General features: G+C 54.0%; 1 protein-coding gene across 1 annotated transcript; it reads right to left on the reverse strand.

The window, feature by feature from the left end:
* Positions 1-4,427: 4,427 nt before the first annotated feature.
* WSCD2 (WSC domain containing 2) lies at positions 4,428-42,990 on the reverse strand. The gene is made up of 9 exons (XM_009909622.2): positions 42,633-42,990; positions 25,718-26,632; positions 20,572-20,686; positions 17,594-17,778; positions 16,898-17,019; positions 14,189-14,363; positions 12,208-12,372; positions 9,327-9,527; positions 4,428-4,790 (listed from the first exon to the last, which is right to left on the reverse strand). Exons 2-9 carry the CDS (start codon positions 26,091-26,093, stop codon positions 4,438-4,440), a joined length of 1,692 nt encoding a protein of 563 aa, XP_009907924.2. The 5' UTR covers positions 26,094-26,632; positions 42,633-42,990; the 3' UTR covers positions 4,428-4,437.
* Positions 42,991-70,147: the final 27,157 nt, after the last annotated feature.

Raw genomic sequence — 70,147 nt, forward strand, 5'->3', positions numbered from 1 at the left:
CTGCTGCTCAGATTGATGACTTGCATCTTCTTGAGAAGGTGCTGCTGAGGTGGGCTCTCCTGTGAAGTGCAGCGTGGGCTTGGGGTGGGAGTTAAGTTGGGAGGAAGGGGAGAACCTTCCCTCTGACCTGCTCTGAGTCCTCAGCATCGTTTGCATGGCTGGAGCCCAGAACTCACTGGATTCATCCCTAAGGGGTGTTCCCTGCTGTGGCTGGGGAGGGGATTCCTGGCCTGAATTCCCTACAGCATCATCTTCTTCAGCATTGTATCATCTCCTTCAGTATCATCTCCTCCAGCAGCATCATCTTTGGAATCATCTTCTGCAGTATCATCTTCTTTAGCATACTCTCCTCCAGTATTGCATCATCTTCTTGGAATCATGTTCTTTAGTATCATCTCCTCTAGTATCATTTCACCTCCTCCAGTCTCATCTCATCTCCTCCAGTATCATCTTCTTTGGAATCATCATCTTCAGTATCATCTTCTTTAGCATTATCTCCAGTATTGTATCATCTCCTTCAGTATCATCTCCTCCAGCAGCATCATCTTTGGAATCATCTTCTGCAGTATCATCTTCTTTAGCATACTCTCCTCCAGTATTGCATCATCTTCTTGGAATCATGTTCTTTAGTATCATCTCCTCTAGTATCATTTCACCTCCTCCAGTCTCATCTCATCTCCTCCAGTATCATCTTCTTTGGAATCATCATCTTCAGTATCATCTTCTTTAGCATTATCTCCAGTATTGTATCATCTCCTTCAGTATCATCTCCTCCAGCATCATCATCTTTGGAATCATCTTCTTCAGTATCATCTTTAGCATCATCTCCTCCAGTAGCATCTCATCTCCTTCAGTCTCATCTCCTCTGGCATCATCTTCTTTGGCATCTTCTCCTCCAGGATCATCTCCATCACGATCTTCTGTGGTGTCATCCTCTTCAGCACCACCTCCTCCCAGCATTGACTCTTCTATTGTATCTTCTCCATCCCATGGACCAATTGCTCTGCTGAGCACAAACCCCACACAGAACTGGGGGAAACCCAGGGAGTTTGGGCGCAGACAGGGTTGCTATGGCAACAACTGAGTAACCCATCCAGCCTGGAAGGGAGGATGCTGCAGCCTCCACCAGCACAGAACCTGGGAGGCAGGAAACCACTCCCAGGGATGAGATAAAGATCACCCTCTCCCCTGGCCTCCCTTCCCCCAGGAGCCACCAGCCCCACACTGCTCCTGCCTTAGAGATGTTTGGGGCTTCATGAGGCAGTTTTCATGGAGATGCTGGGGAGAGGGTTGGTTGGCTTCTTTCTCCTGGGGTCATATCAATGTAGTATTGTTTGTCAGTCCCATGAGGTAAAAACCAAACCCAAATAATAACCACCCCCTCAGGCTTTAATAACTAAATAGCCCCTAAAGCTGTGTGCAGGACACTCTGAGGGGGAGGCACTGACATCCAACTGCTCCATTTCATTCCAAATGAAACCCTAAAGTGATTGCAGTGACATAAAAGCATTAAGCTCCTGTGATTCTTAAACCCATAGAGGGCAAAACAAAGCGAGAGAGAAGCTGACCTGGACAAGCTGAAGAGGTAGAGAACCTCATGAATTTTTACAAGGCCAAGTGCAAGGTCCTGCATCTGGCCTTCCAGTATCTGAAGGGGGCTACAAGAAGGCTGGGGAGGGACTTCTTAGGATCTCAGGGAGTGATAGGACTAGGGGGGATGGAATGAAGCTGGAGGTGGGGAGATTCAGGCTGGAGGTGAGGAGGAAGTTCTTCCCCATGAGAGTGGTGAAGCCCTGGAATGGGTTGTCCAGGGAGGGGGTTGGGGCGCCGTCCCTGGAGGTGTTTAAGGCCAGGCTGGATGAGGCTCTGGCCAGCCTGATCTAGTGTGGGGTGTCCCTGCCTATGGCAGGGGGGTTGGACCTAGCTGATCCTTGTGGTCCCTTCCAACCCTGACTGATACTATGATTCTATGATCAGGACAACCCCAGGTGTTGACCCAGGCTGAGGATGAAGGGCTGGAGAGCTGGGCATGAACCAGCCCTGTGTGGTCCCAGCCCAGAGCCAGCCATGCCCTGGGATGATCCCCAGCAGTGTGGGTAGCAGGGGGAGGAGACCTGAGAAAGTTTGAGTTGTTCAGCCTGGAGAAGAGAAGGCTCCAGGGACACATTCTGGTGGCCTTTCCAAGCGTAAAGGGGCCAGTCAGAAAGCTGGGGGCAGGCTTTTGGGCATGGTCTGTTGTGACAGGGCAAGGGGGGGTGGTTTGGAACTGAGAGGGGGAGATGGAGACTGGAGAGAAGGAAGAACAGTTTGATACTGAGTGTGGTAAGAGCCTGGTCCAGCTTGCCCAGAGAGGTGTGAGGTGCCCCATCTGTGGAACCATTGCAGGTCAGGTTGGTTTGGGCTCTGAACAACCTGCTCCAGGTGCAGATGCCCCTGCTGACTGCAGGGGAGTTGGATTGGATGAGCTTTAGAGGCCCCTTGCCACCCAAACCAGTCTGACTCTTTGGTTCCAGGGAGGAGTAATGTTGATGTGACTCTAACAACGGGGGGAGAGGAGCCACCCACCCGCTCCCACCTCTTGGAGGACATCCAGCCCATGGTGTGGGAATGGGTGAGGGGTGCTTGGAACAGCCCCACAAAGACACAGGAAGGCAGAATAGCAACAAAAACTCTCCTTTAATAGCTGGATTGACCTGAGGATTTGTTCTGACCGAGGTAGGCAGCCCCAGGGCCACCACAAGCAAAGGAGCACGGGGGCAGCTCAGCTCCCGCGGCCGGGACAGGGCTCAGCCGTGCCCTTGGAAAGCCTCCAGCCATTTCTCCAGGGAAGAGTTAAAAAGAGGGACAGCAGCTTCCCTAGGAACACATTCACCCCCCTCTGTGCAAAGAAATGGGGACCAAGAGCCTCCTTCCCCCAGCCCTGGCCTGGCTGCCGGCCTCCATCCGCACGCAGGTTAGAAAAATAGATTGTATGAAAACTCTCCTTTTGAGGGGTTTTTCCCTTGGTTTTTTAAACTTCCTCCCCCCTCTGGAATTTTCTTCTCTCTCCTTGACTCCAGATCGAGGGGTGTCTCTAGCTTTCAACCGTGTGGTTCTACCAAGATCAAGAGTTAAAAGCCAGCCGCTGGACATCTAAACCCTAGAAAAAGGCTGCGGACGATATATGGCTTCTGCACCTACATCCGAAGGGGGCTGGCAGGGTGCGGGGAGGGGAGGGAGCTCGGGGTTTTTTGGCAAAGGCAGGGCAGGGATGGGCCTGGAGGGTGACACAGGGCAGGGGACGCGGCAGGGGACCACATGCAGCTCTGCACAAAGCCGGCCTGGTGGAGGACATCTCCCCGAGGCGCACGGAGAACCTTTGGTTTCGCTTTGCTCAGCGGCAGGCAGGGGGTGCGGGCAGGGGGAGGGTCCCGTGGTGGGGACGTGGGCAGGATTCAGCTGAAGGACACCAGAAAGCTCAGCCCCACCCTTTGCCCAGGGGGTTGATGTAGCTGAGCTGCAGCATATGCCACCCCCCCAAACTGCTCCTAGGGGCGGGGGGGGCTCTTTTGGCTCATCAGCTTTTGACACGAGCTTGTGCGTCCCATAAGCTCTTCAGTCCAGGCTCAACATCCTCCAGTGGAGCATCACCCACGTGCAGGGGGGTGGCTCCCACCCACAGCCCCCATGAGTGGGGGTCATGGAACCCCCCCCCCCCCAGGGCACCGGGGCTGGAGCAGCAAACATTGCCCAGTGCTGTGACTGGGGACATCAGCTTCACCCTAGGGACCCTCCTGTCCCTAAGCTTAGGGAAGGTGCCCACGAAGTGCCTGGGGGCACACAGCCCCCTCCTTTGGAGGCATTGCTCTCCCCAGTGCAGCCTTCCCCCTTTCCATAACCTCCAGCTGGGATACATGGAACCATCCCCCACACAGTGCCAACGGCCCCCAGCCTCTCCTCCCTTGGGAAGGTTGGTGGGCTCCATCCAAGGATGGGCTGGCCAAAGAGTGAAGGGATTTGGGGATACCCACCCCAGGTAGCTCAGCTGCCATGGCACCAGGGCATGGTGCCAGGTGGGTGCCTCAAGCACGGCATGAGCACCACAGCATCCCCACCAACCAGCCTTGAGGGACACAACTAACCCATTGCATTGCCGAGGAGGGCTACAGGAGAGGGATGGAGCAGCAACCCCCTGGGGGGAAGGCACCCACAGCCCCTCAGTGGCACCACCATGCCCGGGTCAGCGTTGGCATCGGCCAAGCAAGCTCAGCAATGGCTGGGACCATTCGTTGGTCATGCAGGGAGTTGATCAACAGCTAATAGCAGCAGATGGAGAAGTAAAAGAAGAACCACCCACTGGGTGGAAGAAGGCAGAGGCTGGCCGGACCAAGCCCTTCTTCACCAGGCAGGGTCGAGTCCCCACGCCCCACCCCTCCCCTCCCCCCCCGCCTCTCACCATCATCTCGGGTAATAATCATCTGGCACCCCCGAGAGGTTGCGGAGCTTCAGCGCCGTGTCCACGGTTCTGATGTAGCCGCTGATCATCTTCCTCATCTCGGGGGTGTAAGGGTCGTACTCCAGCTTCCTCAGCCCCGACCGCTTGAAGTTGCCGTCCTTCTGCCCCTCCACGCACAGCAGCCTGTCCTGGCAGGCAGCGATGCCCAGCAGCCCCACCATGCGCTGCAGCTGGACAAAGAGGTCCCTCTTCAGGTCCTCGAAGTGAACCACCAGCACCTTCTTGCCGTAGCGCAGCCAGTCCAAGGTGTGAGTCGCCCACCAGGGCGCGTAGTTGGCCACGAACTCCGGCCACTCTGCAACCACAGAAAGCCAGGGCGGGCGTGGGGGTGGGCAGGGACCCCTGGGGATCCCCTGGTCTGACTAGGTGGAGGAGAGGATCATAGAATTGTTAGGGTCGGAAGGGACCTCAAGCATCAGCCAGTTCCAACCCCCCTGCCATGGCAGGGCCACCTCACACTAGATCAGGCTGGCCACAGCCTCATCCAGCCTGGGCTTAAACACCTGCAGGGACGGTGCCCCAACCACCTCCCTGGGCAACCTGTGCCATCTCTCACCGCCCTCATGGGGAAGAACTTCCTCCTAACATCCAATCTGAATCTACCCACTTCTAGTTTTGTTTCATCCCCCCCAGTCCTATCACTCCCTGAACACCCTCCAAAGTCTTGTAGCCCCCTTCAGATACTGGAAGCCCACAACTAGGTCTCCTCAGAGCCTTCTCTTCTCCAGACTGAACAGCCCCAACTGCCTCAGTCTGTCCTCACAGGAGAGCAGCTCCAGCCCTCTGCTCATCCTCATGGCCCTTCTCTGGACACCTTCCAGCACCTCCAGATCCTTCCTGTAACAGAGGCTCCAGACTGGATGCAGTGCTCCGGGTGGAATCTCAACAGAGCAGAGCAGAGGGGGAGAATCACCTTCCTCCACCTGCTGGCTGTACTTCTCTTGATGCAGCCCAGGATGTGATTAGCTTTCTGGGCTGCAAGTGGATGTGGTTAGCAGGTGTCCCCCCTCCCACCCCATGTCCTCCATCTCCCTCTTAATCCCCCCCTCCACCTCCCGTTGAAGGCTTTCAATTATCCCTCTTGCCAATTGATCCTCCCCTTAAAAGTCCTCTGATCAAAGGGATCATCACAGAATCTCCTGGTTGGAAAATCATGGAGTCCAACCATACCCTAACAGCTCCCTGTACATAGCTGTCAGACCATGTCCCTGAGCTCCTTATCTAAATGTCTTTAAAACACCTCAGAGATGCTGACTCCACCACTGCCCTGGCTACCCTGTGTCAGTGTCTGGTGACCTTTGGAGTCAAGAAATTGTTCCTCATGTCCAACCCAAACCTCTCCTGGTGCAACTTGAAGCCATTTCCTCTCCTCCTGTCAACTGTTCATTGGGAGAAGAGGCCAGCCCCAACCTGGCTCCAACCTCCTTTCAGGGAGTTGTAGAGAGCCAGAAGGTCTTCCCTCAACCTCCTCTTCCCCAGGCTGAACAGCCCCAGGTCCCTCAGCTGCTCCTCCCCAGACCCTTCCCCAGCTTGGCTGTCCTTCTCTGGACCTGCTGTCTCATGAAACATCAGTAAGAAGCCTCAACTCCCCCAAGGGTGCTGGGTACATCTATCTCCTGGTGCATAGGAGCTCTGGGTACCTGCTCCTCCCTCTTACCCTCCCCCCAGGCACCACTTCCTGATTAACAGCTGGGTTGTGGTTAATTCCCTGCAGAACCATTAAACCCAGGCTGTTTCATTATGCAGCTGCAGGACAATTCACCTTCTGTAATCACATCACATAAACCTTTGCTTTGGAACCACTCCAGGGAGAGCATAAAATTAATGTCGTGGAACCAAATGGGGGGTTCATGGTGCCCATGGCCTCTCTGGGCTCAGTGGAGGGGGAGGAGAAGAAAAATCATCCCCACCCCAGCACCAGCAGCTGTAGACTGGGGAGAGGGGATGGATTTTGATCCAAAATTGCCCCAGAATTGGATCCTGGAAGAAGGAAATGGTTTGGAAGAGGTAGGATGCAGGGAGTTGGGAAGGCTGAGGAGGTTCTTGGGAGAGGGAAGTGGTTTGGAGAGGGGGGCTGCAGGGAGGAGGGAGGGCTGGGGAGGTTTCTAGGGGAACAGAATGGTTTGGAGAGGTGGGATGTAGGGAGTAGGGAAGGCTGGGGAGGTTTCTAGGGGAACAGAATGGTTTGGAGAGGTGGGATGTAGGGAGTAGGGAAGGCTGGGGAGGTTCCTAGAAGGAAATTGTTTGGAGCCATGGTCTGCAGGAAGCAGGGAGGGCTGAGGAGGATCCTGGGAGAAAGAAATGGTTTGGAGACATGGGCTGCAGTGAGCAGGGAAGGCTGGGGTTGGGGACCCCCATCCCCCACCTCAATTACTCACCTTTAGTCAGTTCTTTTTTGTCCTCTGGATGATTATCTAATGGAGTGTTAATTGCTAACCTGGCACCAATCAACCCTCCCCACTGAGCAGCTGCTTCCCATGCTGGTGGGAGGAAGGGTGGGTGATGGTCCTCACAAGGACCCCATGGCTTCAAGGTTGGGGTCCTCCAAGGGATGAGCCCCACCATGGGATCAGTGGAATGATGATCCCCAGCCCCTCCCTGGTGCCAAACCACAGCTCTCACCAACCCTCCCAGCCTGCTCAAGCCCTGGAGCGATGGAAAATCTCCATCTTTCCAGGTAAGCTGTTCTAATGGTTAATTAACCTGACAATTAACTCCTCAGCTAATTACACCCTACATCCTCTGGAAAGAACTGGGTGATGTATTTGGGGGTGTGTCCAAATCAGATCCTCCTGGGGTGGAGGGAAGAATCTCCTTCCCCCAGCCTTCCCTTTGCCTCGGGGTTATGAGGTGTGGGATGGACAAGGAGGGGGTTTTGGACCGGGGAAAGCTGGGTGGGGGAGGGGGCTCCAGCAAAGACTCCATCCTCCATTGCCCCTCCTGCCTCTAGCGGCAGTTGTGCCTTTGGGGGCAGCAGACAGAGGTAAAGTCTAGCACCTGGCTTGTGCCCCAGCACGGTGGGCACAGCACCAGCCCCTGGAAGCCCCCAGGCCTCTCAGCAGCGCTGCTGGCAGGAGTGGTGGCAGCCACCATCCCCTCCCCGTGGCCGCGGCGGTGGCAGGGTGGCACTTCTGTGTGCCCAGCTGCTCTGAGCCACCCCCATCCCCAGGCTCAGGCAGAGGGTGGAGGCTCGTTAATTAGAGCAATTTACAAATTGCTGTTGTGGAACTGACTTCATTGGAAAGAGTTAAAATATTTAGCTTGATTGAACATCTGCTACCCTTCACTCAGAGTTTATTTAAGGCCAGCTTTCGCTGCTGTGTGCCTGGGTTGCTTTATCACCATGTGCCTGTGGCGCTGGGGACAACCCAGCCCTGCCCTCCCCGCTGCCCTGCCCTGTTAAAACCAGTGGGGAGGGATGTCCCACTGCTGCCACAGAATGGTTTGGGTTGGAAAAGACCTCTAAGATCATCCAGTCCAACCATGAACCCAGCACTGCCAGGTCACCACTACACTATGGCCCTCAGCACTGCATCTCCATGGTTTGCACCCCCTCCAGGGATGGGGATTCCACCACTGCCCTGGGTAGCCTGGGACAGGTCTTGACAACCCTCAAGGGGAAGAAATTGTTCCTCATGTCCAACCTAAACCTCCCCTGGGCAACCTGAGGCTGTTTCCTCTTGTCCTATCCCTCATTCCTTGGGAGAAGGGACTGACACCCACCTGGCTCCACCCTCCTTTCAGGGAGTTGTAGAGAGCCAGAAGGTCTTCCCTCAGCCTCCTTTTCTCCAGGCTGAACAACCCCAGTTGCCTCAGCCACTCCTCACCAGACCTGTTCTCCAGACTCTTCACCAGCACAAAGCCCTTCTTGGACCTGCTTTAGCAGTGTCCTTCTTGGATCCAGAGCTGAAGCCAGTACTTGAGATGTGGCCTCACCAGCCAAAGTAAAGGGGTACAATCCCTGCCCTGGTCCTGCTGGCCACACTGTTACTCATACAAAAGGGTTTCCCCATAGTTTGGATCCTTCAGCTCCTGCCCACTCAACCTATCCTCTCCTTTTTGGCATTAGGCTGCTCTAAGATTCACATCCTGGGGCACTGCAACCTCTCTGCTGCTGCCTTTGTGAGCCAGCACAGCACTGAACAGCTGAGCATCTCTGCTTCTCCAACTTGTCCCATCCCATCCAGGCAGGAGCCTTCCATAGAATCATAGACTCAATAAGGTTGGAAAAGACCTCAGAGATCAAGTCCAACCTATCACCCAACACCTCATGACTACTAAACCATGGTTTCAAGTGCCACATCCAACTCCTTTTGGAACACCTCCAGGGATGGGGACTCCACCACCTCCCTGGGCAGCACATTCCAATGGCTAACGACTCTCTCTGGGAAGAACTTTCTCCTCACCTCCAGCCTAAACTTCCCCTGGTGCAGCTTGAGACTGTGTCTTCTTGTTCTGGTGCTGGTTGCCTGGCAGAAGAGACCAACTTCCACCTGGCTACAACCTCCCTTCAGGGAGTTGTAGAGAGCAAGAAGGTCATCCCTGAGCCTCCTCTTCTCCAGGCTAAGCAACCCCAGCTCCCTCAGCCTCTCCTCACAGGGCTGTGCTCCAGACCTCTCCCCAGCCTTTGGCCAAGCCAGGTCACACCAGCTGCAAAGCCCAGGAGATGTACTTTCAGCAGGGGGATCACAAAGAGGTGGCAGAGCCCAGGCTTCCCCAACGGGGCCCAGGCTGGAGCTCCAGTGGGCTTTAAGAACCTCTTCACAGCTCTGCTGGCCGGACCGGAGCTTGGCCAGCCGGGTGGCAGGGGAGCAGGGCAGGAGCAGCCTACCTTTGCCCTTCCAGTGGGCGTGGGAGGCGAAGCCGATGTGGCCTCCGTACTTGCGGTTGAACTCGGCCATCAGAGCCTTGTAGGGGTTGCGGATGAGCAGGATGGCAGAGTCGAAGGATTCGATCTCCTTCTGGCCGCTCTCGTGGGTCTTGATGCAGATGGTCCGCCCGCTGCGCCAGTGGTCCCGCTCGCCCTTGAACCCTGCGGGGCACAGCCAGGCGGGGCTGCTGCGCGTCCCGGCCAGCGCACTGAGGCGGGGGGTGGGTGAGGGCAGCTGGGGCTTGAAGCAGACCAAACAGCCAAAGCTGAGCTGGGGAAGGATGGAGGGGATGGGATGGGTGAAAGCAGCTGGGGCTTGAAGCAGACCAAACAACCAAAGCTGAGATGGGGAAGGATGGAGGGGATGGGATGGGTGAAAGCAGCTGGGGCTTGAAGCAGACCAAGTAACCAAAGCTGAGATGGGGAAGGATGGAGGGGATGGGATGGGTGAAAGCAGCTGGGGCTTGAAGCAGACCAAACAGCCAAAGCTGAGCTGGGGAAGGATGGAGGGGATGGGATGGGTGAAAGCAGCTGGGGCTTGAAGCAGACCAAACAACCAAAGCTGAGCTGGGGAAGGATGGAGGGGATGGGATGGGTGAAAGCAGCTGGGGCTTGAAGCAGACCAAACAACCAAAGCTGAGCTGGGGAAGGATGGAGGGGATGGGATGGGTGAAAGCAGCTGGGGCTTGAAGCAGACCAAACAACCAAAGCTGAGCTGGGGAAGGATGGAGGGGATGGGATGGGTGAAAGCAGCTGGGGCTTGAAGCAGACCAAACAACCAAAGCTGAGCTGGGGAAGGATGGAGGGGATGGGATGGGTGAAAGCAGCTGGGGCTTGAAGCAGACCAAACAACCAAAGCTGAGCTGGGGAAGGATGGAGAGCAAGATGAAAGCAGCTGGGGCTTGAAGTAGACCAAGTAACCAAAGCTGAGATGGGGAAGGATGGAGAGCAGGATGAAAGCAGCTGGGGCTTGAAGCAGACCAAGTAACCAAAGCTGAGATGGGGAAGGATGGAGAGCAGGATGAAAGCAGCTGGGGCTTGAAGTAGACCAAGTAACTAAAGCTGAGCTGGGGAAAGGGAAGGATGGAGGGGGTGGGTTGGGTGAAAGCAGCTGGGGCTTGAAGTAGACCAAATAACCAAAGCTGAGCTGGGGAAGGATGGAGAGGATCAGTTGGATGAAAGCAGCTGGGGCTTGAAGTAGACTTTGTGTCACTCCCCATGTGGAAATAATTTCCCTAAGCTATGAGTCACCTAAAATTCATTTCTGAGAGGGTGGGAAGCAGGGAGGGGGTCTGAGCAGGGCTGTGTCCTCCCTAGCCATGCTCAGGTGGCTTCTCAGCAACGTGGTCTGCAACAACCTGATGTTGTCTAGCTTGGCTTTTCCCCAGGGCAGAACACATTGGCAGGAGAGCTGCACTAAGGTAACTTATGCTTGTCTTGGGTGGTCAAGAACATATTTCTGTAGCTCTGATCTCCTTGGGCACAGCAGTTAAACCCTCCCAATAAACTAAGAAGCATAAAAGCTTCAGAGTGGACTCTCAGCCAGTTTGCTGATCCTACCAAACCAGGAGTGGCTGACACCCCATTAAGCTGTGCTGCCAACCAGCAAGACCTGGACGGGCTGGAGAACTGGGTGAGGGGAACCTCATGAAGTTCAGGTCCTGCACCTGGGTAGGAATAACTCCCTGCACCAGTACAGGTGAGGGGTGCTGGAAAGCAGCTCTGCAAAGAAGGACTTGGGAGTGCTGATGGACAACAAGTTGCCCATGGGCCAGCAATGTGCCCTCCTGTCCAAGAAGGCAAATGATCTCCTGGGATGCATGAAGAATTGTGTGATCAGCAGGTCAAGGGGTGTTCTCCTCCCCCTCTCTTCTGCCCTACTGAGGCCCACTTCTAGCTCCCCATCTTGAGAGACAGGGAACTACTGGAGAGAGTCCAGTGGAGGCTATGAAGTTGCTGAGTGGCTTGGAGCATCTCTGTGAGAAGGAAAGACAGAGCCCTGGGGCTGTTGAGCCTGGAGAAGAGCAGCCTCAGAGGGGATCTGCTCAATGCTCAGCAAGAGCTAAAGGACCTGTGGGGGGCAAGAGGATGGGGCCAGACTCTTGTCAGTGGTACCCAGAGACAGGACAAGGCACAAACTGGAACCCAGGAGGTTCCATCTGGACAGGGAGAGAAACTTCTTTGGTGTGAGGGTGCTGGAGCCCTGGAGCAGGCTGCCCAGGGAGGTTGTGCAGTCTCCTCTGGAGAGATTCCAAACCCAGCTGGACATCCTGAGCAAGCTGCTGTGGGTGACCCTTATTTAGCAAGAAGGTTGGAGTGGATGATCTCCAGAGGTCCCTTCCAGCTTCTGCCATGCTGGGATTATGAGATTCATGCTCATGGAGCTTCTGATGAGCCCAGTGATGCCATGGAGAGGCTCCATATCATGCAGCACTGCCCCTCACGTTCTGTGCACTGAGTATCAGGGCTGAGCCCAGCATCTCTCCCAGCCCAGACACCATCCAAGCTACCCAGGAAGGTCACCCTGGTGGGTCTGAGCTGAGGTGAGAGCTGAGCTGCAAGGAGCTGTATGACATCAATTAGAGATGTGTCATTAGCTGTCTGCAGCCAGGCTGTGCAGCATGGGAACTTGATGCTTCATCTCCCAGTTGCCTGGATACCTCAGCCCAGAATAAACACAGAGCCCACACTCGGGTGGCTGAGCAAAACCTCCCAGCCCAAACCGTCCCACGAAGCAGCACCAGTTTTACCCAGCTCTGTCCTCCCCTTCCTGAAGGCCCAAGGGAGAGCACCAAGACCTTCTCCCAGCACAGGTGGCACCAGCAATGAACCCTTCCCTCACCTTTGTTGTAGAGAGAGCCATCAAAGTAGTAGCTGCCAGTGTAGAAGCCAGTGGCCAGCTCGATCAGGTGCCGTGCCCACGTGTTGCCAGCACCGGGGAAGCTGGCCAGGGCCACCAGCTGCTTGGCACGGGTTGGGAGAAACCTTCTGTCCATGCAGCGGTTGTCTGCAGTGAGAAGCACCCAAGACACATCAGGAATGCAGCATGGGAATGTGTTTTCCCTGCAGAGAGATCCCACTTCCCTACAGCTGCTGAGATGCTGGGCAGGGTGCGAGGAGGTGGCTGCCATGGGGCAAGGCGTACTGCTGAAGCACCCAGGGGCAGCCCAAAGAGTCTTCATCATAGAATGGCTCAGGTTGGAAGGGACCTCAAAGGTCATCTACTCCAACTTCCCAGCCATGGGCTGGGACACCTCTCAACTAGACTCAGCTGCTCAAGGTCTCATCCAACCTGGCCTTGGACACCTCCAGGGAGGAGGCAGCTGCAGCCTCCCTAGACAACCCATTCCAGAGTCTCACCAGCCTCCTTCTGAAGAAGTTCATCCTAAGCTCCAGTCTGACCCTTCTCTCCCTCAGCTTCAAGCCATTCCTCCTTGTCCTGTCTCTAGACACCTTCATGAACAGTCCCTCTGCAGCCTTCCTGGAGGATCTCTCCAGGTATTGGAAGGCAGCTCTAGAGTCCCCCTGGAGTCTTCTCTTCATTTCCAAGTAAACCATTTAAATTTATTTGTATTCCAGGTCTATGAAGACCCCAAAGAGTCCTGAACACTCCAGAAAGTCCTAAGCACCCCAAGAAGTCTTAAGAGGAGGGCAGAAGATGCTCTGCATCGTGGTTGGGAGACAGTGAGTTATACAGGTGCATCTGCCAAGCAGCCTCCTGCTTTTTGTTTAGATCAATGAATCCAAGAGTGGATCCACCACGGCCCCAGCATCCCAAAAGGGATCATGTTGAGATTGAGCTGCTCTGAGGCAAAGCCACCTTCAACCGGGTTCTTCTTTGCTTCATTCAGCCCCTTCCTCTCCCAGTAACAGGTTTCTCCCTTGGCTTGTGCTTTGAAAGCCAGGGAGATGTGGTGCTGAGGGGCATGGTGTGGTGGTGACCTGGCAGTGGTAGGTTAGTGGTTGGACTTGATGGGCTCCACCTCAGAGATCTTTTCCCACTGAAACAATTCTGTGACTCTATGATCCCTGAAAGTGCTCAAAGCCAGGTTGGGTGAGGGGCACTGAGCCTCCTGGTTTAGTGGAAAGTGTCCCTGCCCATGGCAGGGGGGTTGGAACTAGATGAGCTTTAAGGTCCCATTCCAACCCAAACCATCCTGGGATTCTATCATCTTCAAGGTCTCCTCCAAACAAAATGATTCCATGATTCCCTGTTCCCATCAGTCCCACCACAGAGACCTGCCAGGTGGTGATGGACAGAACCCCCTCTTTGTACAGCCTTTTGAGGACTTTCTGCCTGGTCATAAGGGTTTCCCTCCCCAGTTTTGCTCCTGGAAGCCTGTCCCTGTCCCTTCCAGCTGGCAAAGCCCCAGCAGGTTCACCAGCTGGCTGCAGACTCTGGTTTGCCTGGGGACAAGGAGGGACAAGGAGGGATGCTGCCGGAGGCAGATGGCCGACTGCTGTCTCCTGCAGCTGTGCCAGGCAGCAATTAAAACTGTTTGTTCAGGAGGGGCTTGGTTTCCCAGGAAATTGAAATAAAGAGGAATTTTTAATGAAGGATGCTGGAAGATGCTCACTGGGCTGCTCCCAGTGCCTGGGAAGGGGTTGGGAAACGGGTGCTGGCACGACACTGGAGTGGTCCCAGGAGGTGGTCAAGACACGTGTGGCCATGGCACGTTGGGGCATGGTTTAATGGCCATAGTGGGCTTTGATGGTTGAACTCAATGATCTCAGAAGGCTTTTCCAACCCAAACCATTCTGTGATTCCTGCCCACCCCCCTCCCAACCCAGCAGCAAGTAGGGTGAGGCCGGTGCCAGCTCACCTTGCACTTGGGTCTGGTAGACCAGGAGGTATTCGGCGGTGCCACAGCTCTCGAACTCCTCACCAGCGCATTTCTGGGCACAGAGCTGCTCATCCTCACGCTCATGCAGGGTGAAGAGGGTGGTGGGGAAACCACAGAGGCAGGAGGTCCCAGCCAGGGCTGACAATGGGTACTCCTGTGGGGGTGAGTAGAGGGTGGGCAGCTGGCGGCACCATCCCCGTTTCCCCATTGCAAACCCTTCCTCTGCCCCCCGCATCCATCCTCACCACCCATGGGGCAGGGTTTAATGGCCATGGTGGTCTTAGACTGAAGGCTGGGCTCAATCTTAAAGGTCTCTTCCAACCAAAACAAATCTGTGACCCCACTGTGGAGCGCAGGCCAGCTGGCAGCATCCTTTGAGCAGGCTGGAGGAACCTTCACAGCACAGAGCAAAGCCACAGCAGTCAGAGTGCTTTATTTCCCTGTTCATTCCCCCCCAGAATGAACTAATGAGAGTTGATCAATGAGCCCTGGAATCGTTCAAGGCCAGGTTGGATGGAGCTCTGAGAAACCTGGGAGGTGTCCCTGCCCTTGGCAGGGAACTAGGTGATCTTGAAGGTCCCTTCCAAGCCAAACCATTCTATGATTCTTGATGGCTGGACTCAATGATCTTAGAATCACAGAACTGGTTTGGTTGGAAAAGACTTCTATGATCCCAGCTGGATTCAACATCCTTCTATGATCCCAGCTGGATTCAGCATCCTTCTAGCTGGATTCAGCATTCTTCACCTTGGATTCAGCATCCCTCAAGCTGGCTGCACAATCAGCATGTTGCAGACACCCAAACCCACCCAAGCCCTGACTTTTCACCATGGCACAGCTGATGCACCAGTGCCCCCAGGAGAGCTTCACCACCCACAGTGAGGTTACTGGGAGCCATCAGACAGCCCATGGCAGCCTCACTGCAGTGTCCAAACCTGAAATTATGAGACTCATTTGGTGGCTGACAGGTGATTTACAACCAGGAGCTGGGTTAATCAAGGGGCTCTGGTTATTTACACCTCCCACCTCCAACCTCTCCCAGCAGCGATGGGAAATTGGAGGCTGGGATAGAGCAGCTGCTGTATTTTGCTGATGTGAGGCTTCCTCACCATCCTCTGCTAGAGGCATCACGAAGGCAGAACAGGACTGTCCCTACCTGCTGGCCTTTTTCCTCCTCTGCCTGGCAATTTACCTAATTTTAATTACTAAATACAAATTGCTTGGGATAGGATAGGATGGGATGGGATAGGATAGGATAGGATAGAATAGGATAGGATAGGATAGGATAGAATAGGATAGGATAGGATAGACCAGACCAGGTTGGAAGAGACCTTCAAGATCATCACATCCAACACCATCTAATCAACTAAACCATGGCACCAAGCACCCCATCAAGTCTCCTAAACACCTCCAATGATGGTGACTTCACCACCTCCCTGGGCAGCACATTCCAATGGCTAACAACTCTCTCTGGGAAGAACTTTCTCCTCACCTCCAGCCTAAACCTCCCCTGGCACAGCTTGAGACTGTGTCCTCTTGTTCTGGTGCTGGCTGCCTGGGAGATGAGACCATCCCCGTCCTGGCTACAACCTCCCTTCAGGTAGTTGTAGAGAGCAAGAAGGTCATCCCTGAGCCTCCTCTTCTCCAGGCTAAGCAACCCCAGCTCCCTCAGCCTCTCTTCACAGGGCTTGTGTAGCATCCCTGGACCACAGCAGGACCCTGCAATGCTCCTGCCCAAACCCCTCTTTGGGGGTGGCTGCTGCTTGATGAGGTGGGTCAAAGCCATGAGGAGTGAGCAGGGCAGGCATTGGGTGCTGTCCTTTGGGGACATGTGGTCCAGACCAGAAAAGCATCCATGTGATCCTTTGTCACTAGGAGATAGATAATTATGACACTAAATCAGATTAAAAATTTACCCAGTGTGACCCTGTCTGATGATGATTTAGATGATTAATCTCCCTGCACCAGGGAAGGTCAGGGGTTGACCTTCTGGAAAGCAGCTCTGGAAGTGCTGGTGGACAAGTTCACCATGAGTGAAGCAAGAAGGCCAATGGTCTCCTGGGCTGTGTGAAGAAGAGTGTGGTCAGCAGGTCAAGGGAGGTTCTCCTCCTGCTCTATTCTGCCTTATTGAGGCCACATCTGAAGTATTTGGTCCAGTTCTGGGTCCCCAGTTCCAGAGAGACAGGAAAATGATGGACAGAGTCCAGTGGAGGCTACAGAGATGCTGAGGCTCCTGGAGCATCTCTGTGAATGGGAAAGGCTGAGAGCCCTGGGGCTGTTGAGCCTGGAGAAGAGCAGCCCCAGAGGGGATCTGATCAGTGTTCAGCAAGAGCTAAAGGAATTATGGGAGGCAAGAGGATGGGGACAGAGTCTTGTCAGTGGTGCCCAGTGATGGGACAAGAGACAATGGGCACAAAGTGGAACCCAGGAGGTTCCATCTGAACAGGAGGAGAAGCTTCTTTGATATGACAGTGCCAGAGCCTTGGAGCAGGCTGCCCAGAGAGGCTGTGGAATCTCCTCTGGGGTGATTCCAAACCCACCTGGACATTCTGGGCAAGCTGCTGTGGGTGCCTCTGATTTAGCAGGAGGGTTGGACTGAACAATCCCCAGAGGTCCCTTCCAACTCCTGTTACGCTGGGATTCTGTGATTAAGCTTTTGACCTGCACCCCTTTGGCTCCCCCTGGTACCTTCTCAGTGCAGAAATCCACACACTTGTCCACTGACATGTTGAGCATGAGCTGGCTGACGGGCAGGGCGATGGAGACGTTGTCCGGCCTGCGGAAGCACCCCCGGAATATTGCACTGCCATCTGCGAGGGAGAGAGAGCACAGCACTGAGAGCCACGCTGGCCCAGCCCTGAGGAGCAGGGGCTGCACCCTTCAAACCTTGTCACTGCCACTCCCAAACACCCCAGGCTCAAGAGCAAGGAGCTCTGCACACCCCCAGCACATCTGCTCAACACACTCTTCTCCAGCCACCCATTGGTACAGCAGCAGCTTTTCCCCAGCTCTTGTCAGCCTCTCACCCTGAAAGGTCTCATCCCATGTCCTCCCCCACCCAGGCACCCTCAGCCCCTCCCCAGGGTGGTCGTTCAAGCAAGTACCCGGTGGAGCACCGAACCCCACCCACCCTCCTTCCCATTGCCTGGGGACAAGGAAAACAAAGCAGCAGACAGGAGTAGAGCCCTGCCTCAGGTCGCCCAGAGATGAGGACCCCTGGGACCATTTCAGGTCAGGCTGTGGGGCTATGAGCTCTAGGTACAGATGTCCCTGCTGACCTCAGGTTGGACGAGCTTGAGAGGGCCCTTCCCACCCCACCCAATCTGTGATTCATCCTGCGGTTTGGGGGCTGAGCTGCGGGCCCCGGGGCTGCCGCCAGCTTACACCTCCTGGCCGACTCCTGGGCGAGCTCCAGGCGGTAGATGGAGAGGCGGTTGACCCCCCCACAGGTGTTGGTCCTCTCGCCCTTGCAGAGCATGTTGCACTCGGTCTCGCTGGCGTTGGGCGCCTGCACCTTGTGCCCGCAGTAGCACTCGGCGCCGAACTCCAGCCCCGCGTAGAGGTAGCCCCTGGGGAGAAGAGGAAGAGGAGGGATCAGAGCATCCCTGGGCAGCCACCCAGCTCTGTGTGGGTTTGGCAGAGAGCATTCTCGCTGCAGCCAGATCACATCCAGCAGTGGAAGCAGCATCCTAAGTATGCACTGTTGAATTCTATCCCATCCCATCCCATCCCTATCCTATTCTATTCTATTCCATTCCATCCCATCCCATTCCATCCCATCCCTATCCTATTCTATTCCATTCCATCCCATCCCTATCCCATCCCTATCCCGTTCCATTCTATTCCATCCTATCCCATCCCATCCCATCCCTGTTCTATTCTATTCCATTCTATTCCATTCCATTCTATCCTATCCCATCCCATTCTATTCTATTCCATTCCATCCTATCCCATCCCATCCCTATTCTATTCTATTCCATTCCATCCTATCCCATCCCTATTCTATTCCGTTCCATCCTATCCCATCCCTATTCTAGTCTATTCTATTCCGTTCCATCCCTATCCCATTCTATTCTATCCCATCCCATTCCATTCTATCCCATCCCATCCTATTCTATTCCATCCCATCCTATCCCATCCCTATTCTAGTCTATTCTATTCCGTTCCATCCCTATCCCATCCCTATCCCATTCTATTCTATCCCATCCCATTCCATTCTATCCCATCCTATTCTATTCCATTCCATCCTATCCCATCCCTATTCTATCCTATTCTATCCCATCTCATCCCTATTCTATTCTATCCCATTCCATTCCTATTCTATTCTATCCCACCCCATTCCTATTCTATCCCACCCCATTCCTATTCTATCCCATTCCACTCTATCTCATCCCATTACATCCTGTCTTCTTCCATTCCTTTCTAGTCTATCCTATTTCATTCATTTCTGTTCTATTCCATTCCATTCCATCCTATCTTATTCCATCCCATCTCTTTCTATTCCGTTCTATTCTATTCTGGCCCATTCCATCCTATCCTTTCATTCCACTCTATCCCATTCCAACCTCTCCATCCCAGGCAACCAGCACCAGAACAAGGGGACACAGTCTCAAGCTGTGCCAGGGGAGGTTTAGGCTGGATGTTAGGAAGAAGTTCTTCATAGAAAGAGAGATTGGCCATTGGAATGTGCTGCCCAGGGAGGTGGTGGAGTCCCCATCACTTAAAGTGTTTAAGAAGAGTCTGGATGAGGCACTTGGTGCCATGGTTTAGTTGATCAGATGGTGTTGGGTGACAGGTTGGACTGGATGATCTCGAAGGTCTTTTCCAACCTGCTTAATGCTATTCTATTCTATTCTATTTCATTACATCCCATCCTATTCTACCTTATCCCTTTCTATTCTATTCCATTCTATCCTGTCCTACCCTATCCCATTCTATCCTGTTGCATCCCATCCTTTGCAGCCATGTCCCCAGGTGCCAGGGGATGCTGCATGGCTGGGTTTCAGCTCTCAGGGTATCTGGAACCGCAAATTGCCATCAGTGCTGCACACCCCACCAGTACTGACCACAATGAGGGGACATCCTTTGTGCAATGCTGGGGAGAGAAGAAGAAAGAGCGAGAGAGAGGAGGAGGAGGAGAAGAAGAAGAAGAAGAAAGAGCGAGAGAGAGGAGGAGGAGGAGGAGAAGAAGAAGAAAGAGCGAGAGAGAGGAGGAGGAGAAGACAAAAGAGCGAGAGAGAGGAGGAGGAGAAGACAAAAGAGCGAGAGAGAGGAGGAGGAGGAGAAGAAAGAGCGAGAGTGTGGAGGAGGAGAAGAAGAAAGAGCGAGAGAGAGGAGGAGGAGAAGAAGAAGAAGAAAGAGCGAGAGAGAGGAGGAGGAGAAGAAGAAGAAGAAAGAGCGAGAGAGAGGAGGAGGAGAAGAAGAAGAAGAAAGAGCGAGAGAGAGGAGGAGGAGAAGAAGAAGAAGAAAGAGCAAGTGAGAGGAGGAGGAGAAGAAGAAGAAGAAAGAGCGAGAGAGAGGAGGAGGAGAAGAAGAAGAAGAAAGAGCGAGAGAGAGGAGGAGGAGAAGAAGAAGAAGAAAGAGCGAGAGAGAGGAGGAGGAGAAGAAGAAGAAAGAGCGAGTGAGAGGAGGAGGAGAAGAAGAAGAAGAAAGAGCAAGTGAGAGGAGGAGGAGGAGAAGAAGAAGAAGAAAGAGCGAGAGAGAGGAGGAGGAGAAGAAGAAGAAGAAAGAGCGAGAGAGAGGAGGAGGAGAAGAAGAAGAAGAAAGAGCGAGAGAGAGGAGGAGGAGAAGAAGAAGAAGAAAGAGCAAGTGAGAGGAGGAGGAGAAGAAGAAGAAGAAAGAGCGAGTGAGAGGAGGAGGAGAAGAAGAAGAAGAAAGAGCGAGAGAGAGGAGGAGGAGAAGAAGAAGAAGAAGAAAGAGCGAGAGAGAGGAGGAGGAGAAGAAGAAGAAGAAAGAGCAAGTGAGAGGAGGAGGAGGAGAAGAAGAAGAAGAAAGAGCGAGAGAGAGGAGGAGGAAGAGGAGAAGAAGAAAGAGCAAGAGAGGAGGAGGAAGAGGAGAAGAAGAAAGAGCAAGAGAGGAGGAGGAAGAGGAGAAGAAGAAAGAGCGAGAGAGGAGGAGGAAGAGGAGAAGAAGAAAGAGCGAGAGAGAGGAGGAGGAGAAGAAGAAAGAGCGAGAGAGAGGAGGAGGAGCAGAAGAAGAAGAAAGCGAGAGAGAAGAGAGAGAGACAAGAAGAAAGAAAGAAAGAGAAGGTGGGAGGAAGGGGAGGGGAGCAGCCAGAGCAGGGAAATGTGTCAGCAGAGAAAGGCCGTGGGTGTGCGGGGAAGGCTGGCTGGCTGGAGCCGCGGTGCCCGTCGCCTGCCTACCGCTCGGCACAGTTGTCCTGGCAACGGAAGACCGTCATCTTCTTGTAGTCGAAGAAGGAGACGCCGCGCAGCGTCCGCTGGCGGGTGTCGTCCACGTAGCAGCCGATGTACCTTGCTGGCAGAAGGGAAGGGAAAAGGGGGTTACAAACAGCTGGGCTGAACCCGTCCCTTCCCACGCCCCTGTTGGGGTCTCCAACCCACAAGCCCACCTCCCCCTCAATGGGCGTGCAGTTGTTTGCTTTTGGAATGCTGCTCCACAAGGTGCAAGACAGCCCTGAAAATCATAGAACTGTCAGGGTTGGAAGGGACCTCAAGGATCAGCCAGTTCCACCCCCCCTGCCATGGGCAGGGACACCTCACACTACAGCAGCTTGCTCACAGCCTCATCCAGCCTGGCTGCAAAAACCTCCAGGGATGAGGCTTCCACCACCTCCCTGGGCAGCCTGTGCCAGTCTCTCACCACCCTCATGGGGAAGAACTTCTTCCTAACATCAAATCGAAATCTACCCAGTTCTAGTTTCACTCCATCCCCCCCGAGTCCTGTCAGTACCTGACATCCTGAAAAGTCCCTCCCCAGCTTTCTTGTAGACCCCTGCAGATACTGAATGACCATAGGTCTCCTCAGAACCTCCTCTTCTCCAGACTGAATAGCCCCAACTCCCTCAGTCTGTCTCCGTAGGAGAAAATGAGCAGGTGGGTAAAGCCCAGGGACACCTACTATGGATAGACAAGGGGTTGTGGCTCTGCATCCTTCTATCATCTTCCTTCACACCTACCTCAAAACTGAGCAAAGTAGCCCCAAATGTGGTCTAAAAGCCCATCTCCTTCCCACCAACCTCATAACTGAGCCAAGCAGCCCCAGATATGATCTAAACCCCCATCTCCTTCCACACCAATGTCAAAACTGAGCCAAGTAGCCCCAAATAAGATCTTAACAGATCTGCTCTGCTCACAGAACATCTTCTGCAGGATGCCAAGCCTGTTCTATAGACTCTGGAGGCTGTGTGGTGGCCATTCCCCCTTGTCCTGCCTGCACAGCCCAGACCCCACCAGCACTGCAAACCAGGTTCTCCAAGGTAGCCTGGAGGAAGGTGGAGGAGAACCACTGAAAGAAATGTGCCTGATAGAGCTTTCCCCACCACCACCATGAGTCAGAACAAATTGCTCCCAATTACTTGCAGCACAAGATGGCATTTCCACAGCACTGAGCAGGTTTTGGCAGGTCAGCTCAGCTCAGCCTGGTGGGGACAGACCTAAGTGGTGTGGGATTACTCCAGAGGTTGGCAGGGAGCTGGTGAGTGATGTGCATCCTCAGTCCACTGCTCCTGACATATGAGAGCTGCAACTCATTAGGAAGGCAGCTGGAATTATTAGGGGGATATGAGGAAGTGAAGAGGTGGAGGAGTGAGCACTGAAGAGATGCTGGAAGGCACATGGTGGGGTTAGGAAGGGGCTGCTGGAGGGTGCTGAGTGGTGAGAAGATGACCTGTCCCAGCATGAAGCCTTCACAGAGCTAAGAGGAATTTCATAGAATGGTTTGGATTGGAAGGGGTCTTAAAGATAATTTAGTTCCAATCCCCTGCCATTGGCAGGGACACCTTCCACTAGACCAGGCTGCACAAGACCCCATCCAGCCTGGCCTTGAACACCTCCAGGGAGGGGGCATCCATGACCTCCCTGGGCAGCCTGTTCCAGCATCTCATCACCCTCACTGGAAAGAATTTCTTCCTAATCTGCAGCCTAAATCCCCGCTCTTCCAGCTTAAAGCCATCATCCCCCATCCTCTCACTACAAGCCCTTGTAAAGTGTCCCTCCCCAGATTTCTTGCAGCCCCCTTCAGGTACTGGAAGGCTGCTCTAAGGTCTCCCTAGAGCCTTCTGCTCTGCAGGCTGAACACCCCCAGCTCTCCCAGCCTGTCCCCATAGGGGAGGTGCTCCATTTTGAAGCACGTTGGGAACCTGTGGTGTGAGCTGACACAGATCCAGCCATGGAGAAGCATTAAATTCCCCACAGGTCTCAATCTCCTCACCATCACGCTGGGGAGCTATCAAGGAACTCATGTGATGGCACCAACGTGCCCTCCAGCTCCCATGAACTGCTGCCCAAGTTGAGGCTTCTCATAAAGCATTAAAAAGGGGCAGGAGGATGCTACCAGACCACCTAGGAGAAGCAAAGCCTGAGCCCAGCACCCCTTATCATAGAATCAACAAAGTTGGAAGAGACCTCAAAGGTTATCAAGTCCAACCTGTCACCCAACACCTCATGACTACTAAACCATGGCACCCAGTGCCACATCCAAGCCCCTCTTGAGCACCTCCAGGGACAGTGACTCCACCACCTCCCTGGGCAGCACATTCCCATGGCCAACAACTCTCTCAGTGAAGAACTTTCTCCTCACCTCCAGCCTAAACTTCCCCTGGCACAGCTTGAGACTGTGTCCTCTTGTTCTGGTGCTGGGTGCCTGGGAGAAGAGACCAACCCCGTCCTGGCTACAACCTCCCTTCAGGTAGTTGCAGACAGCAAGAAGGTCTCCCCTGAGCCTCCTCCCCACCCCTCCCAGCCCCCCGCCACGGCCAGGCACGGAGAGGCGAGGGTGCCAGCAGAGGTCAGTGGTGGTGGCCACGCTGCACGTGGGCAGGGAGAGGAGCAGCTTGGGGTTTCTGTGGTGAGTGACAGCTCGTGCTCGCCGAGCATCTGGCGGGGATTCGCTGGGTGTCAGTTCGCATTAGGGGAGCCAGGCGGCCGCAGGCGCCGCGGGGAGGCTCCCGGAGACCCTTCCGTCTGAGGGCACCACGGGGAAATCCCTTCTCACCTCCTGCCAGCGTGACAAAGCCTCTCGAGCACCACCAGCCCTTTCCTGTCCTGCTTCCGAGCCCGGAGTGCCCATGAGCACAAACCTGTCGTGGGGCTGGCAGCCAAGGAGGAGCTCCCCCCACCATGCCCCAGGAGCAGCTCTGGTTGAAGGGGACCAAGCCTGGCCGAGCGTGGTGGCTCCTGTGAAGCCTACAATTTGCCATGGGGTTGGGGGTTCCTGCTTCTCTCTGAGCCACACACCTCCAGCTCCTTCAAGGGCTGATGCTCCTAGCTCTTGATGCTCATGGAATTGCATGTGCCAAATCCCACAGGGCAACTTCTGAGCTCACAAAACAGGGCTCCCCAAGGACCTCCATCTCCCCCCCAGATATTTATAGAGTCATAGAATTGTTAGGGTTGGAAGGGGACTCAAGGATCACCTGGTTCCAAACCCCCTGCCATGGGCAGGGACACCTCACACTAGATCAGGTTGATCAGAGTCACATCCAGCCCAGCCTTAAATCCCTCCAGGGATGAGGCTTCTACCACCTCCCTGAGCAACCTATTCCAGGGTCTCACCACCATCACAGTGAAGAATTTCTTCCTAATTTCACCCATCCTGGGCCTCAGGAGAGAAGAGCTAGCAGCAACAGGCAGAGAAGAGCCCAACAGCCTCTTAACTGCAGCAGTTCTTCACTACAAGGCTGGTGAAACACTGGAAGAGGTCTCTGCTGACTGCAGTGGGGTTGGACTAGATGACTTTTAAAGGTCCCTTCCAATCCAAACCAGTTTGTGATTGGATGATTCTATGATCTGGACATCTCTCCAGCAGTGTCTAGAATCACAGAATCACTTAGGTTGGAAAAGACCTCAAAGATCATCAAGGCCAACCATAAACTCAACATTGCCAAGAAGCCCTAGCAGCCTTCACAGCAACTGAAGAAGGACATTGAGACTCTTGAAGGTGTCCAGAGAAGGGCAACGAGGCTGGGGAGAGGCCTTGAGCACAGCCCTGTGAGGAGAGGCTGAGGGAGCTGGGGTTGCTTAGCCTGGAGAAGAGGAGGCTCAGGGGAGACCTTATTGCTGTCTACAACTACCTGAAGGGAGGTTGTAGCCAGGTTGGTCTCATCACCCAGGCAACCAGCACCTGAACAAGAGGACACAGTCTCAAGCTGCACCAGGGGAAGTTTAGGCTGGAGGTGAGGAGAAAGTTCTTCCCAGAGATAGTTGTTAGCCATTGGAATGTGCTGCTCAGGGAGGTTGTGGAGTCCCCATCCCTGGAGGTGTTCAAGAGGGGATTGGATGTGGCACTTGGTGCCATGGTTTAGTCATGAGGTCTGTGGTGAGAGGTTGGACTTGGTGATCTTTGAGGTCTCTTCCAACCTTGGTGATTCTGTGATTCTAAAGGTGTGAGGTGCTCAGTCACCAGGGGGCACGAGATGTGTTTGGGTGACGTTTGCTGGCGCTGGGTGCTCCTGGGTGCCAGCAAGAGAGGCAATGGAACTGAACAACCAGTGGGAGGGAAGAGCCCTGATGGGCAGCCCTCAGCCACCCAAATGCAGGGTGAGCACGCAGCCTGGCCTGCATGGAGCTGCCTTGGGGATAAATAGATGCCATTTTAAAAATCAATGAGAACTGCTACATCCACTTATCCTTCTTCATTAATAATGTCCCTACTCAGGCATCCACCGCACAGCCCGGCCGGCAGCCAGGCAGGGAGCTCCCGGCGGGAAAGCCCAGACCCCAGCCCTGCCTGAACACCCCAGTCAGCTGGGGGTGGTGTTGATTGGAGCCAACAGAATCATAGAATGGTTTTGGTTGGGAAGAGCCTGAAGATCAAGTCCAACCATTAGCCCTGCACTGCCAGGTCACCACTAAGCCATGCCCCTCAGCATCACATCTACGCTACATCCTCTACTGATGAGACTCCACCACCGCCACAGGCAGCCTGGGCCAGGCCATGACAACCCTTCTGGGGAAGAAATTGTTCCTCATGTCTAACCTAAACCCCACCTTGGTGCAACTTGAAGCCTTTTCTTCTTGTCCTGTCACTTGTTCCTTGGGAGAAGAGACCAATCCCCACCTGTCTCCAGCCTCCTTTCAGGGAGCTGTAGAGAGCAAGGAGGTCTCCCCTCAGCCTCTTCTTCTTCAGGCAGAGCAACCCCGGTTTTTGTGCTCTGGTAGTATGTGCCCATGGTTTATAAACACCTAAACACACAGCTGCTGGAGGTGCTCAGAAGTGTGCTTCTGGTAGGGGATGCAGGATCTAACCCATCTTGGAGACCTCTGCCCTAGCCACACAAGGACCAACAGGAGGGACCCGCTCCTGAACGCACACGTCCCCAGCCCTTACCTCTGTCCTCCTCCTTCTCACGGCCACTCCTGCCCCTGCTGGCCCTGCTGTGGGTGCTGCTGTAGTCTCCAGCTTTGCCCCTCTCTGCTGGTTCCTTGGAGGTGCTTTTGAACCAGGGTCCGTGTCGCCGTGTCCCCTCCGGCACCGGCACCGACGCCTTGAAGCCGCGGCTCAGCTGCATCACCCCCAGGTAGGGCAGCCCCGGTCCTTCGCCGGTCCCAGGCCCGCGCTGGCTGCCTGTCACTGTGGGTTCCCCAGAGAAGCCCGAGTGGAGGAAAACCAAGCTCCCAGCTGCCAGGTAGAGAGCCAGCAGCGTGAAGAACCTCACGGGTCTGCGCCGAAAATACCGCTGGAGCTTTACCAAGAACTTGGCCATAACCTCTTCATCCCTTCCCCGGCAGCCGGAGCCGCACGGGAGCTGCTCTCCTGGCCCCAGGGATGCTCCCAGCAGGGTTTTATCCCCTCAGGAGCAGATGGGTGCCCCAAAACCACGAGGAGGGCTGCAAGGTGAGGCTGCACGAAGCTATTGTCCAACCCTGGAAAAGTCCAAGAGGGCTGGGGATGGATATTGAGTCCCCGGTGGGGGTTTCTCCAGTGCTGGCCGTCACTGCCGTCCCCAGCTTATTCTCCTCCCCAGCAAAGCCCCCCAGCCGTGGCCCGGAGCCTGGGCTGCTGGAGGGATCATGTTAAGGAGATGGAGGGTTTGAAGGTGATTTGAAAGCCGATCAGCTGCTGCAGCTCTTCTCGCTCGGCGGCACCGGCGCTCGCAGGCATCTCGCTAATGGAAACAGCACCGTCCCCTTTCAGACAAAGAATGAAAAGTCCCTGGATGCCTCTCAGGTCCTGAAGTGCTGACTGAGACCCTTTGTCTGACCGAGTTCCATTCATCTCACTCCCAGGGTAAGAAGCCTCCACCTGCAAGCCAAAGAGAAAAAGCACACTCAGGGAAGCATCCCAGGGTGTAGGGAGGGCAGCAGACCCCATCCTGCTGTGGGGTGAGGAAGGATGACCAGCCTCTCATCAGCCTCTCATCCTTGTCCCCACCAGCACAAGGGTGTGGGATGAGTGGGATATATGGGAGCAGCGAGAACAGCCTCAAGCTGGGGACAGGAGTGTGGGGGTGAGTCCCCACTCCAGAGCCCACAGGTCTCTGCCTTGTGTAGGAGCTACAGGATGGCTCTGGGACATGTGGAAGATTCCTAATCTCACCCACAAGAGGATGAGCCATGCACACACACGTGCACAGACTCATGCACAAGCATTTCTCTCCAAGATCTGAACATCTGCTGTGATTCCACCCCTAGATCTGCTCATCTGTGCACCAACCAACCCCGAGCAAAGCCCCCAGGAAGAGGATTGGGTGGGAGGCTGCTACTAGGGGCTGCTCCAGCACCCAGAGACCCTGCAGGGCTGGGGATATGATGACCCCTCTTCATCCACAGCTTGGCTCTCCCACACACTGCTGTTTCATAGAATCACAGAATCATTTTGGTTGGAAGAGACCGTTAAGGCCATCAAGCCCAACAGTTAACCCAGCACTGCCAGGTCACCACTAAACCATGGCCCTCAGCAATGCATCTCCACAGCTTTGAAACCCCTCCAGGGATGGGGACTCCATCACTGCCCTGGCAGCCTGGGCCAGGCCTTGACAACCCTTGTAAGGAAGAAATTGCTCCTCATGTACAACCTAAGCCTGCCCTGACACAACTTGAGGCCATTTCCTCTTGCCCTTTTATGCTCCTGGTGAGACTCTTGCAGACGCTGAGGCCAGAGCATCCTCTATTCTCTAGCTGCTCTTTCCCTTTCACATCCTGCCAGCTGGGATCAGCATTGTGCTGCCCCTGGAATGCCATGGCTGGGTGCTGGGCGAGGGGTTTGAAGCACAGCCCTGTGAGGAGAGGCTGAGGGAGCTGGGGTTGCTTAGCCTGGAGAAGAGGAGGCTCAGGGGAGACCTTCTTGCTCTCTCCAACTCCCTGAAGGGAGGTTGCAGCCAGGTGGGGGTTGGTCTCTTCTCCCAGGCACCCAGCACCAGAACAAGAGGACACAGTCTCAAGCTGCACCAGAGAAGGTTTAGGCTGGATGTTAGGAAGAAGTTCTTCATGGAAAGAGAGATTTGCCATTGGAATGTGCTGCCCAGGGAGGTGGTGGAGTCACCATCACTGGAGGTGTTTAAGAAGGGACTGGCTGGGGTGCTTGGTGCCATGGTTTAGTTGATTAGATGGTGTTGGGTGATAGGTTGGACTTGATGATCTCAAAGGTCTCTTCCAACTGGGTCTATTCTATTCTAATCTATTCTATTCCATTCCATTCCACTCCACTCCAAGGCCCATCTGTACTTGTTCCTATGTGACCTTCTCTAGGTGACCATACCTGGGGCAGCCTATTCCAATGCTTGACCAGACAGTCCCCTCCAGCTTGCCTGGAGCTCTTCTCTCATGGGGATTTGTCTCCTCCAAGCCTCCTAGCTCTGGAGGTTGCACTCAAATCCTGCCGAGGACATCCCCACCCCGTGCTCCATGGTGGGGCTGGCTTCACGGTGAGGGGAAGCCAAAGCCACCATCCCCTGCTGTCACACTGGTAGTGGCAGGGGATGTCACACTGGTAGTGGCCAGCCTCATGCCTGGGGTGTGCTGCCTGTCATGGACTCATCTCATTTTAGGAAAGGAGACGAAAATAAATGGGAAGACAAAGTGCCATTAGTTTAATGGCCTCTATGTTCCTGCCATCTGTCTTCAGTTGATTAAATAAAAAATATTGGTGGAACATATGGCATGAATTATACATAAATATTTAAACCCAGGTCCCCAGAGTGGTTGTTGTGATACCTCTGACTCCGGCGGGCTGAGCAGGCCGCGTGGGGCAGGGTACTGATGAGACATCAGCCCTTCGAGCTTCCCCCAAGCCATCACCTCCCCAACCATGCTGGGGCTAACACAGCCTGGGGAAATCACAGGATGGGAGGGGTTGGAAGGGGCCTCTGGAGGTCATCCAGTCCAACCCCCCCTGCCAAGGCAGGGTCACCTAGAGAAGGTCACACAGGAACAGGTCCAGGCGGGTTTGGAATGTCTCCAGAGATGGAGACTCCACCACCTCTCTGGGCAGCCTGCTCCAGAGCCTCAGCACCCTTCAACTCAAGAAGTTCCTCCTCATCTTTAGATGGAACTTCTGATGTTCCAGTTTGTGCCCACTACCCCTTGTCCTGTCACTGGGCACCACTGGAAAACCCCTGGTGCCATCCTCCTGCCAGCCACCCTTGAAGTATTGATCAGCATTGATGAGATCCACCCCCCCCACCAGGCTGCTCTTTTCCAGACTAACCCCCCCCAGTTTTCTCAGCCTTTCCTCCTCACAGAGATGTTGTGGTCCCCTCAGCACCAGCAAGTCCCTGTCCTTCTTGAACTGGTGGGTTCTTGAACTTCTTGAGTTGAAGGGTGCTGAGGCTCTGGAGCAGGCTGCCCAGAGAGGTGGTGGAGTCTCCATCTCTGGAGGCATTCCAAACCCACCTGGATGTGTTCTGGTGTGACCCTCTCTAGGTGACCCTGCCTTGGCAGGGGGGCTGGACTGGATGATCTCCAGAGGTCCCTTCCAGCCCCTACCATCCTGGGATTTACCCAGAACTGGCTCCAGTACTCCAGATGTGGCTTCCTCATGGCAGACAGGAGGGGCAGGAGAAGCTCCCTCGACCTGCTGGCTACAATCTACACCCAAGGATGCCATTGGTCTTCTCAGCCCCTGGGGCACAGGACCCCCAGGTGCTTTCCCCCAGAGCTACTCTCCAACAGATCAGCCCCCAGCCTGTGCTGATCCCTACTGACAAAGGCTGAGTAAACTCTGAGCAGCAGCTGAGCAAGGAGACTGTGTGTTCTTTGCATCTGCAGGCATTTCCTTGGTAGAACAAAGATGCAGGGAAGAGCCTGGCACACCCAGGGCAGGTGGTCCAGCCCCCACCACGGTGGGTAGGTATCCCCTGACCTGGTGGTCCCACGGAGCTCTGTGGGTGCTCTGCCACTCTCCTGCAGTCCCTGGTCTGCATCCAGCAGGGAATGGCCACTGCATGGGAAGCCATGGCTTCCCTTCCCACTGTTCCACACTTCAACCCACCTTCCTGAGGCTTTATAGGGGCAGGCTGGGGGGCAAACAGGATGGCCCTGGGGCTGTCCTTGGTCCTCAGCGTCCCCACTGCCACCCATCCTCCTCCCTGCCTGGGTTTGGTCCTGCTGGGCTATGGCAAGGAAGCATGGCATATAAAGAAGGAGCTTAAATTACTATCATTAAGGCATCTGGAGCTCATCCTTCTCCATCATGAACTGCAGAGTCGCAGGTCAATTACTGCTCATTTGCATATATTCCATTAATGCTTCTGCTAATTGTCTGCAGGAGATAATGTGCTGTCTTAGGGCTCCCTCGATGGCTCTGCTTTACAAACAGGGCCAGCACCAGTGCTCCCAGTATCAGCAGGGGCTTGGGACACTGGGGGAGCTAATGGGGGAAGGAGAGGGGGTGGAATCCAATCTTCTGCTAGCCATCTAGAAGGGGCAATGCCAGCAGCCCCCCAGAAAGGCTGCTCCATGCAGCCCCCACCTGCCCTCTCCGTGCTGTAAGGACACAGCTAATGGAGTTAGTTAATTAGAACATTCATCAGCAGTGCAGGGCAGGGAGATGGGCTTTTGTGGTGGGTACAAAGGTTGTCAAGAAACCAGACTGGGAGCAGCCTGTGTTGCCCAGTGCTGGCATGGAGGAGTTTGCCCAGCTCTCACTTGGTTCTTGCCAGTTGTGCCCAGTTGCTCCCAGTTGCAACCATTAGCAGGGCTCTGCTTGAGTCCCAGGGGATGGATCCAGCCCCAGGGGAGTCAAAGGGATGGAAATTTCCTGGCCAGCAACAGCAGGGCATGGACATCCCTCCCTGCTGCCCTGGACCCCCTTGGCACCCAGAGCCAAAGCAAAATAGAGTCAAGCAGGAACATTTTCCAGGTGCTTTGCACCAGTACAGGCAGGCTACAGCTCCAGCTGGGATGGAGTGGGGCTGGTTCCTTTCCTGACTCCATCACCACACTCCTCCCAAGAGCCAAAATCCTCATCCTGGCAGCAGGATGCCTGGCTAGCACACAACAGCCCACCAGGGCCACCAGCATGAGCACCCAGGGCACCCTTGGTGCTGGCATCCCTTGGGCTATGGTGGGAGCAGAAAGCAGGTGAGTTCCACCCACAGCTTTGGGGCTCTGCAGCTGAAGGCATGGCCAAGAAAAGTCCTCATCAATAGAATCATAAAAGGTTTGGCTTGGAAGGAGCACTCAAAAGTCATCTTGTCTAACCCCCCTTGGGTGAGCAGGGACACCTTCAACTAGAACAGGCTGCTCAGAGCCCCAGCAAGTCTGACCTTCAGCGTCTCCAGGGCTGGGGCATCCACCATGCCTGGAACAAGAGAAGTTCCACCTCAACAGGAGGAAAAACTTTCCTCTAAGGGTGGCAGAGCACTGGAGCAGGCTGCCAAAGAAGTTGGGGAGTCTCCTCCTCTGGAGACTTCCAAGACCCATTTGGGTGCATTCCTGGGCAACCTGCTCTGGGAGCCCCTGCTTTAGCAGCCTTCCAGTACCTGAAGGGGCCCTACAGGAAGGAGGGAGAGAGACTGTTTACAAGGCCTGCAGGGGCAGGATGAGGGGCAATGGCCTCAAACTAGAGAAGGGCAGATTTGGCTTGGGTTCTTTACAATGAGGGTGGTGGAACACTGGACCAGGCTGCCCAGGGAGGTGGTTGGGGCCCCACCCCTGGAGATATTCAAGGTATAAATATAGAATAGAATTAACCAGGTTGGAAAAGACCTTTGAGATCAAGTCCAATCTATCACCCAGCACCATCTAGTCAACTAAACCTTGGCACCAAGAGCCTCATCCAGTCTCCTCTTAAACACCTCCAGGGATGGTGACTCCACCACCTCCCTGGGCAGCACATCCCAGTGGCCAATCTCTCTTTCCATGAAGAACTTCTTCCTAACACCCAGCCTAAACCTCCCCTGGCACAGCTTGAGACTGTGTCCTCTTGTTCTGGTGCTGGCAGAAGAGACCAACCCCCACCTGGCTACAACCTCCCTTCAGGGAGTTGTAGACAGCAAGAAGGTCTCCCCTGAGCCTCCTCTTCTGCAGGCTAAGCAACCCCAGCTCCCTCAGCCTCTCCTCACAGGGCTGTACGTCTCCCCAGCCTCGTTGCCCTTCTCTGCCCTTCTCCCCTGCTCCTGTTTGAAACCATTGTCCCTCATCCTATCACTACATTGATTTGGAAGGTTTCTCTCCCCATTTCCCTGAGCAGAGGAGGTGCACAGGGGAGGTGCACCAGCGGTCCCGAGCAGGGTGAACATCTCGGTGACCACTTGTGCCGGGGGAATGAATGAAGCACCGAATAAATTACACATCTGGGGCTTGTCAGCGAAGTGCTCTGCAATTACTGAGTACCAAGGTTCAGTTGCCTTCAAGCACCACCTCACAGCTAACCAGGACGAACCACGCTTGAAGGGCTCACGTGGTTTTCCCCCCGGCACAGGAGAACAATCAGCCCATTTAAGCCAGCAAATTAACCAACACAAGAGCTCCATTAGCAGGAGAAGGCGCCCAACTCTCCAATTTCATCACGTCATTAGCATTGCTTATCAGAGGGACAGGCAAGAAGAATAGGGCTTGAAAATGCCAAGGGATGGGAGGGAATCTAATGACCACAACAGGGCAAGGAGCCCAGGGGCCCCTGTCCCTGCTGAGAGCTGTGACTCAGGCAGCTAACCTTTGGGTTAGCTGAGCACCTGAGCACCTTTGGGTGCATGGCACAGCTTCCCCCTCCCCCCCACAAAATGCTTCTGCTGAGACCTGGAAACGTGACAGTGTAGAAGGACCCAGTGCCTCCAGTGCAGGACCCAGGGCATGGCAGGCAAGGATCCAGTGCAGGGTGCACAGGACCCAGTGCCTCCAGTGCAGGGCCCAGGGCATGGCAGGCAAGGATCCAGTGCAGGGTGCACAGGACCCAGTGCCTCCAGTGCAGGACCCAGGGCATGGCAGGCAAGGATCCAGTGCAGGGTGCACAGGACCCAGTGCCTCCAGTGCAGGGCCCAGGGCATGGCAGGCAAGGATCCAGTGCAGGGTGCACAGGACCCAGTGCCTCCAGTGCAGGGCCCAGGGCATGGCAGGCAAGGATCCAGTGCAGGGTGCACAGGACCCAGTGCCTCCAGTGCAGGACCCAGGGCATGGCAGGCAAGGATCCAGTGCAGGGTGCACAGGACCCAGTGCCTCCAGTGCAGGGCCCAGGGCATGGCAGGCAAGGATCCAGTGCAGGGTGCACAGGACCCAGTGCCTCCAGTGCAGGGCCCAGGGCATGGCAGGCAAGGATCCAGTGCAGGTTCCAGTACATGGTGCACCAGGCTCCAAAGCACCCAGTGCAGGACCAGTGCATGGCATGCAAGGCTTCAGTGCATCCAGTGCACAGGACCCAGTGCATGGCATGCCCAGCACAGTGCCCAGTGTGCTCCCTGCACCTACTGTCAGCCCAAAGCCACCCGTTTTGGTGCAGGGACCACATGCCTCCCCAGCAAGCCCCGTGTGCCTCCAGCCTCCCCCCAGCTCCACAAGGAGCCAGTAATGAGTGGCTGCAGCCACCCCAGAGCAGCTCCTGAAGCCCCCTTGTGCTTCCATGCTGCAGACAAGGGCACCAAGGAGCGACAGCAGCACTGGGAAGCCTTGGGGCTGGCACCTGCCAAGCCTTTCACCCTCTTGTACCACTGCAGGAGCTTGGCACTGCTGCCCAGGCAGAAGCTGGGGGCAGCTGGAGCTCTCAGGTGAATCTGCCATCATCTTCAGCACCATGAAAATGGATTTGCATCCTTTCTCACTCTTTAAGGCAGAAGCAGCAAATGAGACACACCAGGCTGAATTTCAATACCATTCCTGCTGGGAACTGAGCTAAACTGGGACATCAAGAATCAAGGTTTCCATCACAGCAGGGCACAGCTGGACCGTGGGATTCGCCTCCCCTCCAGCACCCCACATCCTCCAGCTGCCTCTTCCAGGGGTGAGCTGAGCACAGGGAGCAGTCAGCTGCCTCTCAATCAAAGCCAAGTTGATTTATTCAGCTCCTCTCTGCCTTGGAGTTTGCTGGGGAGCAGGTCTGTGCATCTCCTCAACTAAGAGGGGGTGTGCAGAGAAGGTTCACATCTGCTTAAAACCAGCTAACTCAGCAGATTTGGGATGCCACAGCGAGCAGAGGCTGCTCCATCCTTGCCTGGAGGGACAAGACTCACCCCAGGCTGCCATCCCATAGAATCATACAACGATTTGGTTCAGAGGGGACCCTCAAGATCACCTAGTTCCAACCCCCTGTCATGGTCAGGGAGACCTTTCCCTAGCCCAGGTTGGTCAAGGCCTCATCCAACCTGGCCTTGAACACCTGCAGGCAGGGAGCATCCACAACCTCCCTGGGCAACCTGTTCCAGGGTCTCCCCACCCTCAATGTAAAGAATTTCTTCCTGATGTCCAGTCTCAACCTCCTCTCCTCCAGCTCAAACCAACTGCTCCTCATCCTAGCACTACAAGCCCTTTGTGAGAGTAGAGTAGAGTAGAATAAACCAGGTTGGAAGAGACCTTCAAGATCATCAAGTCCAACCTCTCACCCAACACCATCTAATCAACTAAACCATGGCACCAAGCACCCCAGCCAGGTCTCATCCCAAACACCTCCAGTGATGGTGACTCCACCACCTCCCTGGGCAGCACATTCCAATGGGCAATCACTCTCTCTATGAAGAATTTCTTCCTAACCTCCAGCCTAAACCTCCCCTGGTGCAGCTTGAGACTGTGTCCTCTTGTTCTGGTGCTGCTTGCCTGGGAGAAGAGACCAACCCCCACCTGGCTACAACCTCCCTTCAGGGAGCTGTAGACAGCAAGGAGGTTTCCCCTGAGCCTCCTCTTCTCCAGGCTAAGCAACCCCAGCTCCCTCAGCCTCTCCTCACAGGGCTGTGCTCCAGACCCCTCCCCAGCTTTGTTGCCCTTCTCTGGACACCTTCCAGCACCTCAACATCTTTTCTAAACTGAGGAGCCCAGAACTGGACACAGTACTCGAGGTGCAGCCTGACCAGTGCTGAGTACAGGGCAGAATGACCTCCCTGCTCCTGCTGGCCACACTGTTCCTGATCCAGGCCAGGATGCCATTGGCCCTCTTGGCCCCCTGGGCACACTGCAGGCTCATGTTCAGCCTACTCTCAACCAGTACCCCCAGGTCCCTCTCTGCCTGGCAGCTCTCAGCCACTCTGCCCCCAGCCTGTAGCACTGCATGGGGTTGTTGTGGCCAATGTGCAGAACCTGGCACTTGGATGTGTTCAATTTCATGCCCCTGGACTCTGCCCATCTGCCCAGCCTGTCCAGGTCCCTCTGCAGAGCCTCTCTACCCTCCAGCAGATCAACTCCTGCCCCCAGCTTGGTGGCGTCAGCAAATTTACTGATGATGGACTCAATGCCCTCATCCAGATCATCAATAAAGATGTTAAAGAGCATGGGGCCCAGCACTGCTCCTTGGGGCACACCACTAGTGACTGGCTGCCAGCTGGCTGTGGCACCAGTCCCTCCCCAGCTCGTTTTGGTGGGGAGGTGTTCCCAAGGCATCTGCTTCACCCGGGAAGCTTTTAAATCCCTTCTGTTGGAGAAGCCACCAAGGATATGCAAAGGGAAAAGAAACCCTCTTATTTGGGAATGATTGGCCTGATCTGGAAATGCAGAGCAGGACTTGCCCATCTGCTGATAGCTTTCTGTGCAGGATTTCCAAGGGTGTTGGAGGGTTGGTAAATCCTCCTCCTCGCTGGGAATCAATGGAGGGGTTTAGGCTGAAATTAGGCAGCTGACTGTCTCCCTCATGGGCAACCAAAGAAACCCCCACCCCAACCTGATCTTTAAATACTTCTGCAGAAGCTTTATCAATGGTCTCAGCACTTGCCCAGGGCAAGGCAGGGGAAGCCACAGCCAACCAGCCCTGCTGGGCAGGAGGCACCGAGCTCAGGAGGTGTCGCAGATCCTTGCGTCCGCAGGGATCAGCCTGCCTCAGATTAATTGATTAAGGTCTGTAAAAGGCCTCAGGATGCAGAGAAATGAGGCTGTGCTAATTGCACAGCCTCCTATTAGTGCTTCCCCTGCTCTCCTGAGGATGAAAAACCCAGCAAGTGCCGAGCTCTACATGAACCCCCCCCACACACACACCACGCTGATGGGCTGGATCCTACCCTTGGGCTATTTCAATGCACCAAGAATGACCAGCCAGTGCTGTGCAGAGCAGCCCAGGGCCTGCAGCACAGTCCTGTCTTACTTAACCAAGCTGATGTAAGCAAATTAATCCCCTTTCTAAAATGCTACATTTGCTGGTGAGCTACCTGGCATTGTGAATCCCCATAGACATCAAAGACTCCCTCCCAGGGGACGCTCATCCCTGCCTAAAGGATGTCCATCCCCACCCAAGGGATGCTCATCACCACCCTGGGGACATTCATCCCTGCCTGAGGGATGTCCATCCCCACCCAGGGGACATTTATCCCTGCCTAAGGGATGCTCATTGCTACTCCAGGGGTATTTATCCCTGCCTAAAGGATGCTGATCCTCACCCAAGGGATGCTCATTGCTACTCCAGGGGTATTTATCCCTGCCTAAAGGATGCTGATCCTCACCCAAGGGATGCTCATTGCTACTCCAGGGGTATTTATCCCTGCCTAAAGGATGCTGATCCTCACCCAAGGGATGCTCATTGCTACTCCAGGGGTATTTATCCCTGCCTAAGGGATGCTCACCCCCACCCAAAAATGCTGATCCATGCCCAAGGGTTACTCATCCCCTCCAACAGGCTTCTGATCCCCACCCAGGGGATGTTCCTCACCACCCAAGGGCCCTGCTGCCATCCCAGAGGCTGCCAATCCCTCCACCCAAGGGATGCTGATCCTCACCCATAGGATGCTCACTCCCACCCAAGAGATGATGATCCATGTCCAAAGGCTGGTGGTCCCCACCCAGGGATTGCACATCACCACCCAAGGGATGCTGATCCTCACCCAGAGGCTGCTGAACCCCACCCAGAGGCTGCTGAACCCCTTCCAAGGGACGCTGAACCCCTCCCACACCACATCCATCCCACGCCCCGAGGATGCCGTGGGGCAGACAAGGGGCTCCCAAAACAAACCCAAACCAGGGTGCAGCAGGGTGGTGCAGCCCCCTGGAAGCACAGAAATGCTGCTGCCTGCAGGCTGCTGATTTCCAGGGAATCCAGCTCTGCAGCATGCAGAGCTTGCAGGTCCCTGCACGTTCCCCTTGCATTTTGCTTTACAACTGCCCAAGTGGAGCTGAAATGGAGGGGGGTGGAGGGGGATAGAATCTAGGGAGGGGGGTGTGTGCTTGCTCCATGCTTTGTTCCTCCACATGCAATTCCATCAAAGCCTCTTGCAGGCTGAATTCCCCTTGCAAGTGTGAAAGCAGCTCATAAAGAAGAAGGGTTTAAGCCATGAATCATTTAGAAAGCACACGGCACGGCACCGAATGCAAAGGAGGAGACATCTCCACGTAGTGCCAAGATCCAGGCAGGCAGAGGACACAGGGAATTGGTGGGACAGTTCAAAATGAGCTGGCATCCCCATCCCAGCTGCTGAAATCCCCCTGTGAAACACCACCCTTATCATCATCTTAATTAATCAGCAAGGTTTTCTGACTCTCCGTCAGCATTCTCCCATCTGCCAGTCCCTGAGTTTCTGCTGGAAGGGCTGGAAAATGTTCATGGAAGGAGCAAGGGAGCTCCCTCCGTTGTTAATTGCATTTGGAAAGCCAGGCACAGGGCTGAGGACCCAGCAGAATCCCTCCTTGCTTTCAGCAATGGGAAGGAATAATCCAGCACCACCTCCATCCACCAGCACCCAGCATCCCCACTCTGAGCAGCCCCACTCTGAGCATCCCTCCGTTGTTAATTGCACTTGGAAAGCCAGGCACAGGGCTGAGGACCCAGCAGGATCCCTCCTTGCTTTCAGCAATGGGAAGGAATAATCCAGCACCACCTCCATCCACCAGCCTCCAGCATCCCCACTCTGAGCAGCCCCACTCTGAGCAGCCCTCTGTTGTTAGTTGCACTTGGAAAGCCAGGCACAGGGCTGAGGACCCAGCAGGATCCCTCCTTGCTTTCAGCAATGGGAAGGAATAATCCAGCACCACCTCCATCCACCAGCCTCCAGCATCCCCACTCTGAGCAGCCCCACTCTGAGCATCCCTCTGTTGTTAGTTGCATTTGGAAAGCCAGGCACAGGGCTGAGGACCCAGCAGGATCCCTCCTTGCTTTCAGCAATGGGAAGGAATAATCCAGCACCACCTCCATCCACCAGCCCCCAGCACCCCCACTCTGAGCATCCCCATGTGTAATGCTCAGAACCTCCATTTCCTCACCATCTCCATGGTTGCTTCTTTTTTCCTTAGGAGGCCAGAATGGAGGCTGTTTGGAGGAGGAAGCTGAGAGCAGACCTGTTTACAACCACCTGAAAAGAGGTTGCAGCGAGGTGGGGGTTGGTCTCTTCTCCCTGGCATCAGGTGATAGAACAAGAGGAAAGGGCCTGGAATTTTGTCAGGGGAGGGTGAGGTTGGAGATGGGGAAAAAAAGTCTTTGCTGCAAAACATTTTGGCACAGGCTGCCCAGGGAGGAGGTGGAGTCCCCATCCCTGGAGGTGTTCAAGAAACCTGTGGCCATGGCACCGTGGGACATGGTTTAGTGGCCATGGTGGTGCTGGGTTGATGTTTGGACTCAGTGGTCTTGGAGGTCTTTTCCCATTGAAACAACTCTCTGACTCTATGGTCTGAATGTGAGCTGTGTCAGGTCTGGGTCGTGGTCACACGAGGAGATACCTGGGGGAGGTCATCACAGGGAGGTCTCAGTCACGCAAAGGGATGCTCCCCGGAATGCTGCAAGGTCTCTGCTCCCTCTCCCCCTTGTATCCTTGCCCATGGCATCCTTCTGGCTCTCAAAGCCTGTGGAAAAGGTGATTTAACTCCCTTCAGATGAGGCTGTGTGCCTGGAAATGGGTTTACCCTAATGAGTTCTAATACTTATTATCTTTCAGTTCTTTTATGCCCAGCCTGCAAAATCCAGTTACGGTTTTCAATAAGACTTAGTGAGCAGAGACAGGCACCAAGAGAGGATGTGAGCTCACCATGGGGCAAAGAGGAGGAGGAGGAGGGTGGGAGGAAGGCAGAGGCTGCCCCCAGGCAGACACAGCTGGATGCCAGCCAGCTGCTGGCTCAGAAAAATCCCCTCCCTCCAAGACCTCCAGGAGAATGAGGTTTAAGGTATTAAGGCCTGGCCTCTTGTAGAGGCAATGCTGGAGCTGACCAAGCTGGCGGCCCCATGAGCCCCCCATGCCTCTGGAGGAGGCATCACTCACTGTCCCCAAAGCTTGGCTGGGCCATACCCTGGCACAGGCAAAGGGGTAAAGCAGTCAGAGCCAGGTCCCACAAGCATCTCAGCCACCTCAGCACACGGAGACACCTGCACCGTCCCCATCACAGTGGCAAAGCAACCCCAAAGCAGCCACTTACACATGCAGAGCCTGCCAGCCACGATGCTGGTGGGATTCCCTCATGCTGCATGAGGAGGGAGTGAAGCAGTGAAAGTGGAGCCCTTCTATCCCAAGGTTCTGAGCAGCAGAGCCAGTCCTGCCTCTTGGATTCACAGGTGATGGGATTCAGCCATCACATGCCAAAGGGCAATCCCCAGGGAAAACCCAGATGTACCCCACCGGCAGCGCCCACAGAGCCACGTCCTCGTGGCGCACCCGGCAGCGCCCACGGGGCCACGTCCTCGTGGCACACCCGGCAGCGCCCACAGAGCCACGTCCTCGTGGCGCACCCGGCAGCGCCCACAGCGCCACGTCCTCGTGGCGCACCCGGCAGCACCCACAGAGCCACGTCCTCGTGGTGCACCCGGCAGCGCCCACGGGGCCACCCCCTCGTGGCGCACCCGGCAGCGCCCACGGGGCCACCCCCTCGTGGCGCACCCGGCAGCGCCCACGGGGCCACCTCCTCGTGGCGCGCCCGGCAGCGCCCACAGGGCCACCTCCTCACCCAGTATCATAAACTCCACAGGCTCCACAATGGGGTCCAGGGGGGCCATCAGCTGGGCAGTAGGATGTGTGAGCTCCTCCAAAGTGGTGTCTCAGCCCCACAGAAACGTCTTCCATGGGCTCTATGGAAGAGCCCAGCATGTTTCACCCACCGTCAATCCCCACAAGCCTTCCAGGAGGGGAAAGAGGCAGAACTAATCTGCCTGCAGAGCCCACGCTCAGCTCCTGCAGGTCTCTGCCATGGAGACTCTGCTCAGCCCTGGGTAAGCTGGGATTACAGGCAGCACTGGGGCAATTAAGCAAACCAGCTTTTCAAGCAGCAGACAATGCCTTCTGCAGCTGATTTCAATGACTGTAGTGAGAAAGATTATTTCTTGCAGCTTTTGGTTTAAAGCCTCTTTCCCCCCAGGATTGCAGGGGGCTGATTCCTTTCCTTTCCTGGGCCCCCCCAGCAGCATCGCATCCGGCTGCATGTGGGAGATGGAGGCCCAGTTTGGGAAGAGGTCTGCTGTTCCCACAAAGGCTGCAGGCTCCTGGAGGGACTGGGGTCACCCTGAGCTGGGAATGGGTGGATGGAGAAGGCGGCAGTGACTTCCCCTGCCTGTCCACATGTGATAGAAGCATCACAGAGCATCCTTCGCTCCCCAGTTCCCACGGCAGTACTGCTGGACCCCTGCTCATCACAGAAAGCCCAGTGCATCCCAGGCTCTTTCTCAGAGGATCACATTGAAGCATTGCCCAAAATGACCCAGCTAAGTTGGGAACCCCCAGACCCTCTTCAGGGGCAGCCTTGGATGAGTGGTGGGCACTGCCCAGGGGAGGGTGAGCCCAGAAATCACTGCAAACCCACCATGAGAGCAATCGGCTCCACAGCTCACATCCCAACCCTCTGCTGTATTCCTCTGGGTCCCTCCATAGTCCCTAGGATCATGCTAGAGGAGCCAGCTGATCCCCACCTGATTCTGGAGATCCCTATCTCATCTAGGGTGATGGATGTCCCCAGCAGCCGGGTGGACAGCTCACTCCTCACTGAGCAGCAGGTCCACCCACCCCATGCTCATCCCTCTGTCCCAGGCTGAGCTCTGGGCTCCCAAGGGGACCAACACATCATGAAGGAAGTACCAAAGCCCAGAAATAGCTACCCCAGAGCAGAGCCAGCTGCCTGCACAGCTTGGGGTGACTGAGGACTTGAGGGGAGGTTAGAAGAAGTGAAAGCCTTCCTGGGATCTGCTGGCCCACAATGACCAAGCTGGAAGAGGTGCTCAGCCCCCAGGGTGACTGTTGTCTCTTAATGGTGCAAAGCTGGGAGGTGAGGATCCTGCCTCAGGCCTGCAGTGTGGGACTTTGACTGGAACCTGCGGTGCTGGGGGTGCTGAGGGCTGTCCCTAGGAACCCAGTCATGCAAAGCTGGGATGAGTCCCCAGGGACACAGTGCTCCAGCTGAGCTCCAGAAGAGCACTAAAAGGAAATAGTGGTGAAGGAAACAGAGCAGTTGGAAGATGGGAATGGGATAACCCTACCCCAGGCTGGCCAGAGCCCATGGGCTGGTAGCCAGGGAGAGAGCTGCCATCAGGGTGACAGTGGGGACAACTTGCCATGGGACTGCAGGGCTGGTGGCACCCCAGTTTGCTGTCAGGATCTTTTGCCTTCAGGAGAGGAAACTCAGCCACACACCCTGGTTGGGTTGTGAGGGATTGAGGGCAACACAAGGGCTTCCCAGTCTGCAACAGACCACCACTGGGACCCCAAAGCTGGGGGGAGATTTGCTCTTTGGGCCAGGGGTAAGCTGTGCTGGACACAGGCACCTGCGGTCCCGCTGCTGGGGGCTGGAGTCACCTCTGTGGGCACAGAGGCTTTGGGAAAGCAATCCCAAACCAGAGTAAAATCCCATGGGAGTTCTGCTTAACCACACACTGCTGCCTGCCAGGCCTCTGCATAATAAATACTAATAACTGCTAATGAATCTCAGCTTGGAGGAGCCCCTCGGTGCCATTTGGCACTCACCACCCACCAGAGCGAGCAGCTGCCCGAGCCCTGGGAAGGATCAGGGTACAGGATAACCAGGAGCAAATTCCCAGAGACAGGAAGGTGATGGAATTCAGCAGGGTGGGAAAGTGCTAGTGGGCCAGGAGGAAGGCAGGTGGGAGCACTCTGAGGGGTGGGGGGGTTGATCCTTTCTACTGGAACGTGCTGGCCAAGAAACTTTAATGCTGCCAGCACGGAAGGAAGGGTTGGTAGAGCTGAGCTCAAGGTAACCTTCACGAGGGTCTCTGGCTGCTCCTGCTCTTCCTGTGCTCAGGTTGTAACTTTAGAGGAAAAGATTCCAATAAGTTGTCAGCAAGAAGAAAATAAATGGGTGGTGGTGGGGGGGTGTCCTCATTTCCCTTGGTGAGAGGAGGAAGAGGAGGAAGAGGAGGAAGAGGAGGAAGAGGAGGAAGAGGAGGAAGAGGAGGAAGAGGAGGAAGAGGAGGAAGAGGAGGAAGAGGAGGAAGAGGAGGAAGAGGAGGAAGAGGAGGAAGAGGAGGAAGAGGAGGAAGAGGAGGAAGAGGAGGAAGAGGAGGAAGAGGAGGAAGGCTCTCTCCCTGTCTCAGCTCCTCTACAAAGCGCCAAACCCTTCCAAAAGCTTCAAAATTCGGAGCAACCTCCCACCTCAGAGGCGACAATGACCAACAACTCCAACCGAGCATCCTTAACCCCGGGAGGAGCCAGCGAGCTTCCCACCCCCCCAACTTTCCCTTTGCCTCCCCGAGGAGCCGACCCCCATTTTCCCTCCCCGATAACCCTCCCGCGCCAGTCCCTTTCCCGGCCGCATCTTACCCCCACCGGGATCTCTCCGTGCGTTCGGGCCGCCCCCGGGAGCGCTGAGGATGGTTTGGATGGTGGAGGAGGGGGGGGGGACGACGAATAAAACCGGGCTCCTAGGGCAGCTCGGTCCCCGCCGGGCCCCCGCCCCACCCCGCCGTTCTCACCGGGGTTCCGCCGTTCATAGCGGCCTGGGGCGGGGGGGGTCCGGCCCGGTGGCTGCTGCTACCACTGAGCTCTGCCCGCAGCCGCCCCCCGGTGCCGTTACTTAACGGGCTCCATCCAGCTCCGCTGCGGCTCCGCTCCGGCTGCTGCTGCTGCTGCTTAACCCCTTCCCTCCCAGCGCCCTGGCCCCCGAGCATCTCCTCCCCCCCCCACCCCTCCACCTCCCACCCCCCTCTCCTTTGCCTTATTTTTTTCTTCTGCTTCTTTTTTATTCTCGCTTTTGGACGATGGGAAACGGTTCATGGCCACCCCCCGATCCTCCTGACGTGCTCAGGGATGAAGGATGCTCTGAGGGGAAGAAGGGTGATGCTGAGACCAACGGATGAAGGAGGCTGTGAGGGATGCCGGACACCCCTGCACACCCTCCCAAGGGGGCCCGGACCTGGTGTCAAAGCTGCCCTGAATTGCAGCGGTTTGGTTTGGTCAGAGAGCCACTGAATGGGGCTAGGAAGGGAGAGGGAAATTAAAGAAATAAGATTACATTCACTATTATATAAATAAATGAATGAAAGAATGAATAAATAACTGCACACACACAGTCCTGGTGATGCTGAGCCCCCCCCTTCTCCTGCTTCCAAGGGGACCTGGACCCATTCTCAGGGCTTCCCTGAGTCAAGGCAGCTGGGTTTGGCCAGAGATTTATGGAATGGGGCTAAAAAGGGGGAGGAGGGGAAGGGAGAATCTCTCTCATAGAATAATGATGATAATATAATAATATTGTAAAGTAAGATGTATCATAGGGTTATGGACTCATGGAGTTGTTTTGGTGGGAAAAGACTTTTCAGATCATTGAGTCCAACCATTCTCTAACTCTACCAAGGCTGGGGCTGAACCATGCCCCTCAGCACCATGCCTCTGCAGCTTTGAAAGACCTCCAGGGGTGGGGATTCAACCAAGCTCCCTGGGTAACCTGTTCCAGAGGCTGGAAAAGAACTCCAAACCCATTCAGTCTAACTGCTGACCCAACACCACCATGGCCACTAAACCATGTCCCAAAGTGCCAACCAAGTCCACAAATTTCTTGAACATCTCCAGGGCTGCTGACTCCACCACACACACACAGACAGAATCCCCAAGCTTAAAAGAGTCCTCAAAGATCATCAAGTCCAAGCTGTCACCACAGACCTCATGACTAGACCATGGCACCAAGTGCCACATCCAATCCCCTCCTGAAGACCTCCAGGGACAGTGACTGCACCACCTCCCTGGGCAACCTCTTTCAATGCCTGATGAGTGATACACCCAAGGGACAAGGGGACCCCAAGAAAGATGCCCATGGTAGCTGTGACTTACTGGGGTCCATGCACCCCAGCCTCTCACTGGCTGCCCTCCATTCCTAGAGCCAGCAGTGGGGGGATTGGGAATTTGGGGAAAGCCATGGCTGAGGGCAGGGATGGATCCTGCTGCTGTCCTTTGCTGAGGGAAACTGCAACCTCAGCTCAATCCATGCTGGATGTGAGAGCATCCATGTGTAAGGGAGCCATCCACACTGCCCCAGGCAGGAGCAGGCAGGAACAGGCAGAAGCAGGCAGGCACATGGACCACAGCAGCTCGTTTCCATAGGAAACCAGGCTGGAGAGCTGCCTCAGCTCCAGGCTGGGGGCTGAGGAGCTCTTTGTACTATTTTTATCCTCCTGGTACTTGGTTTCTTGGGTTTGACCATGCAAACACCCCAGCAGTCAAGGCTGCAGGGGACTGAGGTGAGATGAGACCTTTCAGCAGCTGGGGACAGCAGAAGCAGCAGCCAAGTAGCCTCCTGCCCCATGGTAGGTCAGTGGATCCCCACCACCCAGGGGCTTTCCCTCCTTCCCAACACTCCCATTTTCCCCACAACCCCAGCAATTCCAGCTTGGATTCTATAACAGCAGGGATGTTTTCTCCAGCCCCACTGAGGTGTTTGCAACTCCAGGTCCTCCTAATGGGACGAGTGGCTCCTTCTCCATTGGAACAAAGTTAGCTTCCTGCAAACACCTTGTTGGCTTCTCTTTAAACCCTCTTCTGCACCACAGGAATCTCAGGGCTGGGATATGCATGGGATCATGGAATGAGCAAATTGTTTGGGTTGAAAAGAACCTTTCAGATCATCCAGCCCAACCATCAGCCCAGCAGCCTCAGGTCACCACTAAACCATGGCCCTCAGCACCACAAACTACGCAGCTTCTCAAGCCCTCCAGAGGTGGGGACTCCACCACTGCCCTGGGCAGCCTGTGCCAGGCCTTGACAGGGTGACTTTCATGGTAGTGGGGACACCAAGCATCCCAGGCTGCAGCTCTCATTTATGGTCCCTTTCAGAACCTTCTAATTACCCAGGCTGTCTCAGGAGGGCTCAGCAGCAGGGGAGGTGGGAGGGGGGACGGAGGGAGGGTGTGGATAAAAAGAGGATGCAATGCATTATAGCAGGGGGGGGGGGAAAGGCCAGAGAAAATCTCATTTTGAGGATTATGAAGTGCTAAGCACCAAAATAAAAAAGCAAGAGCCATCAACAGGATGTCTGCAAAGATCTTAAGCAGAAAGGTCAGAATCTACAATTTAAATGGGTCGCTTGTGGCTTCCTTGCTCTGTGCCACTAATGAGCCAGGATGGGGGAAAACAAGGTTGGGTTTCTGAGGCCACGTTTTGGTCCCCTTGTGATTTGAAATGTCAAATTTGAGCAGCATGTTTGGTTGGTGGTTTGGTTTTCTAACCCAGGGATGAAGTTGAATCATAGAATCACAGAATCCTTAATGCTTGAGAAGATCTCTAAGACCATCCAGTCCAAACCTTCCACCCAACACCTCCATGACCACTAGCCCACATCCCAAGTGCCACAACTACTTGATTTTGTGTTTAGAATAAAGTTTGATGTATATATAGGATAGGATAGGATAGGATAGGATAGGATAGGATAGGATAGGATAGGATAGGATAGGATAGGATGGAATGGAATGGAATGGAATGGAATGGAATAGAGTAGAATGGAAGATGAAGAGAAGAGAAGAGAAGAGAAGAGAAGAGAAGAGAAGAGAAGAGAAGAGAAGAGAAGAGAAGAGAAGAGAAGAGAAGAGAAGAGAAGAGAAGAGAAGAGAAGAGAAGAGAAGAGAAGAGAAGAGAAGAGAAGAGAAGAGAAGAGAAGAGAAGAGAAGAGAATTAACCAGGTTGGAAAAGACCTTTGAGTCACCTCCAAGGGTGGTGACTCTACCACCTTCCTGAGCAGCCTGTTGCAATGCCTGACACTCTTCCAGTAATGATTCTAACATCCAACCTAAACCTCCCCTTGTGCCACTTGAGGCCATTTCCTCTCATCCTACCACCTGACACCCTCCTTGCAGGGAGATGAGGCCACTTCTTCTCGCCCTGGAGAAGAAGCAGCCAAAATGGGACAAGGCAGGGTTGCCCCATTGGGGTTTAATTGCTGACAGGGTTGAGTTTTGAGGTCTGCAGGGGGCTGGAGGCAGGAGTGGGTGTGAGCTGCAGCATCCTGAGCATCACTTACATCCCCAACACCATCCTGGGCACTAGAAGCTGAAAGAGGCTTCCCTCTGGACCTCAGCATCCCCATGGCAGCAGTGGGAAGGGACCAGCTGGGACAGGGATGCTCAAACCCAAGGCCTTTGCAGGTGGGTGATTCTCCAGCAGCATCCCAGAAGTCTCCTGTCCTTGGAAGCTGGAGGAGGGTGTTCTGAAGGAGTTTTGCTGCCTTTTTGCATCCACCAAGTCCCCACCCTCCAGCACCCACAAGATGCTCAAGGATCCTCACCAATACCAGCATCTCCCTGGGAAGCAGCTTTGTGGCCATGGTCCCCTGAGACCAGCAGAAATTTCTCCCAGAGGCTTTGTCACCCAGTAACCATCCCCTGAGGGCTCACACTTCCCATGCCCTGATTTTTCTTAATTAACTCATTAGGATGCTGGTGACAGTGATGGGAGTCTCCCAGGAGGGATTTGCTCTCCTGATGCAGCAGCAAGGGCTGCCCAAGCCTGGCTTGTCTGCAATCTCCTAACATACCCCAAAGCTGCAAACTCTGTGTGTGTCTGTGTGTCTGTGTGTCTGTCTCTGTGTGAGTGTGTGTGTGTGTGCATTTTAGGGTAAGAGAAGGAAAATAAAAAGGGAAGGAGGATGTTGGGATGGAGGGAGACATTTTAGGTCAAGAGAAGAGAAGGGGGGGAAGGGAAGGAGGATGTTGGGATGGAGGAAGTAATTTTAGGGCAAGGGGGGAAGGGAAGGAGGATAATGGGATGGAAGGAGTCAGTTAAGGCAAGAGAAGGAGGGAAAGGGATGGAGGATGTTGGGATGGAGGAAGTCATTTTAGGGCAAGAGGAGCAGGGGGAAGGGAAGGAGGATAATGGGATGAAAGGAGTTATTTTAGGGCAAGAGAAGGAGGGAAAAAGGATGGAGGATGTTGGGATGGAGGGAGTCATTTTAGGGCAAGAGGAGGAGGGGAAAGGGAAGGAGGATAATGGGATGGAGGGAGTCATTTTAGGGCAGGGGGGAAGGGAAGAAGGATAATGGGATGGAGGGAGTCATTTTAGGGCAGGGAGGGAAGGGAAGGAGGATGTTGGGATGGAGGGAGTCATTTTAGGGCAAGAGAAGGAAAATAAAAAGGAGCTGGAGGATGCTGGGATGCTGAGCCAGGCTTCTGTGGATGCTCACTGGAGCTGGGGAGCTGGGAGGATGGCCATGAGATAAGAGCTTTTGACGTCTTGGTGGTGGCTCTGTCATTATTTGGAGTAGGGGAGAGGATTAATAAGGGGGGGGGGGGAACCCAAACCAAAACAAAAAGCCACAAACAAGAAGGAGGCAACCATGTGGATTAAAGCTGGAAGGAAGAGGATTAAGAGATTGAAGGGGAAAGAAGTGGAGGGAATGCAGATGGAGGGGCACTTTCCCATTTCAGCCATTCTCCCTTTGGAAAAGGGGAGGGGGAAAGAGGGGGGGGGGGGAGAAAGGATTTTGATAAGCTCTCTAAAAAATTCATGAGGTTTCCATTTCTCTGTTTATTTATTTGTTCCCCAGGATAAACTCCTGAAATACAACATCCCATTTGTCAGCAGGTCCCCGGGGGAGCAGGGCATAAATCAGATTGTCCTCCTAATGAATTACAAAAGCCAGTGTTCCGTGGCTGTGCTGCCAGGAGGGGACACTCTGGGACAAGAGGGGATGGTCTGGGACAAGAGGAGACAGCTCAGGACAGGAGCAGATGGCACGGGGCAGGAGGAGATGGCTTGTGGTATGTGGAATGGTTTGAGGCAGGACAGGCTGGTTCTGAGCAAGAGAAGGTAGTTCAAGAGCTGAGATGACAATCTGAGGCAGAATGGGATGCTTCTGGACAAGAAAAGATGGTTCAAGACAGGAGATGACAGTTTGAGGCAGGATGGGATGCTTCAGGGCAAGAGGAGATAGTGCTGGACAGGAAAAGATGATTCAAGACAGGGTTTGGGGTAGAAGGAGGGGGTTTGGGGTAGAAGGAGGTGGTTTGGGGCAGACAGAGATGGTTTGGGGTAGGAGAGAACATTTTGGGGTCAGGAGAAGTTGTTTTGGGGCAAGAGAGGATGGTTAGGTGCAAGCAGAACAGTTTGAGGGGCTGCATGGACCTGCCTGGGGTTCTCCAGCAGCACCCATTCATGTGGACCCACTCTGCACACAGTTCAGCCTGGAGAAAAGGAGGCTGAGGGGAGACCTCGTTGCTCTCTACAACTCCCTGAAAGGAAGCTGGAGCCAGCTGGGGGTCAGTCTCTTCTCCCAAGGAACACATGATAGGACAAGAGGAAATGGGCTCAAGCTGTCCCAGGGGAGGTTTAGCTCAGACATGAGGAATAATTTCTCCTGCAAAAGGGTTGTCAAGGCCTGGCCCAGGCTGCCCAGGGCAGTGGTGGAGTCCCCACCACTGGGGGGGTTTCAGAGCTGTGTAGATGTGGTGCTGAGGACCATGGTTTAGTGGTGCCCTGGCAGTGCTGGGTTAAGGGTTGGGCTGGATGATCTGAAAAGTCTTCTCCAACAAAAGTGATTGAATGAGTCCATGTTCTTCGGCCAGGGCTAGAGAAGGCATCTGACAGGGCTGTCTATTTTCTGGTGACCAGTTTGTCCCCTCTCCAGAAGCACCGAGGCTCAGCCTGCAGCTATAGCTACACCCAGCCAGGGATGGCCTTGGGGGTGGTTTTGATCCATCCCCATGGTGACTGGTGGGATCAGAACATCCCCAACCTGAACAAGTCCCCAAATGGCAGTGGCAGGCGAGACAATGTGGGGGCCTCTGCGAGGAGGCAGCGCAGGTGCTTGGCTGGGGGCGGAACAGAGAAGCCATCTGCTCCGGGTTCATCCTGGGGAGTCGGTGGAGGAATGGATCCGGAGGCAAAGCTGCTTCGTGTGGCTTTGTGATGAGATTGCTTTTGGTGTCTTCATTTAGCTCTGGCTGATAAATGAGGCGGCTGCTCCCCCGTGCTGTGCCCGGCGGTGCTGAGCGCTGCTTCGGAGGAGCAGCAGAAGCTGGAGATGCAACTCGTCCTCCCTGGGGCTGATTCGTACTTGAGATGCTGCTGTGCCCAGGTCTGGGCCCCTCAGTTTGAGGAAGATGCTGAGTTGTTGGAAGGTGTCCAGAGAAGGGCAACAAAGCTGGGGAGGGGTCTGGAGCACAGCCCTATGAGGAGAGGCTGAGGGAGCTGGGGTTGCTTAGCCTGCAGAAGAGGAGGCTCAGTGGAGACCTTCTTGCTCTCTACAGCTCCCTGCAGGGAGGTTGTAGCCAGGTGGGGGTTGGTCTCTTCTCCCAGGCAACCAGCACCAGAACAAGAGGACACAGTCTCAAGCTGTGGCAGGGGAGGTTCAGGCTGGATGTTAGGAAGAAATTCTTCCCAGCAAGAGAGATTGGCCATTGGAATGTGCTGCCCGGGGAGGTGGTGGAGTCCCCATCCCTGGAGGTGTTTAGGAAGAGGCTGGATGGGGAGCTTGGTGCCATGGTTGAGTTGATCAGATGGTGCTGGGTGACAGGTTGGCCTGGATGATCTCGGAAAGGTCTTTTCCAGCCTGGTTAATTCTGTAAATTCTGGGTGGGGAAAAGATGAAGCACAGCAAAGCAAATCCTACCTTTTTCATGGGTGGAACAGGGAAACTTGTGAAAAACCTCCCCAGATCCCCCATTTTCACCTCATTTCAGCATCCTGCCCCAGCAGCTCCTGCGTGGTGATGGTCAGGGGTTGCTGCTGGCGGAGTCATTTGCTGTGAGTTGGTCTCAAACCCAGCATCCCAGGACAGGGTGGTGGCTCCTGGAGAGCTCACCCAGCACCATTTTAGGAACTAGGGCTGGCACAGGGATGCTCTGCAGCAGCTTTCCTTTCTTGCAAAAGAAACAAGCTTAGTCTGTGCTTTCCAGAGCCTCTCTTCTTTATCTTGAAGGTGACCAAATGAGGAGGATGATGGGGAGGGACTTCTAGTGACAGGACAAGGGGCAATGGCTTTGAGCTGGAAGAAGGCAGATTTAGACTGGATGTTAGGAAAAAATTCTATATGGTCAGGGTGGTGAGACACTGGAACAGGTTGCTCAGGGAGGTTGTGGGTGCCCCCTCCCTGGATGTGTTCAAGGCCAGGTTGCATGAGGCCTTGAGCAGCTTGCTCTAGTGGAAGGTGTCCCTGCCCACGGCACGGGCTTGGAAATAGATGATCCCTTCCAATCCAAATCATTCTATGCTTCTATGTCTGAACTCCCACCACAAGCTGCCTTTCCTTCTAACACACCTATTTTCCAGAGAAAACCTGGATTTGAGCATCCTGCCCCTCTGCTGAGTTGTGACCAGAGCAGTGGCATCGTGATGGGAGGGAGGAAAGAGTACATGGCCACTGCTGCCTGGCAGTCCCCAGGCATGGATGGCATCACTGCAGGCTTCCACAAACCCAATCTCTACAAACAGGACAAGGTTGGAGGAGGCCCCTGAAGGTGGTTGTTCCACTCCTCCAGTGTCCTTTCACTGCTGGATCCAAAGCCCATGGAGCACTTGGGTGCCTCCTGCTCGTCCCTAGCTGGAGAACAGGCAGCACAGAGCCTCGCTGGCCCTGGCCAGTGGCAGGAGATTACTGGAGCTTTGGAGCAGACACGTGGGATGGCTGTGTCCTAGTTTTAGAGAGCAGAATCCAGCATAAAAAAAAGGCAGAGAGAGGGAGAGCAAATATAGCAACTCACTCTTGCACTGCTCCTCAGAGCGTTGCTCGCTGGAGACCCAGGCCAGGGTCACATCCTCACCGCCTGGCACGTCCCCTAGGAAAAGGATTTGTTTGCCCCCATCTTCTCCTCCTCTCCAGTGGAAAAACATCTCCAGACATGTTCCCAGCTTTGTCTGACACAACCAGGTGGTCATCTCATCTCCTTCAGGGTCAGCAGCCAAGCTGCCTCCCGAAAAGTGTCCTCTTCTCTGTCCCTGTGCCTCCTCCTGCCCTCATTCCTCTTTCTGTTCCTGTTCTTGTCCCCATCTCCATTTGTTCTCCTGTCCTTGTTCCCATCCTATTCCTTATCCCCATCCTATCTAATTCTATCCCAATCCCATCCCCATTCTTCATCTCTTCCAATTCCATCTCCTCCTATTCTATCCCCATTCCATTCCTTTTTCCATTCCCATTCCATTCTCATTCCCCATCCCCATCCTACCCCTTCCCCATCCCCTTCCCTATCTCCACCCAGTCCAATCCCCACCCCCATTTCATCCCCATCCCATTTCCTTCCCCATCCCATCCCCTTTTCCTTCTTCATCCTTATCTCATCCTATCCCAGCCCATCTCATCCCAATCCCTTCCTCACCCCAAAAGCCCTCATGGCAGCTCATTGCCATTGAAGGGCAAGTGTTAATTTCCTCATCATTACCAATTATTACTCATTGCTAATTGTGAGTCCTGTCTCCCAGGGCACAGAGGCTCCAGGGAAGGAGCAGGTGGCTGGGCTGTGCTCTCCTGCCACATCTCATCCCAATCACCTGCTCCAGCTGGAAGCACCAACCTGAAACATCCCATGGTGACTCCATCCCACATCCCCACCTGGAATCCCAAATGGAGCAAAGCAATTAAAGCCACTGGCAGCAAAAAGGAGCCAGACTGGTGGGGAATGGTGGACTCTGCTGGGGTGCAGCTATCATTCCCTCAACACAGAGTCACAGAAATGTTTCAGTTGTAAAAACCCTCTAAGGTCACCAAGTCCAACCATCAACTTAAGACCACCATGACCATCAAACCCAGTCCCCAAGTGCCATGCCCACAGGTTTCTTGAACACCTCCAGGGATGGGGACTCCACCACCTCCCTGGGCAGCCTGTGCCAATCCCTGACCATGCTTACAGCAAAGAAAGTTTTCCTCATCTCCAACCTAACCCTCTCCTGGCACAATTCCAGGCCATTTCCTCTCATTCTATCACCTGATGAGGGCATACAAAGCTGGGGAGCACAGCCCTGGGAGGAGAGGCTGAGGGAGCTGGGGTTGCTTAGCCTGGAGAAGAGGAGGCTCAGGGGAGACCTTCTTGCTCTCTCCAACTCCCTGAAGGGAGGTTGTAGCCAGGTGGGGGTTGGTCTCTTCTCCCAGGCACCCAGCACCAGAACAAGAGGACACAGTCTCAAGCTGCACCAGGGGAGGTTTAGGTTGGATGTTTGGAAGAAATTCTTCACAGAGAGAACGGTTGCTCACTGGAATGTGCTGCCTGGGGAGGTGGTGGAGTCACCATCACTGGAGGTGTTTAGGAGGAGACTGGATGGGGTGCTTGGTGCCATGGTTTAGTTGATTAGATGGTGTTGGATGATAGGTTGGACTCGAACATCTTGAAGGTCTCTTCCAACCTGGTTTATTCTATTCTAGCCTAGCCTAGCCTAGCCTAGTCTATTCCATTCTATTCCATTCCACTCTGATACTAGCGAGAAGAGACCAACCCTCACCTCACTGCAACCTCCTTTCAGGGAGCTATAGACAGCAATGAAGTCTCCCTTCAGCATCTTCTTCTCCAGACTAAGCCACCCCAGTTCCCTCAGCTGCTCCTCACAAGAGCTGTTCTCCAGCCCCTTCACCAGCTTTGTTGCCCTCACCAGGCCACATCCCAGGATGCTGCACCAGCCAAACAAGGATCCACTGCCTCTGTCCCATTATCACCAATCAATAGAACATTTATTCCTTAATGGGCCAAACCTGTCAACGCTGGTGTCCCAGATCTCTGCCTTTCAGCATGGCTAATTGTGACAGGAAAGATCTGGGTGGGGGGTGGAACTTAATGAAATTCCAAATCCAGGCACATTAATCAAACAATTATTTCCTAACCAGGAGACAGACAGTGCTAAACCTAATTAAGAAATAAACAAAGTTAATCAGTGAAGAGAAGACATTTCCTAATCAGACAGATATGTAGCAAGCAAGAAATATTAGGCACTAATTTATTAAAGCTTCCCAAACCTGCTCCTCTTCGTTAATCACTCTCCGGCTCCAGCTTCCAGGAAGCAGCAGCTCGCTGTTATTGAAGCATTTGTTCTGCTTTAAGGTCTGTGGAGCACTGGAGAAGGGGAGGGAAAAGTAAGAGGTGTCACTCTGGAAGATGAATAATTGCATCCATTTCAAGCAACGGGGCTGGGGACCTGCAGGTGACACCTAAGGAAGGCACCCAGGAATGTGGGGATTAATCACCTCCAGCGAGCGCTTCCCCAGCTCCCAAGCTCATTCTGACTCCAACAGACACAAAAGTGCCCAAAGGCATAAAGATGAGAGCTGGTGGCACTCCTCTCTCCCTCTGCCTGCTCACAGGATCATAGAATCACCAAGGTTGGAAGAGACCTCAAAGATCATCAAGTCCAACCTGTCACCCAACCCCTCATGACTGCTAAACCATGGCACATCCAATCCCCTCTTGAACACCTCCAGGGATGGGGACTCCATCACCTCCCTGGGCAGCACATTCCAATGGCTAACAACTCTCTCTGGGAAGAACTTTCTCCTCACCTCCAGCCTAAACCTCCCCTGGCACAGCTTGAGACTGTGTCCTCTTGTTTTGGTGCTGGTTGCCTAGACTCAGAGCTTGTCATCAAAACCTGCTGGCCTGGCACACTTTCTGTGCATAAATGGGGATATTCCTCCTCAGATTTCTTTCTGTTTCCCACTGGAAAGAGATTTGGATGCACTGAGGCATGGCTGTGCTTCCTGCAGCCTTGTAAGACCACACTGGGCTTGTAGAGCTCTCATCACTGAGTATCATAGATTTGTTAGGGTTGGAAGTGACCTCAAGGATCATTTAGTTCCTATTCCCCCTGCCATGGGCAGGGACACCTCACACTACAGCAGGTTGCTCACAGCCACATCCAACCTGGCCTTAAAAACCTCCAGGGTGGCTTCCACCACCTCCCTGGGCAACCTGTGCCAGTGTCTCACCACCCTCATGGGGAAGAACTTCTTCCTAAGAAGCCACATCACTGGAGCCTCATCACTGGATATCCTGAGGTTCCCATCACTGAGCATTGTGGGGCTCCCATCACCAAGCATCCCCCTTAGCCCCAGAGAAAAGCTGAGGTGCTGTCCTGTCAGGAAGTTGTAGAGAGCCATAAGGTCTCCCCTCAGTCTCCTTTTCTCCAGGCTGAACAATCCCAGTTCCCTCACCTTCATTAACTTCAATAGCCTTCTCTGGACCTGCCCCAGCCCCTCAATGTCCTTCTTGGAGTGAGTGGCCCAAAACTGAACCCAGGATTTGAGATGTGGCCTCCCCAGTGCTGAGTACAGGCACTCATCTCCTTCCATCCCAGCCCACAACTTGCTCATCAGATTCAGAAGCATTCAGCTCTGTTTGATGCCACAGGGGTGCCTGGAGTTGAAACCACCATTCCTGCATCTTCATGGTGGCACTGCAACACAGGGTAGGGACACTATGAAATGGGAGGCATGAAGCAGATGTGCTCCAGCTGCAGCCTCCATCCTCCTGCTTCCCAGGGGCATCTTCATGGGGGCACTGCAACACAGGGTAGGGACACCATGAAATGGGAGGCATGAAGCAGCGTTGCTCCAGCTGCAGCCTCCATCCTCCTGCTTGCCAGGCTGTGGCCAACCCACCAGCTCTCCCATGGCTGCTGGTTCTCCACAGGGATGTGACATCTGCCTCTGCAATGCTGGGACCATGCCCCACCTGCCAGCAAATCCCCAGCTCATCCCTCCCCAGCAAAGCCCCAGCTCCAGGAACAGGTCTGGGAGAGGCAGGAGATGAAGGGCAGGGATGGTGCAAGGACAACCCAGGGTGGCTTGGCTCTCTGCCAGCACTGAGGTCATTCTCTTAGACTGCAGCACCTGGGAGCAAGATCTATTTGCTCACCAGCCTCCTGGGTGCACCTTGTCCTGAAACAACCTCGTGTCATCACTCCTGTCCCCAAGGCCACGACATCAATTGCAGTCAGAAGCAGATTTGCTGTGCCAGCCGGTATCACATCTTGGATGGTGCACCTCGACTTCCAGGGCTTCAAAAAGGGCAGTTTGGCTCTTCTGGGATGGGGAGAGGCCCGAGGGGTCGGGGGGAAAAAAAAAGATTGAATTTTGAGCTTTTGGGGCCCAAATGGTGGCTGCTGCTGCTGCTGCTGCTCTGCAGCGCCGGCCTCGTTGGCATTCTCCGGCGGTGCCGCACACCCGTGGGGACCAGCAGCTGCTGCAGAGCCTGAATTATTCAGCTCAAGCAAGGTCCATTTGCTGATGGAGCAAGTGAGGACTCGTGAGCAGCACCGAGTGCTGGGCTGTGTCAGGTAGCTCTCCTTCCCTGGGCAAGCTCCTGCAGCAGCACCCTGCCTCCCTCCATCCCTGTACCGGGAGGGACTGGCACACATCCCAGTCCCTGGCCTCTGAGCCGCTCCATGGCACTGGTGTGATGTGGGAGAAACCTGCTGGCTGGGTGCTGCTGTCATGATCTCAGCAGCAATAGATCCAGGGCAGCAGACACACCTTGTCCTGAGATGGATCCATTTAAAAGATGGGAATAAAAAGCTGGGGGGGGGTGGGGGGGGTGGGGGTGACCTAAGTAAGTTACTGTGTTTAAATATGTCCCTCTCCATGCTGAAGCCTAAAAATCCACCCCCCAGATATTTGCCTTCTTCCCTTTCTCAAACTCATCAGGCATTTAAGAAGGTGCAGCTTTAGGTCACCACATTCTGAAAGAGTGGTCAGGCATCAGAACAGGCTGCCCAGGGGAGGTGGTGGAGTCACCCCACCTGCAGGTGTTCAAGAAATGTGTGGACATGGCCCCTGGGGACAAGGCTTGATGGTCATCGTGGTCTTAGGTTGAAGGTTGGACTCAGTGCTCTTGGAGTTCTCTTCCCACTGACCTTGCCGTGGCTCAACACAGGGTGATGAATTCCTACCGCACCATAGGTCTCACCCCTTGGTTTCCCCTTGAGCTTCTGTATCTGGGAGGGGAGGTCTAAGAGGTTTCTTGTCTCACCCAGCCCCCAGACAAGGCGTGGGTCTGTCACCAGAGCTGCCAAGGGCAGCATCACCACCTGGTCCCAGGGCTGCAATATCCAGGGACTGAAACAGGGACTTGGTCCCAGGTCCCCACAAAACCTCATGATCCAAACCCCACATCAATCATCTGCACCCTGATAGCCCAGGCCTGCTGCTCCCCAGGGGAGAGAGACCTGCTTTACACTGCTTTCACATTTCCAGCAGCATCCCTGAAGCTCAAGGTGGCCTCGGTGGCATCTTGGCACGTAGCGGGTCGCGAAGCCTCAGCGCTGACAAAACCCTCTCAGCCATCCTCAGGGATTTACTGGGATGTGCCCAGGATGGATGGCATGAAAGGGCTGAAAAAAATCAGTCCAGGCATCTGCCAGCATCCAGCCTGAGCTGCTCATTCACCCAGTTGCTGGAGTGCCAGGAGAACGTCACCCTGGCCCTATGGAGCTGGAGCTGCTGCAGCAGGGAAGAGCAGCTTTGAAACCCATTTTTCTCAGCCTAATCCTATTAAAGTTCCTGGCAAGGCACAGCAGTGGCCAAGCCTGGCCCCAGCTGCCAGTGGTCCCCACTGGGGCACGTGTATCCTTAGCACCCTGGTTGCCTCAAGTCCCTAGAGCAAGTCCTGGCTTGCAGGAGAAGACAGTTCCTCTGTGCCTGGCATGTTCCTGAGCCTTTCCTGTCATCTCCCAACCATCACAGAATGGTAGGGCTTGGAAGGGACCTCTGAAGGTCATCCAGTCCAACCCCCCTGCCAAGGGATGGTCACCTAGAGAAGGTGACACAGGAACAAGTACAGATGGGCCTTGAAAGAATGGAATGGCATGGAATGGAATGGCATGGAATGGAATGGAATGGAATGGAATGGAATGGAATGGAATAGACCAGGCCTTTGAGATCATCGAGTCCAACACATCACCCAACACCATCTAATCAACTGAACCATGGCACCAAGCTCCCCATCCAATCTCTTCCTAAACACCTCCAGGGATGGTGACTCCACCGCCTCCCCAGGCAGCACATTCCAATGGCCAATCTCTCTTGCTAGGAAGAACTTCTTCCTAACATCCAGCCTGAACCTCCCCTGGCACAGCTTGAGACTGTGTCCTCTTGTTTTGGTGCTGGGTGCCTGGGAGAAGAGACCAACCCCCACCTGGCTACAACCTCTCTTCAGGGAGTTGAAGAGAGCAAGAAGGTCTCCCCTGAGCCTCCTCTTCTCCAGGCTAAGCAACCCCAGCTCCCTCAGCCTCTCCTCACAGGGCTGTGCTCCAGACCCCTCCCCAGCTTTGTTGCCCTTCTCTGGACACCTTCCAGCAACTCAACATCTTTCCTAAACTGAGGGGCCCAGAACTGGGCACAGTAAAGCACCCAGAGATGGAGACTCCACCACTTCTCTGGGCAGCCTGCACCAGTGCTCTGCTACCCTCAAAGTGAAGAAGTTCCTGCTCATGTTTAGGTGGAACTTCCTATGTCATGTTTATGTCCATTACCTTGTGTCCCATGGTGATCCTTCTGTTTCTCCCTTTGCTTTGGAAATTGAGTTGGGGTCTGCACTCATGGAAGGTCCAAGTGTGTGATTCAGCTGTTGTCAGCTCCTCTGCCACCCTGGGGACACCATCCCCTCCCCTGGAGACAGCGTGCAGCTGGGGACAGCCTGCTCCCCAGACCACCCATGATGCTGGGGAGACTGCACCTCCAAATATCTGCCAAAATCTGGGGGGGGGCACCAAATGCCCCTGCTGGTTTTGGTCCCCAGGTTTGCAGATCTGCTGCTGCTGCTTCCCAGACAGGGCTGAGCAAGCACAGGGAGCTCGGTGGGGAGCCGTGGAAGGAGCTGGTGGCCTCTGATTTATGCTGCAAGGCTTCCTTGAAGGAGCATCATAAAAGCACCGTGAATTGGACATCTCAGGGGCAAAAAACACAGATAAAGCTGAAGTGGAGGAAGGGAGGGAGCTGCTCTGCAAGGGTTGGTGGCAGTGGAGGTTAAAGAGAGGCTGCAGGTCAGGGGGATAAGTAGGAGGGGGATGGAGGGGGTGGTGCCTGAGCTGCTGGGGTGAAGATGGAGACTCACAGAGCAGGAAACAGAGATGGTGCAAAATCACAGAGTGACAGAATGATAGGGTTTGGAAGGGACCTCTGGAGATCATCCAGTCCAACCCCCTACCCTAGGGTAGGATAGAATAGGATAGGATGGGATAGGATAGAATGGAAGAGAAGAGAAGAGAAGAGAAGAGAAGAGAAGAGAAGAGAAGAGAAGAGAAGAGAAGAGAAGAGAAGAGAAGAGAAGAGAAGAGAAGAGAAGAGAAGAGAAGAGAAGAGAAGAGAAGAGAAGAGAAGAGAAGAGAAGAGAAGAGAAGAGAAGAGAATTAACCAGGTTGGAAAAGACCTTTGAGATCATCCAGTCCAACCTATCACCCAACACCATCTGATCAACTAAACCATGGCACCAAGTGCCTCATCCAGGCTCTTCCCAAACACCTCCAGGGATGGGGACTCCACCACCTCCCTGGGCAGCACATTCCAATGGCCAATCTCTCTATGTAGAAGAACTTCTTCCTAACACCAACCTAAACCTCCCCTGGCACAGCTTGAGCTGTGTCCTCTTGTTCTGTTGCTGGTTGCCTGGATGGCATCCAGGTGGGTTATGAATGACCCCAGAGATGGAGACTCCACCACCAAGGCTGGGCAGCCTGCTCCAGTGCTCCACCACCCAGAAAGTAAAGGTGTTCCTCCTCATGTTTAGATGGAGCTTCCTGTGTTGAGGTTTGTGCCCATTACCTCTTGTGCTGTCACTGGGGACCAATGAAATAAAAAACACCACAAAAAGAGGGCACAGTTTTGGTTGGGTCAGAGGAAGGAGATGTGACAGATGGCTGCCCAGCCAAGGTGACCTGCCACATCTCCTCTCCCCTGCAATTTGATGATTAAACCAACCTGCTGCCAGCAACCTTTACAGCCCCATCCTGCTGGGTGCCAGGCACCAGCTGCAGCTCAGACGTAAACAAATGCCAGCCCCTGGGCACACAAGGAGGAGGTCTCCTGCACCCCCAGGGCTGGAAACACACAGGAGGGTCAAGCTTTTGCCTTGACCTGTACCATAACATCTACATCACATTTGCTCCCCCCATCCCCAAATGCCTTTTCCAAAGCAAGTCCTGGCTGGGGGCACCACGCTGCCAGGGTGAACCTTCCCTCCACGTTCCAGGAACAGGCCAACATGCCTCTGACCATGGCTCTCCCATGCTCTTGACTCAGCTGGTTGGCAGCAGGACAGGAGTTTTTGACTCTGTTTCAGATAAATCCTTCACTGGATGAAATGTCAGCAGGCTCCTCCCGGTGCCTTTCTCCCCAGCTCTCTCCACCTAGTGTGGTAATGAGCTTTGAGTTGATTGGGAAAAGAAGGGAGAGGAAACTGGGAGGAATAAAGCTTGCACCACCACCACCATCACCAGCTGTCACAGAATCACCAAGGTTGGAAGAGACCTCAAAGATCACCAAGTCCAACCTCTCACCACAGACCTCATGACTAGACCATGGCACCAAGGGCCACATCCAATCCCCTCTTGAACACCTCCAGGGATGGGGACTCCACCACCTCCCTGGGCAGCACATTCCAATGGCCAACAACTCTCTCTGGGAAGAACTTTCTCCTCACCTCAAGTCTGAACTTCCCCTGGCACAGCTTGAGACTGTGTCCTCTTGTTCAGGTGCTGGGTGCCTGGGAGAAGAGACCAACCCTCTCCTTCCTACAACCTCCCTTCAGGGAGTTGTAGAGAGCAAGAAGGTCTCCCCTGAGCCTCCTCTTCTCCATGCTAAACCCCAGCTCCCTCAGCCTCTCCCCACAGGGCTGTGCTCCAGACCCCTCCCCAGCCTCATTGCCCTTCTCTGGACACCTTCAAGCCCCATGGTGAAGAAGCTCAAGAACAAGTCTTACCAGGAGCAGCTGAGGGGACTGGGACTGTTTAGTCTGGAGAAGAGGAGGCTGAGGGGGGACCTCAGTGCTCTACAACTCCCTGAAAGATGTAACCAGGTGAGGGTTGGTCTCTTCTCCCTGGTATCAGATGATAGAAGGAGTGGAAATGGCCTGAAATTGTGCCAGGAGAGGGTTAGGCTGGAGAGGAGGAAAACTTTCTTTGCTGCAGGAGTGGTCAGGCACTGGAACAGGCTGCCCAAGGGGGTGGCGGAGTCCCCATCCCTGGAGGTGTTCAAGAGACCTGTGGCCGTGGCACTTGGGGCCATGGTTTGATGGTCAGGGTACAGAAGGTCCCAGCCCCAGCTAAGCTCTGGTGTTGGTCTCAGGTGGCATTGCCTGGGTGCAGATGAGCATTGTCCTGTGCCAGGGCAGCTCTCCCAGAGATAAAGCCTCATCGATTGGTTTTGTTTTACAAGCGGCGTTGATGTGATAATATTTGGCAGCGCCATTAAGGCTGAAATATGAGCTGCACTTGAGTCCTTTCATAGTTAATCGCTTGAAAAATGACCCAGGGACGGTGTCTGTGCCCTGGCCATCTGCATACCTGTCAGAGGGGGCTGCTGGGGGGTGGGGAGATGCTCAGCAACAGGATGGGGACCTGCATGGGGCTGGGGAGATCACAGAATCGTAGAATCAATAAGGTTGGAAGAGACCTCAGAGATCATCAAGTCCAACCTGGCACCACAGACCTCATGACTACTAAACCATGGCACCAAGTGCCTCATCCAATCCCCTCTTGAACACCTCCAGGGATGGGGACTCCACCACCTCCCTGGGCAGCACATTTCAGTGGCTAAAAACTCTCTGGGAAGAACTTTCTCCTCACCTCCAGCCTAAACCTCCCCTGGCACAGCTTGAGACTGTGTCCTCTTGTTCTGGTGCTGGCTGCCTGGGAGAAGAGACCAACCTCCTCCTGGCTACAACCTCCCTTCAGCTCCCTCTTCAGGGAGCTGTAGAGAGCAAGAAGGTCTCCCTGAGCCTCCAGGCTAAGCAACCCCAGCTCCCTCAGCCTCTCCTCACAGGGCTGTGCTCCAGACCCCTCCCCAGCTTTGTTGCCCTTCCCTGGACACATTCAAGTGTCTTAATGTCCTTCTTAAACTGAGGAGCCCAGAACTGGACACAGGACTCAAGGTGTGCCCTAACCAGTGCTGAGAACATGGGTGAATGACCTCCCTGCTCCTGCTGGCCACACTGTTCCTGATCCAGGCCAGGATGCCATTGGCCTTCTTGGCCACCTGGGCACACTGCTGCCTCATGTTCAGCCTACTATCAACCACTACCCCCAGGTCCCTCTCTGCCTGGCTGCTCTCCAGCCACTCTGTCCCCAGCCTGCAGCACTGCCTGGGGTTGTTGTGGCCAATGTGTAGAACCCTGCACTTGGATGTGTTCAATCTCAAAGGCTTGTTTCACTGAAAACATTCCACCACAGCAAAGTTTCCCAGGCCAGACCATTAAACCCACAGTGGGAGCAGCAACCAGCTGGGGATGAAGTGGTGCCCATGTAAGGACCCCAGCAAAGTGAGGAGGGAGCTGGGAGTTCATTAACACCACGTCCTTTGGGGTGGCAAACCTTGGGAGATAAGGCACATTGCTGGATGCAGCCCCTGGAGACCCCACCTGCCTTTCCCAGGACTCATGCCTAGCCACTATAGTTTGGATTCTGAAAGGGAAATACTCTTTGTTCCCAGGCTGAATGAAGCCCTGATTTGTGGAGGCTCTTGAGATCTTGGCTGTAGCACTCAAGGTTTCCATGGCAGGGCTCTTATCAGATAGATAAGGATCAGCTATTCAGCTCTGCCTAGCTGGCCCTTCATTAATAATGCTGACCCTCATCATGGGAACAAAGAGGAGTGACAGAGACACCCATGAGTTTCTCAGGCTCCTTCCCTCTCAAGTTCAAACTGTTTACAAACCTCCTGAATGCTTCTCCTCAATGCCAACTCCCTTTGACACAAACCTACCTCTTTTTTGGTGGGTTTTTTCCTCCTTTTCATGTGCCAAGATCTTTTCTTTCCAGTGTTGACCTGATCAAGATGACTCCTCTTTGTTGTTTCGAGGGGTTTTGGAAGGAGCTGGTTTGTTGAGAGATCTTCTTTTCACAGCAGAAGTGAGAAATCAGTTAGATCTTTTCTTTCCAGTGTTGACCTGATCAAGATGACTCCTCTTTGTTGTTTCGACAGGTTTTGGAAGGAGCTGGTTTGTTGAGAGATCTTCTTTTCACAGCAGAAGTGAGAAATCAGTTAGCTCTGCCCCCCTGATCGACACAGAGAGCATGCTCAGCTCTCCAAAAACCAGAGACATGCAGTTTCCTTCCTGGCTCCACCTGCTTGGCTCAGGTCAGAAGGCAGGCACTGAGCTCCCACTGCCTGGGGCAGCATGGTAGCTGTGATGGGTTATGACCTGCAAAAGCAGAGATGTTTGATTGATAGGTGTTGGATTCACCTCTACCAATGCTTTCAGGACCAGATGTGAGCAGGCAAAGACATTTGTTACGTTACACAGCAAAGTCATATAGTCTATCAGAAAGCACTTGTGTCACATCTCACATCTCTGGTCATTTTCTACTGGCATACATGGAATTAAGGCATACCATAGGTCAAAATAACAAACCAGTATTTTAACACATCCAACCAAATTCTGCCCAGCTTCTCTCCTTCAGTTACAAGGTGTTTACATTACTCTCAGAGTCAAAGACAAAACATAGCTCTCTCTAACTCGAGCAAAGGCAACTCTTCCCTATAGTCCTACAAAGCTACCTGAAAACAGCCTTTTAAACATCTTCCCATAGTCTTCTAAAGCTATGCTAAAACCTCTTCCAACAATGCCCATCCTGGCAGCAGGGTGGGGAGGGCTTGTGAGAGCATTGCCCTCCCTGCAGGGGTTTTCTCCCCTGGGAAACGGAGTTGGTCTGTTCCACTCCCCCTCCCTGTCCAGCAAGCCTATCAAAAGGAGGACACTGCAGCCATTAGCTCTCTTGGCCCCTGCCTTTGTGTGGACAAGGACTGCTGGTGGCTCCCTGCTTCTCTGCCATGTGGTCAGGCCTGATCCTTCTCTCTGCTGCATCCACACCTCTGCAAAGAGACTGGTTTTGTGTCCTTATTTTTTTTCCCATCCATCCTTGTTCCTGGTGGTGGAGTCACCGTCCCTGGAGGTGTTCAAGAGGGGACTGGAGGTGGCACTTGGTGCCATGGTTTAGTAGTCATGAGGTCTGTAGTGACAGGTTGGACTTGATGAGCTTTGAGGTCTCTTCCAGCCAGTGTGTGATACTGTGAACCCTACCTGTTACTGTTACAGATATATATATATATTCTAAAGAAAATTCTTTACCTCTCTACTTCCAAGCTGACTCCAAATGATTTCTTGGTGGATTTGCTCCTTCCCTTTCTTTTCCTCTCTATTGGGAAAGAGGAGGGGGGAAGCAGGGGAGGGATTCTCAGCCTTGCCCCCATCTGAGCCCTTAAGTCCCAGTTAAGGCTCAAACCACCACAGTAGCTCGCTTGACCAGAGGAGATGACAATACCATGGTCAGCCAAGATCTTCAGAGAGGGGGTTTGGTTCACAGAATCACACAGAATCACCAAGGTTGGAAGAGACCTCAAAGATCATCAAGTCCACCCTGTCACCACAGACCTCATGACCAAACCATGGCACCAAGTGCCACCTCCAATCCCCTCTTGAACACCTCCAGGGATGGGGACTCCACCACCTCCCTGGGCAGCACATCCCAATGGCGAATGACTTCCTTCCAGCATCCCTCAAATGTAGCCAAAAGGTACCGTCTGGCTGCTGCTGCCTATGTCATGGGATGACAATGTCCAAATGGGTTTGTAACCTCCTCCATAGTGCTGAGACCCTGACAGAGTCTCCATGATGTACAACTCCTGAAAAGGAGGTTGTAGTGAGGTGGGGGTTGGTCTCTTCTCCTAAGGAGCAAGCAATAGGACAAGAGGAAATGGCTTCAAGTAGCACCAGGGCAGGTTTAGGACGGACATGAGGAACAATTTCTTCCCCAGAAGGGTTGTCAAGCTCTGGAACAGGCTGCCCAGGGCAGTGGTGGGGTCCTCATCCCTGAAGGTGTTCAAAACACATGTAGTTATGACACTCTGGGACACGGTTTGCATCCAGCCTAACCCTTCCCTGGCACAACCTGAGCCCATTTCCTCTTTTTCTTTCACTTGTTCCTTGGGAGAAGAGACCAACTCCCACCTGGCTCCAACCTCCTTTCAGGGACTTGTAGAGAGCCATGAGGTGTCCCCTGAACCTCCTTTTCTCCAGGCTGAACACCCCCAGCTCCCTCAGCTGCTTCTCACCAGCCCTGCTCTCCAGACCCTTCCCCAGCTCTGTTGCCCTTCTCTAGATGTTCTCCAGCACATTCTTGGAGCAAGGGGCCCAAGACTGAACACTGTTGGGTGGAAAATGGCAAAAGCATGGACCTGAAGCCACGCTCCTCAAGGTCTTTTCCAATCAAAAGTCTTCTGTGAATGTAAGCAGCTCAGCTCTGTGTGTTCCTCATGAACTGCTGCCTTCCCCTCCCAGCTGGGTGGCATTGGCCAGTGTGGGTGGGCAGGTTGGGTGTGCAGCTAGCAGGTACACAATTGTCACAGAATCCCAGCATGCTGGGGGGGTTGGAAAAGTTCTCTGGAGATCATCTAGTCCAACCCCCCCCTTCTAAAGCTATTTTTAAAGGAGCCTGGCACCCATCCAGTTCCCACTTGCTGGGGGTTCTGGTGCTGTGCCAGACCACCCCATCTCCAGCTAGCAGAAATACCACACCATTTAGTGCAGTCACCACTCCAAGGCTGTCAGCTGGGGATGGGAACACCTTCTGGGGTTTCTGCCTGTGCAAGAAACCCAGCATTATGCCCAGTTAATATTCAAGCTGTGATCAATCAGACTCCTCCAGTCCCTGCTTCAATTACCCTCCCTGGTGCCTATGCAGCCTCTGCTGCTTTTGTCTGAGTGAAGGCAGAGTCTGCTGGAGGTAGGGGATTTATGGTGGCTGCCAACCACTCTGCTCTCCAACAGCAAGAAGCTCTATTCCCCTTATGCAGCAGGCCATAAATTAGGCTGCTATTTATTCATTAAATTCATACAGACACTAAACTGTGGCTCTGCATCTCACAGGAGATGTCACTGCAGCCACCAGCACACTGGGGGTATAGAGGGTGGTCTCCTGGGGGTCTTTGCTGGTCTTCTCTGCCCAGGGCTCAACATCACCCTGTAGAAATGAGACAGCTCAGGAGAATTTAGAACCTGAACATCATAGAACCTCAGCATCAGAGACCCTCAGCATCACACAATCAGAGGCATAAAATCATTAGAATCACAGAACCACTCTGGTTGGAAGAGACCTTTCAGATCATCAAGCCCAACCAGTAACCCAGCACTGCCAGGTTACCACTAAACCATGTCACAGAATCATAGCATCCTAGAATTACTTGGGTTGGAAAAGCCCTCTAAGAGCATCAAATCCAACCACCAACCCAACACCACCATGGCTACTAAACCATGTCCCAAAGTGCCATGCCTACACGAGGTGGGTTTTTTTGAGCACCCCCAGGGGTGGAACCTCCACCACCTCACTGAACAACCTATTCCACTCAGCACCACATCTCCACATCCATTTCCCCCAAGGTAAAGCTCTGTGGAGCTCCAGATCCTAGCACAAACTGTCTCCAGCCCCATGGCCACTTATTAATAGCTCTGCAGCAGGCCAGTACCTTAGAGAACAGAATGAACCAGGTTGGAAAAGACCTCAGAGATCATCCAGTCCAACCTGGCACCCAGCACCAGCTAATCAACTAAACCATGGCACCAAGTGCCTCATCCAGGCTCTTCCTAAACACCTCCAGGAATGGTGACTCCACCACCTCCCTGGGCAGCACATTCCAATGGCCAATCTCTCTTTCTATGAAGGACTTCTTCCTAACATCCAGTTGAAACCTCCCCTGGCACAGCTTGAGACTGTGTCCTCTTGTTCTGGTGCTGGCTGCCTGGGAGAAGAGACCAACCCCCACCTGGCTACAGCCTCCCTTCAGGGAGTTGGAGAGAGCAAGAAGGTCTCCTCTGAGCCTCCTCTTCTGCAGGCTAAGCAACCCCAGCTCCCTCAGCCTCTCCTCACAGGGCTGTGCTCCAGACCCCTCCCCAGCTTTGTTGCCCTTCTCTGGACACCTTCCAGCAACTCAACATCTTTCCTAAACTGAGGGGCCCAGAACTGGACAGAGTAGGAGATGGCAGCCCCAGCTCTGTGCATTGCAGTGAAAGGGGAATGGTTTGTTTTTAGGCTGAGCACCAATGAGGTGAAAGCCATTGATCTGAGCTCATAATTACATCGTTATCTGTCCCCCACGAGATAAAGAGATTTCTAGCTGCAGGCTTTCTGAAAAGCTGGGCTTGAAAGCACATAGAAGAGGGATTTGCTTAGCTGAGCTTCTCTAGTTAAGTGAAATGTTAAATACTGAATGTTTGGTTTGGTTTTATTTTCTTTCTTTCCTTTCTTTCTTTTATTTCTTTCCTTTCTTCCCTTTCTTTCCTTTCTTCCCTTTCTTCCCTTCTTCCCTTTCCTTCCTTTCTTCCTTTCTTTCCTTTCTTCCCTTTCTTTCCTTTCTTCCCTTTCTTTCCTTTCTTCCCTTCCTTTCCTTTCTTCCCTTCCTTTCCTTTCTTCCCTTCCTTTCTTTCCTTTCTTCCCTTCCTTTCTTTCCTTTCTTCCCTTCCTTTCTTTCCTTTCTCCCCCTACCCCCAGAAGATAGAAGGTTTCTCTCCTACTCAGTGCAGAAGAGCTTCAGCACCCTCCTGATAGCCCTAGATGAGGCAGAACATGGTAGGAGGAAACAGCCTCAGGGGAGGTTTAGGTTGGACAGTAGAAGAAACTGCTTCACTGAAAGGGTTCTCAAACAGGCTTCTCAGGGAGGTGGTGGAGGTCTTTCAAAGAGGCAGGGATGTGGTGCCAAGGGACATGGTTTAGCCCCAGCCTTGGTAGAGTTAGAGAGTGGTGGGACTGGATGGTCTTAAAGAGCCTTTCCAACCAAACCTATTCTATTCTTCTTTCTGTTATTCCCACCCCAAGGAGACAGCAGAGAGCAGTACAGGTTGCAGCCATGACCTTCTCCCAGCAATGTGCCTCTTGGAAAGGAGCTGTTTGGCCATGTGCTGGGTTTTGCATCTCTCACTCTAGAAGAGGAGCAAGAGCCTAACAATTCCTCAACATCTTCAGCCTGGTGCTTGTTCAGCTGCTCCACTCACCAGCCCTGTAGTTTTTCCTCTTAGCCTGGCCATTTCCCAACACCAGAAAGGGACCTCCTTCTATGTCAAGTGCTTAGCTTGCCTGCTGTCACCTGTGTTTTACAGCCCTCTCAATGAAGAGCAAATCTGTATTGATTTCAGACCAGCCAGAGCTGTAAATTACTGGTCATGACTGGTTTGGCTAGCTCCGAGATGAGGAGCTATTGATCACACCCAAGGTCTAAATCTAATTAGCACCAAAGGAAACTGGTTGGAACAGCAGAACAATTCAGATGTTCTGAGATGTAATTAAAACTGTGAAGCTACCTCCAAAAAGCAGAACATGCAAATAATGGTCCTGATCAAGAGCAATTTGCAGTCCCAGGGCTTCCTCTCCAGAGAGGCTGAGAAGAAAAGGGGAGAAGAAATGGCAATCAAGGGGGGAAAAAAGGAGCCTCTCTTGGCCCCATGGGTGTGCCCAGAATGCCTCTTCCTCTGGTTTTAAAGCACTTTTCATCCAGCCTACCACAGCTGCCTTGCCTGCAATTATGAGGAGAGGCTGAGGGAGCTGGGGTTGCTTAGCCTGGAGAAGAGGAGGCTCAGGAGAGACCTTCTTGCTCTCTACAACTCCCTGAAGGGAGGTTGTAGCCAGGTGGGGGCTGGTCTCTTCTCCCAGGCAGCCAGCACCAGAACAAGAGGACACAGTCTCAAGCTGTGCCAGGGGAGGTGTAGGCTGGATGTTAGGAAGAAGTTCTTCATAGAAAGAGAAATTGGCCATTGGAATGTGCTGCCCAGGGGGGTGCTGGAGCTGCCATCCCTGGAGGTGTTTAGGAGGAGACTGGATGAGGCACTTGGTACCATGGTTTAGTTGATTAGCTGGTGTTGGGTGATAGGTTGGACTCGATGATCTCAGAAGTGTCTTCCAACCTGGTTAATTCAATTCTATCTTATCCTATCCCATTCCATCCCATCCCATCCCATCCCAGGGGCACCCTAATCACAGGGGAGAGTTTTTTGGAGGATGAAAAGCTGGACAAGAGCTGGCACCGTGTGCTCCCAGCCCAGAGACAACCAGCTCTCCTGGTGGAAAAACAAAACAAACCAAAACAAACTACTTGTAAAAGAAAGTTGGATAGTGTTGGGTGATAGGTTGGACTCAATGATCTTAAAGGTCTTTCCCAACCTGGTTAATTCCATTCCATTCCATTCCATTCCATTCCATTCCATTCCATTCCATTCCATTGTAAGTTAAAGCTCAACTTTAAGGCTGAAGGACATCTCTGGGGGCAAGTTTTTCAAAGGCCAAAGAGCCAACTCTCCCCTGTCATCAGAGATTGGGAGGAGAAGAAGCTTTACCAGCAGAAAGAGGGAGATGGGATTGGTCCTGGCACTCTCAGCTCACCTGGGATGGTGGTTTGCTCTCTCTTCTATCCACTTCACCTAAAATGCCACCACTGGGAGCAAGCACACAGACAGCTTCACACCCTCTGGAAAAATGACCTATTTTCTCTGCTCAAGCCTCTTAGCATCCAGCATGACATAACCAAAGAGCTTTGTGCTCATTGTCCTCACAAGCCTTCCTTCTCTTTGTCCTCTGAGGACCTGCCAACAAATCCTGCAGCTCCCCAGGAGCTAGAGGAAGTTTTCCTCTTTCCCATTGTGGTTTGTCCCCAAAGAGAAGATCAGCTCAGTCTCTGCTGGGATGTTCAACCTCTGGTTGTTTTCCTGGCACTGCATGAGAACATAAAGTGTTCTCCTGACTGGCAGGAGATCACAGGGTGCTCATTAAGTGTAGTAGCTACAGGCAGCACCACTCAACCATTTCAGACATCTTGGAGACTTCCAACATCAGTCATGGCTGGTGGCTCTTACACAAACATCTTGATTACTGTCAAGCAGCATCTAACTCACCATTTGGATCATTTGGCTCCAAAGTGAGTCCAGCTGACCATCAGCAGTTCTGGGAAAGGTGGTCCCTGTCCTGCAGGTCTCTTCTGGGCAATCATTTCCAAGCCAATTGCAATGCACTATGATGGCATCTCACCAGTGCAGACACCTCAAAAGTTAATTGCCCACAGACCTCTTCTGAAGAGCCACCATGGGTCAAGCCTCATTGAACCCACAGGTCAAACCTGTGGTGTATGGAAGCACCCATGGGGTTTGGGCAGTTCCACCAGCCCTCCAAGTTTGTCCTCTGTCAAGGCTTAGCAAAAGCTTGTGTGAAGATTGCATGTGGGGGGTTAGAATAGAATAGAATAGAATAGAATAGAATAGAATAGAATAGAATAGAATAGAATAGAATAGAATTAACCAGGTTGGAAAAGACCTCAGAGATCATCCAGTCCAACCTATCACCCAGCACCATCTAACCAACTAAACCATGGCACCAAGTGCCTCATCCAGGCTCTTCCTAAACACCTCCAGGGATGGTGACTCCACCACCTCCCTGGGCAGCACATCCCAGTGGCCAACCTCTCTTGCTGGGAAGAACTTCTTCCTAACATCCAGCCTAAACCTCCCCTGGCACAGCTTGAGACTGTGTTCTCTTGTTCTGGTGCTGGGTGCCTGGGAGAAGAGACCAACCCCCACCTGGCTACAACCTCCCTTCAGGGAGTTGCAGACAGCAAGAAGGTCTCCCCTGAGCCTCCTCTTCTCCAGGCTAAGCAACCCCAGCTCCCTCAGCCTCTCCTCACAGGGCTGTGCTCCAGA

The sequence above is a fragment of the Dryobates pubescens genome, chromosome 25, assembly GCF_014839835.1.
Source record: "Dryobates pubescens isolate bDryPub1 chromosome 25, bDryPub1.pri, whole genome shotgun sequence".
NCBI lineage: Eukaryota > Metazoa > Chordata > Aves > Piciformes > Picidae > Dryobates > Dryobates pubescens.

What these genes read in the sequence shown, in the direction of transcription:
- WSCD2 (XM_009909622.2), bottom strand. Translation starts at nt 26,093, where the DNA reads ATGGCCAAGTTCTTGGTAAAGCTCCAGCGGTATTTTCGGCGCAGACCC. An exon ending in CAGGACAACTGTGCCGAGCG is followed by an intron (nt 17,779 to 20,571) that starts GTAGGCAGGCGA and finishes TCTTCTCCCCAG; the next exon opens with GGGCTACCTCTACGCGGGGC. An exon ending in CGCCCACTGGAAGGGCAAAG is followed by an intron (nt 4,791 to 9,326) that starts GTAGGCTGCTCC and finishes CTGTGGTTGCAG; the next exon opens with AGTGGCCGGAGTTCGTGGCC.